General features: G+C 43.2%; 2 protein-coding genes across 2 annotated transcripts; one reads left to right on the forward strand and one right to left on the reverse strand.

Moving 5' to 3' along the window:
* Positions 1 to 10,168: 10,168 nt before the first annotated feature.
* On the reverse strand, positions 10,169 to 42,672 carry LOC144509810 (cyclic nucleotide-binding domain-containing protein 2-like). Its single transcript, XM_078238682.1, has 9 exons — positions 42,598 to 42,672; positions 42,420 to 42,493; positions 33,677 to 33,788; positions 32,776 to 32,850; positions 26,286 to 26,374; positions 24,580 to 24,742; positions 21,138 to 21,221; positions 19,046 to 19,110; positions 10,169 to 10,307 (listed from the first exon to the last, which is right to left on the reverse strand). The coding sequence occupies exons 1-9, from the start codon at positions 42,616 to 42,618 to the stop codon at positions 10,169 to 10,171; spliced, it is 822 nt and encodes a 273-aa protein (XP_078094808.1). The 5' UTR covers positions 42,619 to 42,672.
* Positions 42,673 to 53,368: 10,696 nt separating this feature from the next.
* Positions 53,369 to 59,979, forward strand: exoc1l (exocyst complex component 1 like). Its single transcript, XM_078238816.1, has 4 exons — positions 53,369 to 53,495; positions 58,678 to 58,808; positions 59,660 to 59,791; positions 59,914 to 59,979. Exons 1-4 carry the CDS (start codon positions 53,369 to 53,371, stop codon positions 59,977 to 59,979), a joined length of 456 nt encoding a protein of 151 aa, XP_078094942.1.
* The last annotated feature ends 969 nt before the right edge of the window (positions 59,980 to 60,948 follow it).

Below are 60,948 nucleotides of genomic sequence, written 5' to 3' on the forward strand. Positions count from 1 at the left end.
CGAAATATCCTAAAGGTTGTTATTACAGCTAAGTCTATTATGAATGCTGAGCTGTTCATAAAATACTCCATAACTACTTGTCTCATCAGGGGGCCTGAGTTCACATTTTGATTGACAGTTCTAAGTAGCAATTAAAGGATCAACAATTTTTGATGTAGTTAGTGAATAGAAGATTATTTTTTATAACAGATTGACAATTTAGTGGGATTGAAAGGTTTTGAATGTGTTTCATGAATGTGAGTTTTTTTTAGTATCAAGTGGTACAAGCGAGATCTAAATTAGATTGTCCGAAGTTCCTTTCTCATCTGCAGATGGCGCATGAGCTGTGCCTACTGTGCATACTATGGGTTCATGGGGGTGGCTTTTGTGGTATGAGGTGGCATGGATATGGCATTCAAGGTATGAAGGTACATGAAGGTGGCATGGGGGTATGGAGATGACATGGAGATATGACAGGTAAGGGTTAGAGGCAGAACAGCCCATTGGAGCAAGAGCCTGCAAAATCAGGGAAAAGGACACCAGTTGCCATCTTGAAATGCCTGCAATTTGGTGAGGAAATACTGCACAAGAGGGAAGAATGCCAAGCAAGGGGAGCAGAGTAATGCAACTGTGGAAAGTTGGTCATTTTAAAATTGTCTGCTGACCTAAAATACAAGGAACTCACAGGAAGAAAGAGAAAATAACAATGCTAAGCCAAATTCAAAAAGTGAAACAATTGCTGAAAAAACAAATAACCTTCTGAGGAGAAGTTAACACAGCAGAAAATAATTACTGGTGCATTAAACTATCGGTTACTGGTTATCCCACAGAATTCAAGCTTGATACCGGTGCAGATGTTTCAGTATTATCTGATTAAATAAAGTGGCTTAAAATATCAAGTTACAGCCAATCAGTTGTAAGGTCCAGGAGGGACTACGTTGAAAGTAATAGGCCAACACTTGGTGAGATGTTGGGGGACATCTTGAACCCATGTCTGCCGTCCTTGCAAATGCCAGCATCCGGAAGTCACAGTTTTTCTGGTGGGTTTGTGATTTCGGATCTTCTCTGCCTCTCACTGGTGACATCATCAGATTTATGCCCATAACAGGTGAGAATCTGCTTTACATGCGTTTGAATGGATGTTAATATAATTAACCTGCTTCTTGCCAGATATTGACCCTCCTGCCATATATTGACACTGTGCCGACATGACATCACACTGACGCAATTTACAATAGGTTTACCTGGACATGAACCTGCCATGGGGGTCTCTCTGGGGTTGCAAAGGTAAGTATATAGCCCCTGGGGGAGAGGGACATGGCCAGAGAGTGGCCAGACAATGCAACCTGGCACTGTTCCTTGGCACTGTTTGGCACTGCCAGCTTGGCTATGGGTGAGTACCAGTGGTAGCCTCATGGTGGGTGAAGGGCTCCATGTAGATACGGTGGTGGCCAGAAGCGGACGGAGGAATGGGGGATGCCAGGGATGGTTGTCATTGTGGAGGGGAGGAGGGGAAAGGGGTGGAGGTGGGTGCCGGCTCAAATTGTTGTGGGGGGAGAAGGGTCTGATGATCGGGGCTGGGGAAGGGACAAATGATCAGGGGGAGAGGGCTAATGATCGGGGGTTGGAGGGGACCAATGATGGGGGTTGGGGGTAGAGAAATGCAGACTCTGATCGGGAAGGGGTGGAGACAGGAGCTCCTGAGAGTTCCATGGTGGGCTGAGGGGGAGGTTTATTCAGGTTCTGATTGGGTACCCTTTAAAGATGGTGCTCCGATCTCTGATCTCCGTCCACTCCTCCTACTGGCAAGAATCACATTTGGGATCTTTTTTTCTAACTAGTATAAGATAGTGTCTGGGAGCTCGCCCACAAAATGGGCGTGATTCTGCCGTTTTCATGTTCATTTGGCACTTAGAATATTTTTGGTAAGTTCGCCCCCTTTGACTTGAAATTCTCCAGAAAACCCATCAAGGTCACTTGAGAGTGGAGAAATGTTGAGTTAGAGCCCAGCAGTCAGTCGTCAGTCTAGTGGTCAAGCATTAGTTAGTCCACTGAAGAGTTAATCACAAATTGCATGACATGTGTAGTGAATATTCAAAAGTAGAGAAAGCCACTGGTACCTTCTACTCTTCCTTCAGGGTCATGGCAGTGCATGCAACTAGTTCATCTGGATATCCTCAATTGAACAGAGAACGAGACATTCAAACAATCAAGAAATTGATTAAAAAGAATGAAGAAATTAACTTTGCTCTTCTTAACGACAGAACAATACTATTAAAAGATGGGGTCCCACCATCAGAACTATTGATGGGACAATGGCTACGAACACAACTTGCAGCTCGACAGCAAACACCACAATCTAACATTATGTCAGGTGATTGTGAGAAAATTAGGAAGCGAGAGGAGCAACAAAGAGTCAGTCAAGCTCATAATTTCAACTTCAGGCACAGAGCACGAGACTTGAAAGTGCTACAGCCCAGGGAAAAAGTGTGGATATGAGATCAACAGAAAGAAGGCATAGTAATAGAGAGAGCTCCACAACTGAGATCTTATAGAATTGAGATGGACCAGGAAAATATCAGCAGGAACAGAAGAACATTGGTATCATTGACAAGGAAACCTATACAACCTTGGACTTATTATTTAGATCTGCATGGAGGCAGGGAACCAGAAACAAGTAGAAGCTGTACAACTGTTCAGATGGAAGACATGCCTATCGATTGATGAGTTGTCCTCAGTTCACCATCAACCTCAAAATGAAATCGGGACCAGATCAGGGAATTGGTCAAAGCACCTCAAACAAGTGAAGTGTGAAGCCTGAGACTTTGTGGGGAGATGTAGAACAATGTATATAATTGGGATAAAAATATGGGGGGAGATGTAAAGAGTTAACATCAGGAGCACCTCATACTAATATAACTGCTGATGTAACTATGATGCGGTGTCACACGACTAAATAACTGCGATCTAGAGGGAAGCAAAAATAAAAGCTCATGTAAGGCACTGTGATCGACATATATCTGTAAATAAACAAGAATGGTTTTTACAAATAATAGTCTATGGTAGTATTCTTAGGCTAACAGGCAAACTTTAAAGAAACCTCACCCAGGCCCCGAAAGCAAGATAAGACAATTACAGTTTCAAATGGTGTACTTAGGATGTGATGCTCACTCACACACTCATTTAGCTTCCAATCAACTACAGCCTAGCTTTGTTGCCACACATCTCTGCTAATCCTGACCTTGCAGATCCCTCACACCTTTCACTTTATATTCTGCAAGCAATTCACCATTAATCACAAAGGTTAAACAGACACGTGCTAGATTGTTATTCCCTTAAATGCTGCCAAATTTTCAATTTGTTTTGAAAAAGAGTAACTAAATCATGACAACTGAACAAACAGATATTGAAGTATGCAACACTCTATCCTATCTGAGACTGTTGCGCAGTCTCCGCCGTGGCATTATCCAGGAGCCTGTTATTTAAATACTTATTTACCTTCCTCTCCCCTCCTGAAGCTTTTAATTCCTTGCTGGAATATGTTTTAATAGATGCTGGTTACCCGAATGGCCATTTTTCCCATCTAGCCTTGAAAGGGACCGTTGTCGAGCCATTCCGCAAAAGGAAGCACCACAGCTGGGCCTGATCCCATCCTCACTTGGTATTTACTTGCAGTTTCAGCGAAGATCACTGAATATGAATAACGTGTGCAAAAGCTGGCTAATTATCCAATCCAGTTGAACTGAAACTGACATCAGTTAATTCATCACTGACTGTGAGTCAACAAAGAACAAAGAACAATACAGCACAGGAACAGGCCCTTCAGCCCTCCAAGCCCGTGCCGCTCCCTGGTCCAAACTAGACCATTCTTTTGTATCCCTCCATTCCCACTCCGTTCATATGGCGATCTAGATAAGTGTTAAACATTCCCAGTGTGTCCGCCTCCACCACCTTGCCTGGCAGCGCATTCCAGGCCCCCACCACCCTCTGTGTAAAATATGTCCTTCTGATATCTGTGTTAAACCTCCCCCCCTTCACCTTGAACCTATGACCCCTCATGAACGTCACCACCGACCTGGGGAAAAGCTTCCCACCGTTCACCAGTCAGTGCCAGAACTTTCTTGATATATACAACTTAGTCACTTAATGGGTTAACCAGCTGGTTGGGGGATGCTGCAAAATAACCTAACCAGAAACTGAACTGGACTGACCACATAAACACTGTGGCTACAAGAGCAGGTCAGAGGTTGGGAATTCTTAAGTGAGTATCTCACCTCATGACCCCCAAAGTCCATCCACCATCTACAGGGCACAAGTCAGGAGGAGTGTGATGGAATACTCTCCACTTCCCTGGATGAGTGCAACTGCAACAACACTCAAGACGCTCGACAACATCTAGGACAAAGAAACCCTTCTGATTGGCACCACATCCAAAAAACATCCACTCCCCCCACCACCGATCCACAGTGGCAGCCATGTGTACCATTTACAAGATGCACTGCAGGAACTCACCAAGGTTCCATTGACAGCACCTTCCAAATGCATGGCCTCTATCACCTAGAAAGACAAGGACAGCAGGTTCATGGGAACAGCCCCACCTGCAAGTTCCCCTCCAAGCTGCTCAACATCCTGACTTGGAACTATATTGCCATACCTTCATTGATGCTGAATCAAAATCATGGAACTCCCTCCCTAATAGCACTGTGGGTGTTCCTACAGCACATGGACTGCAGCGGTTCAAGGGGGCAGCCCTTCTTAAGGTCTATTATGGATGGAAAATAAATGATGGTCTAGCCAGTGATGCCCACATCCTATGAAAGAATTTTTAAAAACCATACACAAAGCCTCTTACTCTGTGGTGATTCTTCGGAGAGTTCTGTTTTCTCTTCCAACAAGGTTAGTGTGGAAAAGTCCTTCTGGATCCTAGTGTGTTTCTTTTGCTGTGAACTCTGGGACCGAACAGTTCCATGTCGATCCAATTTGAGATTTGTCACCATGTCACATCGGCCCTGAGAAAATATAAACAACAAATCAATGGTAATGTTAAATCTTGTGTGAGCTTTACAGTGAAAGCTATTTGCTGCAAATTCCTCATGATTTTTGGGACCAGAGGATCTGGTGTGTTAATTAAATCATTCTTATTATAAAAATTGGAGTAGTTTAAACTTCATATGTCCAATTATTTTAGTGCACCGCTTATCAAGTTCGCATTAAAGTCCTGTTTTAACCAAAAGTCATTAACCAGTTATAAAAAACATCACGCAGAGAAAATTATACTTGCTTGATAGCTTGGCCTATGTTAGCCACGGAATGTAAGTACTGAAAATCTGTATTCTTGCCCTAACTGGTGGGTGTAGTTGCTGCCTACCATTGGGGATGAGGAGCATGGTCAGAGCACTCTGCGCACTGAGAACTCTGAGGCCTTGATCTAAGAGATGGTTGCTGGAAGTTAACCATGGCATCCCTACCCACAGAGAGGTAGATGTGAGGCCTGCCTGGAGCCCAGACTGGAGCTGTAGTTTGAATCCTGACAGTCTTCAGCTGGCCTTTCAATCAGGTACACCCCTAATAGGTCAGACAACCACCATTGGCAAGCAGATCAAAGAAAATTCAATGGATTTGAGAGAATCCACCACGTCATAGCTGTTTCCCCAAAGTCAGGCAGCACAGCAGCACAGTGATTAGCACTGCTGCCTCACAGCGCCAGGGACCCAGGTTCAATTCCGGCCTCGGGTCACTGTCTATATGCAGTTTGCACATTTTCCCCGTGACTGTGTGGGTTTCCTCCGGGTGCTCCAGTTTCCTCCCACAGTCCAAAGATGCGCGGGTTAGGTTGATTGGTCATGCTAAATTGCCATGTAATGTCAGGGGCACGTGGGGATACGGGGATAGGGCCCGGGCGGGATTGTTGTCAGTGCAGACAAGATGGGCCGAATGGCCTCCTTCTGCACTTTAGGGATTCTATGCTTTTATTCTATGATTCTAATTGTGTGGAGTTATAGGGATAAGGATGGGAGGGTGGGCCTGGGTAAGATTATCTGTCAGAGAGTTGGTGCAGATTGATGGGCTGAATGTCCTCTTCTGCACTGTTGGGATTTTATGATTCTATGAAGAGATTGCGAAAAGTTGTGTACTTACTGATTTGACAACCACTATAAAAGAGGAACTGGAACTTTCTGGAACAACTGCTGTTCCTGATCTGTGACAAGAAACCGGAAATGCCATTGTAGTTGTGCAGAAAACAGAGGTTTAAGATCAATTTTCAAATGTTCCACAAAACTGTTGCTTCTCTAAAATCAGCTCTATGAAAGATAAAAGCCCCCAACGTAAATCGACTGCAACATTCCTGCATTATCACATCACAATCTCAAACTGCACACTGGTTCATGCTCCGTTACTTATTGGAAGCACTCGTTCATATAAAATGTCACACAGGGTGTTGCATGCAGCAGTGCCACGCAATTGTAGGTAAATGTGGTTCACGGACTCTCAGGCCGCATGTAGGCCACGATTCTCCCATCCTGCTGCACTGATGTTTTTAGCGCAGCGGGCTGGGAGATTCTTGCATCAGCCAATTTGAGGGGTTCGCACCCAGCTAGCCTCACCCAGCACCAGATGTCCGGCGGTGTCAGATTAGTGCCGGAGGTCAGTGGGAAGGCACAATGACCATTCAAATGGTAATTTGCATAGAATTGAATTGCAATTAGAGGGCCCGGGACTGAAGTCTCCGGGCCCGCTAGCATCTCCCCCCTCCAACCCGCCGCCCCCGCCAGAATGTTTCACTCCAGTGGGGATTACACTAGCTCCCCCTAACGGGAAACTAGCAGCCCGACCCCACCAGAGTGAACTGGGGGCAATTGGGATGCCCCCCGGGGGTTGGGCGGTGGGGGGGGATGCCTCCTGGGCAGTGGTACCCTGGCAGTGCCAGCCTGTGCCCCCAGCACTGCCAAAGGGCCAAAATGCCAATGCCCAGGGGGCACCTTGGCACTGCCCATCAGGCATGGGACGGTGCCAAGGGGGCAGTGCCTCGGGGGCAATCGGTGGGGGTGGGGGGGTCCCGCTGCCAATCTGCATAAGAATCGGTGGGGGAAGGAGGGAGGGCAGCGATCGGGGCGGGCTGGGGTGGGAGGGGTCAGTCGGGAAGGTGGGGGGGTTTGTCACCATGCAGGGGGGTTCGGCATTGTGGGGGAGTGTCGAGGCAATGGCAGGGGTAGCCCGCTCAGCGCACTGATTTCAGCCTCTGCAGTGGGCATAGGTCCAGTCCCTTACTTTTTAATGATATTCACGCTGGTGGCCTCTGCAACGCACAGAGAGTGAGAGATTCTTCTCTGAACCCCCACTGAAAAAACAATGTGAATTACTCCAGTTTTCACACAATTTCGACAGTTGGAATTTTTCTGGGAGTATTCCAGCCGTGTTTTCTGTAGCCAAGGGAAGTCTGTGTTCCAGGCTTGCCCAAGGTTTCAGCCCCTTTTCAGCTATTCGAAGGAGCTGCTCCTCAACCTCTGGTTGCACTTCAGCCCCGCGCTCCTCATCTTTGGTCACCCAGTGCAGAGAGGACTGAAGAGGGAGAAGGACCTCCTCGTAAGCCTGGCCAGAGTGGCCATGAACAGGTCCAGGGAGTGAGGTTGTCCAGCTGACTGTCTGTCACTCTACCATGGTTACATTCACAGCTGGATGGCCCTGGAGAGAGAGCACGCGATGCCCACCAGCCCACTACAGGCCTTCCAAACCCACGGGAGCAGCATCATCACCCCCAAGAATGACAGTTTATTTAGTTAGTTCAGTTTTCTTTGACTGATTTTAGATACATCACCACACTAGGGGCAGTCACTGTCTGTACCTTTTGTTTTATTTAAAAAAGTATAAAATGTCTTATTTTGTCCACTTGGACTGAGATCTAGTTGCTATAAGAGGAATCTCCTTTGTCATCACAAGTATTTTTGAATTAAAAAAAGAGAATTATTCAAAACAATGTTTGTTTTGCCCCATTATACATTCGCACATCGAAAATCTTCTCGTATTTCTCATTGCCAGACCCAGGATTTTCACCCCCTGAAATACTGAAGTCTGTTGATCATAAACTGACACCAACAGGATCAAAAGCAAAGAAAGAAAATAAGATAGACGGACTTGCAATTAAGATGTTTCATTACCTGAGGATGGTCCAAAGCAATTCATAGCCAATGTAATACAGCCAATGTGGTTAAGAAGGCGTATGGTGCGCTGGCCTTTATCAATCAAGGGATTGAGTTTAGGAGTCTGGGGATAATGATGCAGCTATATAAGACCCTCGTCAGACCCCACTTGGAGTACTGTGCTCAGTTCTGGTCGCCTCATTACAGGAAGGATGTGGAAAAGATTGAAAGGGTGCAGAGGAGATTTACAAGGATGTTGCCTGGATTGAGTGGCACGTCTTATGAGGATAGGCTGAGGGAGCTCGGTCTTTTCTCCTTGGAGAGAGCGTAGGATGAGAGGAGATCTAATAGAGGTATACAAGATGTTGAGAGGCATAGATCGGGTGGACTCTCAGAGGCTTTTTCCCAGGGTGGAAATGGCTGCTACGAGAGGACACAGGTTTAAGGTGCTGGGGGGTAGGTACAGGGGAAATGTTAGGGGGAAGTTTTTCACACAGAGGGTGGTAGGCGAGTGGAATCGGCTGCCGTCAGTGGTGGTGGAGGCAAACTTAATAGGGTCTTTTAAGAGACTCCTGGATGAGTACATGGGATTTAATAGGATGGAGGGTTATAGGTAGGCCTAAAAGGTAGGGATATGTTCGGCACAACTTGTGGGGCCGAAGGGCCTGTTTTGTGCTGTAGTTTTCTGTGTTTCTATGTTTCTAATATTTTTGAATTGTAGTCACTGTCGTAATGTAACACAATGTGGAGATGCCGGCGTTGGACTGGGGTAAACACAGTAAGGAGTCTAACAACACCAGGTTAAAGTCCAACAGGTTTATTTGGTAGCAAATGCCACTAGCTTTCTGACGAAGGAGCAGCGCTCCAAAAGCTAGTGGCGTTTGCTACCAAATAAACCTGTTGGACTTTAACCTGGTGTTGTTAGACTCCTTACTGTAATGTAACACAGCAGCCAATTTCTGCACAGCAAGATCCCACAAACAGCAATGTGATAATCACTCACTCATCTATTTTGAGTGTTGGTTGAGGGATAAATATTGTCCAGGACATACACTATTTGGATTCACAGATGAGTAAGGGTTACTTGGGTGAGGTGGCAAAGAATTGATGCTCCTGTCGTCCTATCCCACCACCCCAATGTCAATAAGAAAAATGGTGATAACATTTAAAAATAAAGGGCTATCATTCACTGCATCTTACACTCATAACTATTGATCACCTTAGAACGTTTGATGTTTATTAACCAGAATTGACTTTGATTGGTCTTCCTGCAGAAATCTCTTCGCAATCAATCATTTCACTCAGAGGGGTCAATTTTGCCTCTTGGAATGACGTAACACAGGTAATACTAATTCAACTTCCTTTATACAGATCTCCCAAATTTTATTTCTATTCAATTCATACAAACTACATAATTAACTCATAAAATATAAGTACTGCAATGGACTGCAGCAGGTCAAGAAGGCAGATCACCACCACCTTCTAAAAGGTAATTAGAAATAGGCAATACATTCTGGCCTAGCCAGTGAAGCCCACATCCCATGAATGAATAAAAAGGTACATGTTGTTTAGTAATCCCTGTTGGAACCTCTGTGTGAATGGATGGCAAGGTGAGGGCAGGCTCCAGCCTCACAGAGTTCACTATGGTTAAATATTTACTCCAGTCTTAAAGTTACAAAGCCAATGCTCAGAGTGGACCAGGTGGACCCAAATCCATTTCCATACCCAGTGTCGAAGGTCACAACTCAGGAATAACAATGAGGGTGAGATATTGAAGGCTTAATAATGCCTGGGAAGACTCACACCATCAGGTGACACTACTGTCAGTAAGGGCGGGAAAACAGGAAGAAGCTAAAAATAAAATAATGGAGGACTCTGCAGGAAAGCCAAGAACAAAATAATAATGTCCTTGTAAAGGAAAACCAAGGGAAGGTTAACCAAGAAATTCTGTTTAATTGCTCATTTATTCTATAATGGCATTGCTATGCAATTGTTTATAAAGTTAGCAATCTATCAATATACCTGTTTTCCAATAAATGACAAAGTAACATTCATGCTGATTTTAAGAAAGACTTTTTTTTACGCAATAAAGCAGCAAAACATATTTCCAACCTGTAATATCGTAACAGGGAGCTGTAGGAAAGCAGAGTCAGCTTTTCAGGTGCCCAAGGTGTGAATATTGGAAGTGACCTGTCAGAAATATAAACCGGAACATAACATAGCTGAATACTGATAGCTACACAGAGGAAATCTTCTCAGATGCTGAGAATATACTTTGCAGGACTTCTGGTTCTGTTGATGATAATGTAAATATCTCTGTCCACCGAGCCATCCTTGTATTCATGTACACGAGTGACAGAAATTATTCTCATTACAGTAGGATCCACTTTTTAAGGGATAAAATCATAACCCACACTAAAGTCTGAACGGTTAGAGCCATTACATAACTTTTGCACTAAATATTGAACCCAAACTGAAAGGAGAAATTTCCAGTTAAAATGCAGAGAATTTGTTGAAAGTAACAGCTTTGCTTTTAATTATTTGAGGGCTTGCACTAAGGTTCTGTTTTGGCAATGGAATAAAAATTCCCTTGGCTCTTTCCTAAATATTTCCCTCTCAGACACTAAGCTGATCTCTGCTGTAATGTGGAACACGCTCCCAGCATCACAGAACACAAGTGAAATTCTGAAGGTACGCCTCTGATTAGATTTCAAACATGGTTCTGAGGTGCTGAATGCAGCAAAATTTTCACATGACTACAACATCGCCTTAGGAAGGCCACGGAGGAAGATGCCCAGGTCAGCAGATGGATTGACCGAAAAAAGATGCAAAGGCCAGCCTGTCACCAGCTGCAAGAATCCACCGCATGCAACACATCGGCTGGAATTTTACCGCCTCGCCCACCCAAGAATCGGGGCGGGTGAAGCTCACAGAATGGCATTCTCGGGTGGGATCTTGCGGGCCTCGGGCGGGCGAGGAGGTAAAATTCCGGCAATTGTCTACATGTTCCTACTTCTTGCCACAATTAAAGATGCCATCATCTAGTCACTCACCTGTACGTTCATTCACACAGCTCTTCTGGTTGCCTCCCATCGAAGTTACATTGCCAAAATTATACAACATCGATGTCTTCATGCGCAATACCTTTGGTGCATTGCAGGGAACCTCAATTATATAAGATTGATTTTCTGTCCATTAGAAATAAATCGGTCCGAAGTCCTAGATTACACACCCACCATTTCCTGTCATTCATTTCCATTGAATATTGTTACTTACTGGTTATGAAGCAGCATGGAATCAACTCTGTAAGCAGGTTTCCTTGCTCCAAGCTAACCAATGGTGCAAGTGCATGATGTTTGACATCTTAAACCTATTCTAGTGCTCTTCCTTAGGTGTTACTTGAGTTCATGAGGTGACTGGAGTTACCGAGCTTACATTCTTATTGCGATCATTAAACTTGCTGGAGCACTGCAGTGCAGTTTGTGCGATTGTGCATTTGGCATTGACCTCTGCGGATTACCTTCTTCCCTGTGTCTGGTCAATACGCTTTGAGGCTTTCTCAATTCAGTTATTAATAATGGCTCCTTTCTCTGAAACATTTTGACAACGACATTTCCACTGCAAACATGGGGGCTGGGATTTTCAACTCTGAATTTGGAACCAGCCACAGGTTCAATCCTGGGTCATGATCCCTCACAGCTCCAGGGACAAACAGAATTTTGCCAGTTAAGGCGGTGGGTAGTCTCCTGAGGCTGGCAAGTCAATGGGAGGCCCACCAGCACGGAAACATTGGCAGCCCCACCGGCTAAGGTGGGGGCTGTTGATTCCTAATGGAGAGAGAGAGAGAGAGGGAATACCTCAACATGGAGGCACTCTCTGAATATGAGGTTAGTTCTTTTGAAATTTAATATTGTCACAGCTGCCTGGCAACGATACTGGGAACCATAGCCCCCCGTCCCCCACCCCAAGGTATAGCCATTGATTGATGTGTTTTTATGATATAAAAGCACCAATCATTGATAAGAGATTAGGCAAAAACATTGTGTATTCATTTATTGAGACTAGCTACACAAGATCAGATACATATGTGGACAGGAAGCTTGAAGACCCCAGCAGCAGAGCTGGCTGTGTGGTGCTCATCTCAAAGGCAAAAGAGCAACAAAACTAGATTGCATGACACACTTCCCTTCTAATGATGTCATGCCTTAACGGTATATTCCGACAGCCTCAATTCTGACCCAGCAGTCATTATGTTTCAGGAGAGGTTTCTCACGTGATCCATCATCACCCAGATCCCCCCCCAATTCTCTGCTCTGAGACCATCATGTTGGCCACAATCAGATCAATGTGGGCCATCTGCATTGTGGACAGAAAACCTCAGTCACCATGGGAATGGGGCCTTAACAGACCCTGTGATTAACATCGATGGGTCTGAATAAACTGCCTGCTGCGAAGCAGTGGATAACCAATCTGATTCTGAGCTTCTTTATAGAAAATGCCTCAGGGTCAGGATGGTGGCAGTAGTGGAACCTGCAGGCGGTGATGTTCCCATGCACCTACTACCCTTGCCCTTCTAGGTTGTAGCAGTCGAAGTTTAGAAGGTGTTGTCAAAAGAACCTTGGTGAATTTCTGCAATGCATCTTGTAGATGATACACACTGTTGCCACTGTGAGTCGATGATGGAGGGAGTTAATGTTGGAGGTGGTGGATGGGGTGACAATCAAATATGGGCTGCTTTGTCCTGGATGGTATTAAACTTCTTGAGTATTGTTGGAGCTACACCCATTCAGGCAAATGGAGTGTATTCCATCACACTCCTAAATTGTGCCTTGTAGATGGTAGGCTGGCTTTGGGGAGTTAGGGGTTGAGTTATTCATCACAGAATTCCGAGCCTGTGACCTGCTCTTATAGACACTGTTTTTATATGTCCAGTCCAGTTCAGTTTCTGATCAATGGTAACCACCAGAATATTGATCGTGGGGGATACAGCAATGATAATCTATTTGAACAGATAAGGCTAAGAATATCTTTTTCAATACAAATACATTACATTTCATACTAGTGTTGTGAAGAGTGGGTTACTTTTGAAGAAGTATGATGATATAATAAACAGGACAATAACTTTGCAAATCTGGCACAAAATCACCGAACTTTACTTGACCCACAGCCTCAATTGACCGTGCTCCAAATATTTCAGATTAAAACATTCACAATCAAAGTTGTCTCCCCTTGAAAATCGACAGGTCAGTCAACGGGCAGTCAACTTTTCCCCATGCTCACCTTCCATCTCTGACCCTGGAGATTTCTTGCAGCCAGAAGTTCCTTTAAGTGGGCATGTCACTTTAAGAGCTACTGATCCTCAGCAATCCCATCTGCACCAGACGTAGTACCCCCTCCACTCAACCCAAGCTGACCTCACTGAATGGGGTAGGTCCATCTGGCCACTGTAAGGGCACAAAGCCTCACAGGGATTGGTCTTTAAATCTCCATCAAGGATCAGAACACTGACGGACACATTACAATAATATCAATGTAAAGTAATTTAACAAAAATATAAAATACAAAATAGATCTTACAAAGTATTGGCATTATATTGTATTTGAGTGCCATCTAGTGGTGATAAATAAATTGTCACTTCCATGGGTTTGTGAATACTACACTGAAATTCCATGGCAGTTCCAGCAGGCTCCCTTAAGAACTCCAAGAAATGTTTAAATAACGGTTATCTGAGACATACCTCTAGTTATTCATGCACCAACCGTAGCTGCTTGCATGATGGCACCTCCCACTGATATCTCAAATTCTGTCAGGGTCAGTGTTGGAATTCTAGGAATGCTCTCCGAGAATTGTCAGGGTTCTAATATAGAGTATATAAGGAGAAAATGTTCTCATTGCTGGAAGATTCAAAAGTTAGCTGCATAAGCTCTTGAAGAAAAATAAATAGATTTCAGGGCTATGGGGAATGGACAGGAGGCGAGGGACCAATTGAGTTTGCTCTTGCAGAGGCCTAGCATCGAGACGATGAGCTGAATGGCTGCTTCTGTGCTGTAACCATTCTATGATTTGCTGACTCATTGCTTTGTGCCATTTTTACATACAAACATACGAAATAGGCGCAGGAGTAAGCCATTCGGCCCCTCAAACCTGCACCGCCATTCAGTAAGATCATGGCTGATCTGTTGCTAATTCCATATTCCCATCTCCCCCCTATAACCTTTGATTCCCTGCCTAACAAGAATCTTTTTACTTCTGCCTTGAAAATATTAATTGACCTCGTCTCTACTGCCTTCTCAGGCAAAGTTCCAAAGTTGGAGAATCATAGAATCCCTGCAGTGCAGAAGGAGGCCATTCGGCTCATCAAGTCTGCACCGAACACAATCCCACGCAGACCTTATTCCCATAACCCCTCATACTTACCCTGCTAATCCCCCTGACACTACGGTTAATTTAGCATGGCCAATTAACCTAACCCACACATCTTTGGACTGTGGGAGGAAACTGGAGCCCCCAGAGGAAAGTCACGCAGACTCGGGGAGAATGTGCAAACTTGCCACAGAGTCCCGAGGCTGGAATTGAACCCGGTCCCTGGTGCTGTGAGGCAACAGTGCGAACCACTGTGCCATCGTGCCGACCCTCTAAGAACCCTCTGAGAGAAAGGAATTCTCCTCACCTCTGTCCTATAAGGGCAATTCCTAATCTTAAAAGAATGCCTCTTAGCTCTGGACTCACCCACAAGAGGAAACTGCCTTTCCACGTCCGTCTTGTCAAGACTGCTCAGGATCTTATAAACTTCAATCAAGTCATCCCTCACACTTCTAATCTCCAATGGAAATAAGCCCAGTCTGTCTAACATTTCCTCGTAAGACAACCCGCTCGTTCCAGGCATCAATACAGTAAACTTCCTTTGAACCACCTCCAATCTATTTATATCCTTCGTTAAATAAGGAGACCAAAGCTGCACACAGTATCTGAGATGTGGTCTCATCAATTCCCTGTATAACTGAAGTATAACATCCTTACTTTTATGTTCAATTCCTCCGGTAATAAAGGATAGCATTCCATTGGCCTTCATAATTATTTGCTTACTTGCATATTAACTTTTTGTGACACTTGCAAGGAACACCCAGATACCTCTGCAGCTCAGAATTCTCCAGTCATTCTCCATTTAAGTAATACTCTGTTTTTTTATTCTTCCTGCCAAAGTGAATAGCATCATATTTTCCTATGTTAAATGCCATCTGCTAGATTTTTGCCCACTCAGTCAACCTATCTATATCCAACAATATCTTCAGTCCTTTCATCCAAGCTATTTACATAAATTGCAATTTATTTGTTCGCCCAACAATTTGCTCAATACCATTCCCCTTTGAAGGAAATTTTTCTGAATTCTTCCCTCCCTTCCATTTCCTGATTTATAGGTATTTCTGGGATATTACTTGTGTCCTCCATTGTGAAGATCAATGCAAAATATTTGTCCAATTCATCTACCTTAATTCTACTTTCCATTATCAATTCCCCAGACACACTTTCTATAGGATCTACACTCACTTTGTTAAATATTTTCTTATTTAACTATCTATAGAAACTCTTACTGTCTATCTTTATATTGCTAGCTAGCTTTCTTTTGTACTCTGACTTTTCCCACCTTAGTTTTTGTCATTCTTTGCAGTATTTTATATTCTTTCCAATCTTCTGACCTGCCACTCACTTTTGTGCAAATATGTGCTTTTTCTTCCAGTTTAATACTGCCTTTAACATTTTTAACCAATAGCTTTTATTGTCTGCAATAACCTTTGATGTGGCAACTTATCAAATGCCTTCTGGAAATCCAAGTACTATATGCCGACACACTCCCCTTTGTCCACAGTGCATATAATAATAGAATCATAGAATCCCTACAGTGCAGAAGGAGGCCATTCGGCCCATCGAGTCTGCAACGACCACAATCATATCCAGGCCGCATCCCCTTAACCCCATGTATTTACCCTGCTAACTCCCCTGACACTATGGGTCAATTTAGTATGGCCAATCAACCTAACCCACACATCTTTGGACTATGGGAGGAAACCGGAGCACCCAGAGGAAACACACGCAGACACTAGGACAATGTGCAGGCTTTGCACAGACAGTGACCCGAGGCCAGAATTGAACGCGGGTCCCTGGCGCTGTGAGGCAGCAGTGCTGTGCCACCGTGCCGCCCTCCTTCCAAGAACTCCAATAACTTGGTTAAACATGATTTTCCTTTCACAAAACCATGCTGACTCTTCAAGACAGTCAGCCTCCAGAAGTCACGGCTGTCAGTGACTGTTGCCCAGTTGTCAGTGTCAATGTCCGCAATCTTAATACCTAGCTTGCAGTGGAGGTATAGGCACCCAGGAGATCATGACTCAGTGATCAGTTAACCATAAAGAAAATCTCTAGGTATATAGTCACCATCCATTTGACGAACATGGCTGAGCCAGTGCAGCTGTTGGTGGATTAGTAATGTGTGTAACACAATCCAGGACTTCTGAGTTGGTGATCTTGTCCTAACTAGAGGTGATGAAGATACATCCTAGACAACGAAGAGGAGTGTACTGAGGCCACAGACCTGGCAGACTCACAATTTGACGTTCTCAGTCATATTGTAGTTGTCCCACACTCTCGTATTCAGCTTGGACATAACAGTTGCAATTTATTGTTGCTTGTGTTGATTTCAGCATCAAGTGACAGATTGCTGGTGCATGTGGAGCCTAGGTATGTGAAGCTATCAACAAATTCAGTGGCATATTGTCAATGCTGATAGATGAAGTATGGCAACATCCTGGACCATGACGTTGGCTTCCTGATCCTGATGGTCAAAAACAAACATTTTACATGTGCGAGGGAGTCTGTCCATTTGCCACTGAAAGTGTTCCTCAGTATGAAATGTCAGTGCGGCATCATCAGCATGTAGCAACTCTCTGATGAGGACTTGGCACTCCTTTGTCTTGGGTCTCAGGTGGGAAAGACTGAACATCCTTCTGTCAGGTCTGGTATGTAAGTAGGCACCCTCTGTGGATGATGTTACAGTACATGACAGCCACAAATAGAAGAAAAAGCCAGAGTGTTGGTGTCAGAACACAACCTATTTGACCCCACTACAGATCTCAAATGATTTCAGTGTTGCCTCATCATAGCTGACCTTATTCATCATGTTGTCATGGAAAGAGCTTCAGCAATCAGCCAATTTTGTCCTGCAGCTAAAATAGACTGCCTCTGATCACATGGCCGTATGCCTTGGTGAGATCAGTGAAGGTGTACATAATAAACCATTTCTCTTACGGTTGCCAGATTGAGAAGAGCATTTCCATTGCAGATCTTCCAGTTTTGAAACCACCCTGGGATTCAGGGTTTAGCCAGGATCTGCAGTCTGACAAGGACAACACTGGCAATCACTTTTCCGACGATACTCAGTGAGGAGATGCTGCAATAGTTGTTGCAATTGCTGCGGTCGCCTTTGTTATATAGGGTCACAATTATTGCATTACCAAAATCCTTTTACAACAAAGTAGTGGAATGTCCTACCAGTAGTTAGTGAATTGTCTCTGGAAGTTTTTTGAATATTTGATCTGCCTTGGCAGTACTTTTGCATCAATTTTGCCATCCACCTTCCCTTTAGCAGTAATTTTCAGAGCACAAAGCTGTTCTGACATTTAGGAATGCAAATTAGATAGATTTATTTCAGGAACTAACTGTATTTTGAAATACAGTAATGAGTAGTAAATGATGTAGCAGGAGGAAAAAGGTGAGTTTGGACCTCTGGTACTCCAAGCTCACCATCACCAGGTTTGCCATATGTCACTATCTTTTGTCAATCAATTGATAGTGATTGATAGGTTTGATTAATACAGCCGCTCATTGCTGTACTAGGTGAACTAGATGGACCTTTCCTCATCTTTTCACATCTAACAGTTACTATGTCCCTGTGAAAGTGGCACAATAATGAAAGTACTGGTTGTTCCATTGCTCCTGATCCTTACGGATTTGACTGGTTTGATGCTTCATGAGTCAAGAATGTATGTACGCTACAGACCTGTTCACTCATTAACTTTACAAGAACCAATACAACAAATCCCAGAACCATAATAATAAAGGCAAAACACAGTGGATGTAGGTTTCTGAAACAAAAACAGAAAATACTGGACAAACTCAGCAGGTCTGGCAACATCTGTGGAGAGAGAATAGAGCCAACGTTTCGAATCTGGATTATCCAAACTCGAAACGTTGGCTCTATTCTCGCTCCACAGATGCTGTCAGACCTGCTGAGTTTCTCCAGCATTTTCAGTTTTAATTTCTAGAACCAACTGGGTTACACTGTCTTCTTCTGCTTGTTTTTTAAAATTTTCTTATTTTTCCTTTCTGTCGCTTCTTTTAAAAATCTTAATCCAATTTCTTCCTTCCCCCTCTTTATTTCCCTTTCATTTTATTACTTGGCTCTGCCTTATTTCCTTCTCCATCATGCAATCTGTTTCTTTCTCTATCCTGTCTTTCATTGGTTAAGGAGATGAGCCATTGGGAACAATGTCAAAAGGTCCTAAACCTTTGTTGGAATCTCTGCACCGTTCTCAAAGAACAAAGAACAAAGAAAATTACAGCACAGGGACAGGCCCTTCAGCCCTCCAAGCCTGCACCGATCATGCTGCCTGACTGAACTAAAACCCCCTACCCTTCCGGGGACCATATCCCTCTATTCCCATCCTATTCATGTATTTGTCAAGACGCCCCTTAAAAGTCATTGCCGTATCTGCTTCCACGGCCTCCTCCGGCATTCTCCTATTGATATTCCAGCAGTTTGTGACACAAGTACTGTACAACATCACTGATGAGTATCAAAGTCTAATTAATGTCATTTACCTCATTTCTGGCCCAACTGTATAGCATTTTATTGAATTAAGATTTTACAGTACCTCAATAAATCAGTGACTGCAACATAGCGCTGTTGGAGAAACCCAGCCAGTACAGATTCAAAATCCTGAAAATTGAAAATAAAGAATGATGATAAAAGGGTATTTAATGAACGAATAATATCATTTAACTTGTATTTGTACCATTAATCTCACACATAGCCTTGCGGAGTAGCTATGGTGCTTTAGAATTTGTAAAGCGGTCTGTTTGGTCATTGTATATTTTTCTTTGATTGTTGACTTTCGGCTGTTATTTGCAATTCTATATTGTGGAGTGTTAATGTGATTTGATAAAAGATTCAAGTATGCTGCATTTAGAGAAACTCACAAATTTAAAATGGGAATTGAACTATAGTAAGCCATTAGTAACCCTGATCATTCAACCAAATCCAAATATCACTCCCATCAGATTGGAAATTAATATCTGCCACACCTTTGGAATTTAAAATCCAGAGTAAGCAAGTATAAGAAGATTGTTCCGTGTTACAGGATGGTCTTGTGATCATATGATTCTGAACTAGTGAGTTACATATCTTGCTGTGAGAACCAAGTTTGTCACGTTTCTAATGATTTTGTCAATCTGGAGTACAAGCTATTGGGGGAGACATTCTGCCTGCATTTGCTATCCTCAAGATCCGGAAGTTCTCACCAGCGAGCACTCAATTTCTTGCCAGCAACGTCATCAGGTTCATGCCCATTACCATTTGAATATATTGAAATGTTATTAATCTGCCCCCTTGCCCGAAATATGGGCCCCCCGCCGGACACTGACACCACACCAACGTGACGTCAGGTCGGCACAGCTTACAACACATTCACATAGACGTGAACCTGTCATGGTGGTCTCCCCAGAGGCATAAAGATAAGTATAGCCCGTAGGGAAGAGGGACATGGCCAGGCAATGCCCTGGCACTGCTCCTTGGCACAGGTTGGCACAGCTAGATTGGCACCTGCCCATGCCAACCTGGCAGTGCCCAACCCATGCCAAGGCATGGGCCCCAGTGGGAGCCTCATAGGGGAATGGGGGAGAGGGAGAGATATTAATTTAGATATGGTAGTGTCTGGGAGCGGACAGAGGAGCTGGGGATGCCAGCGATAGCCGTTGAGGGGGGTGGGTGGGAGTGTGATACCAGCTCAGACCGTGATGGGGGAGGTGGGAAAGGGGTCGATGATCAGGGAGGGTGGAGGGTGGGGAGTGGGGGTGCTGACTTTGATTGGGGGTGGGGAGGGGAACCCCTGAAACTTGCGTGGTGGCTGAGGGTGAGGTTTATACTGGTTATGCTTGGACTGCCCTTTAAAGATTTGCCCTGCTCGCGATACAGTCTCGTTTTGGTAGTGTGTTTAGGCCCCACCACCCCATGTAACTGCGTGAAACTTTTGTGATTACTTTTGGCAGAGCGTTGTAAGATCTGGAGAGAAACATGCTGGTTTTGTTGCCAGAAACAACATTCTGCCATTTTTTGGTAAGATTTCTCCTCTGCTGTCACCTCAACTTTGTCAAAAGTATGCCCTAAATCCCAGTTAAACATGTAGACAGAATTTCCATTGAATTTCTAGCAAATTCACGGCCATGAAACAGATGAAGCCCAAAGAAATTGGATCCTTTATGTAGCTACACATCCATTTAGAATGGGAAAATATTTTTCTTGTAATCCTGCACCCTCTGACGTTTGCTATTTATTGTTCTTCCTGGCATTCAAACTGAAGGATTAATATTCGCAAGATCATTGGTGCACATTTAATTGAGAAATAATTTGTAGTTGGCACAGAAAAATTCAACAGTCATTATACCTGATATAAATAGACGCTGTGGATAACACACAGATTGCTTCAAAGACTGATGGATGTGTTACTTTTAGTCAGTAATTATTTACGTTTGTTGTTAGAAGTCTCCAGGAAACAAGAACATATCTTTGGTCTAATTGGTTGCAAGAACATATTCTTATGGTCAGCTTCAGGTATGGAGCATATTTTTAGTTAGGAACACAGCAATACTTCAATAAGATTGCAAACAGAGGAAGTCTGACAATTAATCTAATGTTTTTGCATCATTGCCAGTTCTTGGAAACTACAGCTTGCCAATATTATTGCACACCTCTTTGTTTATCAGTAAGAGCTCAGCATTGGTCTTGCATAAAACTGTAGTCGGCCGTTTTGTGTTGGTTAAAAGTGCAGCATCCTGAAAAATAAAAATTTAGAAAAGGCCTAAACCTCCAGCTATGGTATTGATAAGTTTTAATTTGTTCTTGTTCTCAACAAAAAAAAACACAACAGATCGAGTATCCTTCATTCATAAATCTGAAAAATGAACACACTTATAGGCCTCACTTCTTGGAACTCATTGACCTTTAGCGTGGGAAGTCTCTGACCCAAGTGGACATGACCCGAGCCGATACAGACATCGCCGACTGCACCCAAAGTTTATCATTCAGTGATACATCTTTCTGTTCTAGCCAATTTATTTACCTTAGACTATAACCAACCCAGACCTGGGTCACTGTAATGCAAGTAGGCCTAGGCCTCTAAGTAGTATTGGAAAACTGATGTGGTCCGAAATCTGAAATGCAACCGCCCCGAGGGTTTGAGATAAAGGATATTGGACCTGTAGCTGATTTTTCCATGGCAGCACATGTGGAGATTCAAGATAAAGGGTGGAATTTTATTCTTCCCTGGGGATGAGCTGGGAGGCAGGGTGGCATGTTCAATCCAGCAAGAAGGTGCAGGGTGGATACCTATTGCCTTCCCAACTCACCTCAATTAAGCCTAGGATGGGAAGGCTCAAGATTAGCCTTTCCACTTAAAGACCACTTAAGGGTCTCATCTTAAGGGCAGCATGGTGGCACAGTGGTTAGCATTGCTGCCTCACAGCTCCAGGGACCCAGATTTGATTCCCGACTTGGGTCACTGTCTGTGTGGTGTTTGCACATTCTCCCCGCATCTGCGTGGGTTTCCTCTGGGTGCACCGGTTTCCTCCCACAGTCCAAAGATGTGCGAGTTAGGTTGATTGGCCATGCTAAATTGTCCTTTAGTGTCCCGGGATATGTAAATTAGAGGGATTAGCAGGATAAATGTGTGGGGATAGGATTGTGAGGTGGGATTGTTGTCGGTGCAGACTCGATGGGCCGAATGGTGTCCTTCTGCCCTGTAGGATTTCTATGATCCTATGATTCATCCCACGGGTACTGATATTTAACCTAAATCCTGACGGGTGTCCTATGGCCTGAAGGAAGTTTCCCTTTTACTTGGGCAGCCCATGCCTAACAGACATGGCATAGGCAGCCCACATGTAAAGAACCCCCCCTGCCCCTAAATACTTGCCCATTCCCCGACCTCGCTGGGGGCAGATAGGGAGGCCCCGAGAACCCACCCAATTAGCCTTACCCCGGGGCTCCATCATCAATCCTCTACCTGTGCCTACCAACAGTGACTGTTGCTCCCAATTAAGTTTCAAGCACTGGTGGAGGGCGGGGGGGCGGAGGGGGGGAGGGAGGGATTCCTCCTGTGGATGTCAAGGATTCTGACTGCGACCAGGTAAATGCCTTAGTGGCACAAAATAAGGTCAGGGATGAAGATGCTGTGGCTGTGTCATTAGCCCTCCAGCCACTGCCATAAGTATTACATTCCACCCAAGTTTAGACTTCACATGAAGTGGGATCGAGCTCAGAAAATAATTGAACCAAACAATGCAAAGTAATTCAGGGCCCATTGTAACTTTATGGATTTGTCCTTTCTTTAATGTTTCCTTTATAAATTCTCATTCCACAGTCCACTGCCTATTTTCAGTTTTCCCATTGTAATTTTATACTCATTATAAATTTTATCTCTATAAAGATTACAGTTTTACAGAATTATTTGAAGCAAAGCCCCTGAGTGTTAGAGGTTAAAGAACAAAATTCTAGCAGTACAACTAACAAACACATTTTATTGTACCTTGGCAATTTGCACAGGCTTAGTTAGCAAATCCACGTTTAGAGCAAAAATCCCAAATCTAAACACTGGACAGATTGTGGTCCTCAACTAAGACCTTGCGGCCAAATAGTCTGCAGTGATTTAACTTTTAATATGCTGAAAGATCTTCAATCAAGCACACCTGATTTTTGGCCAAAGTTGTTTTTAAGTATGCTGGGATTTCCTGTGACCAAGCTGGCCTGAAACTTATCAAAGGACACAAGGGATGGAATTTTCCCATTCCGCACACCACGGGAATCGTCACGGGCGGGGGCAGACCATGCAAAGATCCATTGACCTCGGGTGTGATTTTCCCATCTTGTGGCGAGTGCAGCAGGAAAATCCCGCCCAAGGTGTTAGATGTCCCCAGCAGAAGAAGTTGTCTACAGACCTTTGGAGCCAGTGTTTTCTCGTAGGGGCATTGGAATGTAGGCTATATGCAGTCAGGCCTAAAACCATGGTCCTGAGTCTCGGCGCTGGCTGTATTTGATTGGTCTAAACTAATGATGCAATCGGGTTTCTGATCAATTCATTGGCCGGTTGCCAAGGATCTTTTAGGGTATAAAAATGCTAGCACATAAAGTTTATGTTCATTCATGAAAAACCCAGCACCAAAGTTCACACAGCAGCGACAACATCTGTAGGAAGAGAAAGGCTGATATCCATGTGGCAAAATCCTGGTCAGGTTTCATATGCAACTGGAAATCAACCTTAAGTTAAGTAAAGTAACAGATAGTGAGTATTTGGTTTAAGCATTGCAAGGACTGACTATTGTCTTAGGTAGCTTCAAAATAAAGGAAATTGTGTGTAAGTATCTATAATCGACTTTCTGTCTTTATTCGCTAGTCGAGGTTAAAAAACATAGGTTTCATAGAATCCTTACAATGCAGAAGGAGGCCATTCAGCCCATTGAGCCTGCACCAACAATAGTCACACCCAGGCCCTGTTTCCATAACACCATGTATTTAAGCTACTAATCCCCCTGACACTAAGGGGCAATTTAGCATGGCCAATCAACCTAACCTGCACATCTTTGGAGTATGGGAGGAAACTGGAGCACCCAGAGGAAACCCACGCAGACAGGGGGAGAATGTGCAAACTCCACAGAGACAGTGACCTGAGGCTGGAATTGAACCCGGGTCCCTAGTGCTGTGAAGCAGCAATGCTAACCACTGTGCTACCATGCACAGGTTTATACAGCAACCTTTAACGAAACACTAAACTACACTAAATAAATGTAAATTCATCGACTTACTGGGAAATTTGTAATTTTTTGACTTTTACAATTTGTTTGATCCTTATTCTGGACATCCCAATTCCAATTACTGAAGAACAGTTGTGTGAAAATCGCTTCAGAAAGCATTCACACTAACTTGGCAGAGCCTAGTGACCACATAGTGCAATGAATTAGTGAGCTTACACAGGTAAAATCCATCATAAATGTGGACTTAGAAAATTATCGTGGGAAAGAATTGACACAAGAAGTATGAGAAAAACATAGCAACAGAAGGTAAGCAGTGCAGACAGAAAGCGTGAGCAGACACATTTTTCACAAGACGTAGATAGGTATTCAGTGCAAAGAATCTTACCCCAAACAAATCACCTTCCTGAATTTCATTCAGAACTTCAGTGAGATGATTTCTATTTTCTGAACAGCTGTCAGTTGATGTAGCTACTAGTTCACCAGTGAGTACAAAATAACATGCTTCCGGTCGGTGACCTTTTCGCACTACCATTGTTTTGGCTTCATATCTGAAGAGAATAGAAAGCTTGTGTTGAATACTTCAATTATATGTTTGAATCTCAGCCCTCTCTGCCTCACCAATGATAGATCAGAATCAATAAGGAAAAGCATAACATCTTTCTGTGACTATAAGCACTAAAATAAACCTACAATTTGGCCAGTCTCATGACTTAATGAATTTTTCCAGGTGCTCTGTTATTGCTTTTTTAATAATAGCATCCAACATTGTCCCTATGACAGATGTTAGGCTAATTGGCCTATAGTTCCCTGCTTTCTGTCTCCCTCCCTTTCTGAATCTTCCAATCTAATGGAACCTTCCCCAAATCGCTTTCCTGGTGATTATAATTTTCCTGAGTTCCTCCCTCCCTTCCATTTCCTGATTTACAGCTATTTCTATGATGTTATTTGTGTTGTCTATAGTGAAGACTAATGGAAAATTCCTATTTATTTAATCTGCTATTGCCCTAATTTCCATTAACAGTTCCCCAAATGCATTTTCGATAGGATCTATGCTCACTTTGTTAACGTTTTTATTATTTAAGTATCTATAGAAACTCTTACTATCCGTCTTTGTATTATTGGCTAGCTTTCTTTGGTACTCAAGCTTTTCCCACTTTATTAGCCTTTTTGTGATTCTTTCGTGTTCTTTATATTCTTTCCAATCTTCTGTCCTGCCACTCGTCTTTGCACAAGTATATGTTTTCTCTTTAAGTTAGATACTGTCTTTAACTTTTTTAGTTAACCACAGATGATGTGCCCTGTCCTTGGAATTTTTACTTCTTGTAGTATTATATCATCCCAGCCAAACTATAAGACCTTGTGTGTTTATACCAGTTTTATTACTCAATCTTTCATGATAATAATATGATATGTATCATATATAAAATATGGCAAAGATGTTGTATAATGGAACATTAAGGACAGTTTATGACTACAATCTGAAAGCTGATTAGATTATATATTTGAAATCACTCCACAAATCACCATTATCTGGTGCCTCACTCAAATGATCAATATTCATGAGAACTGTAAGAGTGAATATTGGCAATTTATTCAACACTGGGGGAAAACACAGCGAAGACTGATCCTATCTGTACCAAGTTTCTAGTTGAGCTCATTGGACGGCAATCAAGAATAGCAGCCTGACCATTTTTCACGTTCCCAAGCCAATTGTAGAACATTATTGAAACTCTCAATGACATTAGCTAATTTAGCCCAAACATAGCTGGAATTCTCCTAGTCACTGTGGCTGAACTCGTGGATAAAATCCCTCAGCCATCAGAGGAGACAACTAATATTCTCACATCATTGCTGCAGGTTTTTTTTTTGACAAAATTAGTAGTTGCTTAGGAGGAAATACTCCACTCCTCAAGTTTGTTGAGGGCTTCATTGGAGAGCTCAAACTGGTCACACTTTATTCTTGGTTCTTATACCCACATTTAGACTGTGTTCTCACAAAAAAATTGAGAAATAAGGAGAAAATATGTCACAGAAATTGTCAGATATATTACTAAATAAGTTCTGTTGTGTCTCTGCAAATGCATCACTTACTGTTGATAGACTGCAGCTTGACAAACCTCCATTTGCACAATGTGGGGCATGACTTGAAATGCTTGATTCTTACGTAGAAGCAATTGTATCTGCAATACAAATGATATAAAAAAGGTAAGTAATATTTTGATTACATTGAGCAATGTTATACTTACATTGTACCACCTCATTATCACCATAATATATGCTCTTGATACATATATGACTATGTTCTTTTCCTCCCCCTTTCAATTTCTTATCTTTTGCTCTAGTGAAGGTGGTTAATGGGTGACCTTTAGCCAGAGCTGACTTTCAGTAAAACCCTCTGAATTAGAAAGTACAATCTTTGTGAATATACTTCTGATTTTACTGCAGAATCGGAAGAGTATGGGGTGACCAGTTCTCCAGCAACCCAAGTACTGACCCAAAAGCTTTGCAACCTAATTATCTGGTGTTAAGGTTCCCATTTGGGGTGAACATTTTATTCCCCAGATTAACTCCGGTGGCAGGCGGGTAAGTTGGCGTGATTGCTGCTGGACAGTGAGCTAGGTGAACACGCGTGATCTTCCACTTTTCAGCTCATTAATTACAAGTCAGTGGGGAGCTCAGTGAATCTCACAGTGGGGGGGAGGAGGTTGAATGGAGTGTGGGCAGACAGAAACTCAACCCCCACTATCTCATGGGGTTGAAAGTTGTGGCGCTATATTTAAAGAGCACCCAGGCAGACATTCCTTTGTCCCAGGCCAGCAGTTCCACACAACTCCTCCAAAGTTCAGACGGTCGCAGCTCATACTGGAGGACCTCTCAGATGTGAGCAACCAAATCTTGGGACATACGAGGGTGTACCTGGTATTGCCATTCTCTCATCTTTAGATAAGAGCACTGCCATGCGCCTCCGCATGCAAAGCATAATCCTCTGCCATTTTCACCAAACACATCTTCCCTTCCCTCCCTCTGTCAGCATTCCGCAGAGACCGTTCCCTCTGGGATAACCTAGTCCACTCCTCCACTATACCCAAAACCTCTCCCATCACCCACAGCACCTTCCCATGCAATCGCAGAAGGTGTAACACCTGTCCTTTTACCTCTTCTATGCTCACCATCCAAAGTCCAAAACACTCGGTTAAGCAGCGTTTCACTTGCAACGCTTTCAATTTGGTGTATTCGCTGCTCCCAATGTGGTCTCCTCTATCGGAGAGACCAAGCGTAGACTGGGTGATCGTTTTGCTGAGCACCTTCGGTCTGTGCACAATCAAGACCCTGACCTTACTGTTGCTTGCCATTTTAACACACCTCTCTCCTTACAGATGCTGCCAGACCTGCTGAGATTTGCCAACATTTTCTCTTTTGGTTTCAGATCCCAGAATTCACCAGTAATTTGCTTTTATCCACTTTCACCAGGGACCTGAGTTCAATTCCAGCGTTAGGTGACTGTTTGTGTGGAGTCTGCACATCCTCTCCACGTCTCCGTGGGTTTCCTCCAGGTGTGTTTCCTCCCACAGCAGCAGAATTGTACTCAAAAACAATCTGTAGCCTCATGGCGCAACATATCCCCCACTATACCATTACCACCAAGCCAGGGGATTAATCTTGGTTCAATGAAGGATTCACAAAGGCATGCCAGCAGCACCAGGCATACATAAAAATAAGGTGTGAAGCTGGTGAAATTACAACACAGGACTACTTGTCTGCTAAATGGCATAAGCGACAAGCAATAGACAGAGCTAAGCAATTCCACAACCTATGAATCAGATCTAAGCTCTGCGGTCCTGTCACATCCGTGAATGGTGGTGAACAGTTAAACAACTAACTGAAGGAGGAGGCTCCACAAGTATCCCCATCCTCAATGATGGAGAAGCCCAGCACACCAGTGCGAAAGATAAGGCTGAAGGAATTGCTACATCGGCCTGAAGTGCCGTGTGGATGACCCATCTGGGCCTCCTCCAGAGGACAGATACCAGTCTTCAGACAAGTTAATTCACTCCATGTGATATCAAAAAAATGGCTTAAAGCACTGGATATTATAAAGGCTATGGGACAATATTCTGGCAATAGTACTGAGCACTTGTGCTCCAGAACTTGCCACGTCCCTAGCCAAGCTGTTCTTCACCGTGGGCGGCATGGTAGCACGGTGGTTAGCACTGCTGCTTCACACTGCCAGGAACCCAGGTTCAATTCCCGGCTAGGGTCACTGTCTGAGTGGAGTTTGCACATTCTCCCCGTGTCTGCGTGGGTTTCCTCCGGGTGCTCTGGTTTGTTCCCACAGTCCAAAGATGTGCAGGTTAGGTGCATTGGCCATGCTAAATTCTCTCTCAGTGTACCCGAACAGGCGCTGGAGTGTAGCGACTGGGGTTTTACACAGTAACTTCATTACAGTGTAAGCCTACTTGTGACTAATAAATAAATAAACAAACTTTATAAACTTGTACAGCTACAACACTGGCATCTACGCAGCAACATGGAAAGTTGCCCAGGTAAACCCTATCCTCAAAAATAAGGATAAATTCAACACGGCCAATTACCATCCCATCAGCCTCCCCTTAATCACCAGTAATGTGATGGAAGGTGTCATCAACAGCATTATCAAGTGGCACTTCCTTAGAAATAACCTGCACACTGGCGCTCAGTTTGGATTCCGCCAGGGTCACTCAGTTCCTGATCTCATTACAGCCTTGGTTCAAACATAGATAAAAGAGCTGAACTCCAGAGGTGAGGTAAAAATGACTGCCCTTGACATCAAGGCAACATTTGATGAAATGTGACATCAAAGACCCCCAGGAAAACTGGAGTCAATGGGAATCAGGTGGCAAACTCTCCGTTAGTTGGAGCCACAAAGGAAGATGGTTGTGGCTGTTGGAGGTCAATCATCTCAATTCCAAGCCATAGCTGCAGGAGTTCTTCAGGGTGGTGTCCTAGGCCCAACCATCTACAGCTGCATCATCAATGACCTTCCTCCCATCACAAGGTCAGAAGTGGAGATGTTCGTGATGATTGCACAATGTTCAGCACACTTTTCGACTACTCAGATACTGAAGCAGTTCATGTCGACATGCAGCAAGACCTGGACAATATTCAGGCTTGGGTTGACAAGTGGAAAATAACATTCACACCACCAAAGTGTCAGGCAATGACCATCTACAACAAGAGAGAATATAACTATTGCCCCTTGACATTTCCTCCTATCAACATCCCGAAGTTACTGTTGATCAGAAACTTAACTTGATTAGTCATATAAATACTGTAGCTACAAGTACAGGTCAGAGGCAAGGAATCCTCACTTCTTCACTCCCAAAAGCTTGTCCACAATCTACAAGCCACAAGTCAGGAGGGCGATGGAATACTCTCCCCTTGCCTGGATAAGTGCATCTTTCAACAACACTCAAGAAGCTTGACATGATCTGGGACAAAGCAGTCCACCTGATTGGCACCCTATCCACAAACATCCATTCCCTCCACCACCGACACACACTGGCAGCAGAGGATACCATCTATAAGATGCACTGCAAGAATTCACCAAGGCTCCTGAGGCAACACCTTCTAAACCCATAACCATTACCATCTAGAAGGACAAGGGTAGCAGACAGATGGAAATTCTCCTCCAAGCCACTCATCATACTGAAATATATCACCATTCCTTCACTGTCACTGGTCAAAATCCTGGAACTCCCTCCCTAACAGCACTATGAGTATACCTACACCACATGGACCTCAGCAGTTCAAGGCAGTAACTCACCACCACCTTCTCAAGGGATTTTAGGGATGGGCAACAAATGCTGGCCTAGCCTGCAAAGCCCATATCCCATGAATGAATTTTTAATAAAGTGCTGTCTTGATGCCATCAATTTAATTTTAGTAACGTCAGAAATATATAAAAAATGTGTTGATCTGAAACGCGGTGACTCACATTTCTTCCTTAAAATGATTTTCCTCATCTCGACATACTAGAAATATCCAAAGCTTATTTAAATCTGCAGTATGCTTAATCCATGGGAGGTTTCCATTTCCTGTGTCTAAGACTAATGGACTGAGTAATAATTTCTGAAGGGAACAGATGGGATTCATTTTCTGCATGGTTCAGGTACTTCACTGAGCACAACTATAATCTAATTTGTTATTACTTCCTACAGGTTTAAACTCACTTCTGCAACTCGGCACGGTAGCACAGTGGTTAGCACTGCTGCTTCACAGCTCCAGGGACCTAGGTTCGATTCCCGGCTTGGGTCACTGTCTGTGTGGAGTTTGCACATTCTCCTCATGTCTGCGTGGATTTTCTCCGGGTGCTCCGGTTTCCTCCCACAGTCCAAAGATGTGCGGGTTATGTTGATTGACCATGCTAAAAATTGCCCCTTAGAGTCCTGAGATGCGTAGGTTAGAGGGATTAGCGGGTAAATATGTAGGGATATGGGGCTGGGGCCTGGGTGGGATTGTGGCCGGTGCAGACTCGATGGGCCAAATGGCCTCTTTCTGCACTGTAGGGTTTCTATGATTCTGTGATTCTAACTCCTTTCCAAATACAGTTAATTGACCCATAACTCCATCGGAGTGGCAATCAGCGGCAGACTGGACATCGGGAGGGCGAGGTGGGGTGTTGGATGGAATGAGTTGGACTTCTGGGCAGGTTGGATAGCTGAGAGATCAGACATCGGGGGGGTGGTTGGACATCAGAGAGGTGGATAAATTAGACAACGGGTGGTGCGGGTCCATTTAGGGGTTGAGTTGGGTCGGCGGTGGTGGGAGTGGCTGTGGGGGTCAGGTCTGGTGGGGTTGGGGCGTCAGGTCATGAGGGTGAGGGTCAAGTCTGATCTGGTCGGAGTGGGTGGTCAGGTCGAGCTGGAGGTGGGGAATCAATATCATAGCAGTGGCATACAAACTCACTGGAAATATTTTTATTTACATATTCTACATTTCAAATCCCAGGTTGTGGTGCCAAATCGATTGGATTTCCCTGAGAATTTTAGCACTGGGAACTGACAACAATAGAAACTAAAATTTCGGCCTCAATAGTTCAAGCAAATTACTCCATAACTTTGGTAACTGTAAATGGCCTTCCATTGTGACTTTTGGATTAATCACAATCACAGAATCATAGAATCCCTGCTGTGTAGATAAAAGAGGTTATTCAGCCAATCACATCTTTAACAACTCTCTGACAGAGTATCTCACCCAGGCCCTCTCCCCTGCCCTATCCCCATAACCTCACACATTTCTCATGGTTAATTCATCTAACCTACACATTTTGCGACACTAAGGGGCAATTTAGCATGACCAATCAACCTAACCTGCACATCTTTGGACCGTGGGAGGAAACCGGAGCACCCAAAGGAAACCCACGCAGACATCGGGGGGGAGAACGTGCAAACTCCACATGGACAGTCACCCAAGGTCAGAATGGGACCCGGGTCCCTGGTGGTGTGAGACAGCAATGCTAACCACTGTACCACCATGCTGTCCTAAAAGCAGCCTCTGAATTTGATGTATGATTAATTTCGAACAGAAAGCTCCATTATAATCCAGTAAGTGAAACTGCAGAAAAAGAGTTGCATCACCTCCCCAACATCAGCTGACCCATTGAACCATAAAAATTAAGCACAGATCACTGGGTTCACCATCTGTTCACCCTCTTTGCTGGAGCAATTCGAACACAAGAAAGACTTTTTTTTATGCCTTTATGACCTCAGGATATTCCAAAGAGCTTTACAAGTACTTTTTAAGTAAATTCAATGTAGGGAACACGGCAGCCAATTTGCACAGGGCATGTTCCCACATCAGCAAGGTGAAAATGACCAGTATGTGTGGCATTGATTAAGAAATTGGCCAAGACAATGGGAGATAACTCCATCATCCTTCTTCAAAACAGTGCCAGGGAATCTCTTATATATATATGAGGGAGCAGTCGGGACCTCAGCTCAATGCCCCATCTGAAAGATCACACCTCCAATAATGTAGTGTTCCCTCTCTGCATTGAAGTGTCAGCCTAGATTTCTTTCTCTTTTGAGTGTCTGTGTCCAAAACAAGCTCGAGTGAAGCCACAATACCCACACCACAATATCCATAATGTGGTCATGCGATTGTCCAGACTAAACGAGTAGAGTGCAGTAAATGTACAATCAAAACAGAGCTCCCCAACAGAATTTCAATCTACACTTCAATCCCAAAATAATGATGCTTTCCGATACGCTGAAGCAATGCATCTTTCGAATCGGTACTGGGCAAAATCCAGAAAGCACCTAAGCGTACTGGATTAAATGCGTTATATAGTGCTCTGCCGTACTTGGAGTTATTTTTTTAAGTAAAGCATGTAGCCTCATCACATTGCTCAATCATTAAACATTAATCACTTCTTAAACATTTGTATCCTCTGAATATTAAGTTTAAATTGAGAATTAAAGAACTTGCTGAGAATTGCAAATCTTTTGTATTCATCTCAGTCATAGTGTTTGAAATATGAACCACAATAGGTTTATAGTTCATTAACAATAAGATCTCTGTCAGTGTCACGTTGTGCTATTACCATTGCAATCTCATGTGTGCTTCGTAGATGAGGAGGAACAGAAAGCAGGCACTTCAGCTTTGCAGAATCTCTCTCCTGCAATAAAGTGAAAGGTGGACAAGTACATCAGCTCAAACTCAAAAAGCTTAAGGCACATTGGTAAACTGCAACAGAAGGCATAACTACATGAAATAAGGCACCTTCACTAAGGGGTAGCTGTGATGGTGGTGTAGCGGTGGCATAGTGGTAATGTCTCCAGACTAATAATCCGAAGGCCTAAATGCTCTGGGGACACAGATTCAAATCCCACAACAGCAACTGGTAGGATTTAAATTCAATTAATAAATTTAGAATTAAAGGTGACCACAAAACCATTGTCAACTGTTGTAAAAACCCATCTGGTTCACTTTAGGGAAGGAAATCTGCCATTCTTACCTGGTCTAGCCGACATGAGACACCAGATCAACTTGAATGTCCCCTTGCTAGGGTAAGCCACTCAGCTGTATCCACCCTCTACTAAGTCGAAAAGGAATCAAACTGGAGGGATTAACACATCAAATCATTCACCAGTAAAGACAACGGCAAACCCTGCAAAGTTCTCCTTAATAACATCTGGGGGCTAGTGCCAAAATTGGGAGAGCTGTCTCGCAGAATAGTCAAGCAACAGCCTGACATAGTCATACTCATGAAATCATACTCTACAGACAATGTCCTAGACACCACCAGCACCATCACTGCATATGGCCTGTCCCACTGATAGGACAGACACAACAGACATGGTGGCACAGTGGCATACAGTTAGAAGGGAGTTCCACTCAGCAGAGGGTATGAAAATTCTACCCAGAGAGTCTTAGTCTGTATCTATATAATCTGTACTTAAACATAATATTGAACAGCAGGTTATATAAATTGTATCACTAACACTTTTGTTCTTTGTAAAGTTGTGAATGTTGAACAGCAATTCCTTGCCGAAATCTAACTCTCTTGTCAGGTGATATGCCACCCATTGTAAGACCTTGGCTTTTTGAATGTACCTGAAAAACAAAACAATAATTCAGTAGAGTGAACAAAGGCAGAGTGTTAGAAATTTTCAAAAGAATTTAGTTTTAATTTTTTGTTGCAGCAGGTTATGATTATTACCTTCCAAACCCACGACCACTTCCATGTAGGACAAGGGCAGCAGATACATGGGAACACAACCACCTGCAAGTTCCCCTCCAAGCCACTCACTGTCCTAACTTGGAAATATATCGCCGTTCCTTTGCAGTCCCTGGGTCAAAATCCTGGAATTCTCTCCTTAATGGCATTGTGGGTCAACCCACAGCACATGGACTGCAGCGATTCAAGAAGATAGCTCACCATCACCTTCTCAAGGGCAACTAAGGATGGGCAATAAATGCTGGCCTGCCAAGCCCATGTCCCATGAATGAATAAAAAAAATACATCCATTGCTAACATCTGAATAACTTTAAAGTTTATTTATTAGTCACAAGTAAGGCTTGCATTAACACTGCAATGAAGTTACCGTGAAATTCCCCTAGTCGCCACACTCCAGCGCCTGTTCGGGTCAATGCAACTAACCAGCACGTCTTTCAGACTGTGGGAGGAAACCGGAGCACCCGGAGGAAACCCATGCAGACACGGGGAGAACGTGCAAACACCACATAGACAGTGACCTAAGCCGGGAATCAAACCCAGATCTCTGGCACTGTGAGGCAGCAGTGCTAACCACTGTGCCACAGTATTACTTTAATATCAATGTTCATTTTTTTCCCATTCCCAGAATTAGAAAGCCGATGAGCAAAGTAGATGGGGCAAGTCCTTAATCCATCTCCTTGCTTACTCCACAAACCAATTCAAATTGAATCTAAATTCATGGTCCCCACAAAAGAGACAAACTAGATATTTATTATCGTGCCACTGTACATACGAAACAAACACAATGGGCAGAATGTTAACTGTCTAGGGAAGCTGGGTTTGGTTGCGTGCGGAGAACTAAATCCCTAAAAGTGACATTCGTCAGAAAGCTACCACTTTGCCCACCATGGAATCGGAGCAGGCGAGGGGTCAACAACAGAAATGTCCATTCACCTCGGACGGGAATTTCCAGTTTCGCTCGAGCACGGCTGTAAAATCCCGCTCATAGGGTCAGGATTATCACGCACCCTCCCAGCTTTGCAGGTGAGACGGGATTCCCAGCTTACCAGTAGAACTGTGGGCTAAGTAATTGTAATAATTAGTAATTAGGTCATTAGCTGCTGTCCTAACCAACCTTTCTGGGTTTAACAGCCCCTGTGCACCTATTCCTGAGCTTGTCAACAACTCGCCAGGATCAACCAGGCATGTCCACAGCAGTGAGCCTCTTCATAAAACTGACAGGTTGGGAAGCCGCTAATTTTTAATCATTGGAACGATACAGCTCCTGTCATTCCTAGGTGAGAGATTGCTGTTCACACCACTTCTGAGCGTATGCCTTCGCTGCTTAACAGGTGATTTCCAATCTCTTGGTCAGTTCATCTTTCTTTCACTTCACTTGTGTTGAGCTGCACTTCCCTGATACCAGCCTTCACTGACGCGTGGGGGCAATTTATGCACCTCCATCTTATGCCTCTGATAAGGAACAAAAGGAACACCAATAGCACCAGTAGCAGCACCAAAATCAGGAGCACCAACTAACGGTTTCCAAGTCACATGTGGCTCCACAGAAGGGTGAAGAGGGACACAGAGATTCATTTCCAAGGAAGTGAGACCACCACTCCCATCACATGATCTAAAGGCAGAGGGTCAGTTCTCTTGACACGTTTGAGCACCAGTGCCTCAAGAGTTTCAAGCTCTCAAGACAGATTGTTGCTGACATCTTCAGCCTCCTGTAACAAGACCTCCTTCCCAGTGGACTAGGTGGGTAAGCATTTGCACTGGCCATCACTGAAGGGCTACCCTCACCTCCCCCCCACCTGTCCCCCAAACTTTTGTGAGGAGCAACTGTGAGGCATGAGTTTAAGATAGCAAAAGGATTAGGGTGAATATTGACTGTCCAGATGGACAGAGGGGAATGAGTGTGTAATGAAGCACTTTTACACACCATTAGAAACACAAGAGATATTTATTAATAAGATAAACTGTACAGAGACCAACAGCCCATAGAGCTGCCCTCGGGCAGCCACATGGCTGCCCCAATCCCCGAAATGTCTTCTGCCCAAGAGAGGACTCCATCCCCTGGGTTGAGTACCCATTCTCATCTCAATAGGTTCCCAAGCCAGGCGACCCTCTTCTGCCGTGTTGCCCTCAAAGGGACAATCACCGCAAAGCACCACAGAGTGGAACTGCAAGGTGTTTGATCCTGAGGAGAATGTGCAAGAGAATACTGGGAAAGGCAGAGTTTAGGGCTTGGCACCAGGAAGTGTCATGCTAATTACTTCCCTGGCCTCCCGAGGTCCTGGGCCCAGTGGCACAGCGATTAGCACTGCTGCCTCACAGTGCCAGGGACCCGGGTTCAATTCCGCCCTTGGGTGACTGTCTGTGTGGAATTTGCACATTCTCCCCGCGACTGCGTGGGTTTCCTCCGGGTGCTCCGGTTTCCACCTACTGTCCAAAGATGTGCATTGGGTGGATTGGCCATGGTGAATGTGTGGGGTTACTGGAATAGGGCGGGGGAGAGGGCCTCTTTAAGATACTCTCTCAGAGAGTCAGTGCAGACTCAATGGACAGAATGGCCTCCTTCAGCACTGTAGGGATTCTATGATTCTCACTGTACTGTCTCCAGGTTGGAGAGACTAGAAATCCTTCTTTTGACAAATTTGGTCTGACATCCTGCCTGTGCTCTCTAATTGGTTGGGAAAGCCAGAAGCAGAATGCTATTAAAGTGTTAAAGAGACAAAGCCCAGTGTAGATTGCAATGGCGTCCCAACCCATTAAAAGTCGTACCATTTCAGCTGACAGTATCATTTCAAAATTCTCCCGATGGGTCAATATACAGAAATAGGAAGTTCCCTGAACCTTCTGATTACTGAAGTGTTAAAATAATATTTGAAGTACATTTTTGCCTTGTTCAGCAGCTTGGATATTTGCACATTATCTGGTCAGCAGTTCATGTAGAGTATTTACAGCCTGACCAGGATATTTCTGCGAGGCTTGTAATATTAATGGTGCCAGCATACATTAGTACTTTGGAAATGAATGGCTACATAGCAAGCAATCATTGATCATTTTTAAAATCATATTACGGGATGTGAGCGTGGCTGGCTAAGCCAGTATTTTTATTGTCCATCCCTAATTGCCCTCGAGAAGGTTGTAGTGAGCTGCCTACTTGAACTGCTGCAGTCCCTGAGGGTAGATACACCCATCGTGCTGTTAGGGAGTTCCAATATTTTGACCCAGTATAATGAAAGAATGATGATGTAGTTCCTAGTCAGGATTGTTTATGGCTTGGAGGGGAACTTGCATGATGTTCCCATGCATCTGCTGCCCTTGTCCTATGAGGTGTTAGAGGTTGCAAGATTGGAATGGGCTGTCAAAGGAGCCTTGCTGAGTTCCTACAATGCATTTTGTAGATGGTACACACTGCTGTTACTGTGTGTCTGTGTTAGAGAGAGTGGATGTTGGAAGTGATGGATGGGGTGCCAATCAAGTGGGCTGCTTTATCCTGGGTGGTGTTGAGCTTTTTGAGTGTTGCTGGAGCTGCACTCATGCAGGCAAATGGTCAGTATTTCTTTCCAATCCTGACTTGTGCTTTGTAGATGGTGGACAGGCTTTGGGAAATCAGGAGGTGAGTTACTGTCCACAGAATTTCCAGCCTCTGACCTGCTCTTGTAGCAACAGTATCTATACAGCTGGACTAGTTCAATTTCTGGTTTGTCAGCCCAATTCTGGATATTGTCCGGGTCCTGCTGCATTTGGACATGAACTGCTTCAGTACCTGACGAGTCTTAACTTTCTCTCTTCTCTAAGGAGAATACCAGTTACTATTTCTCTCCACATAACTGGTGTCCATCAACCCTGGGACCGTTCCAGTACATCTCCTCTACACAGTCTCTAATCTTGACATCCTTCCTAAAGTGTGGTGCTCGGCATTGTTCACCATATTCCAGATTGAATCTAATCGTGTTTCATAAAGGCTTAACAGGCAAAAACCTTCCTTTTGTATTCTAAGCCTCAAATTATAAAGTCATGGATTTCATATGCCTTTTTAAGTCTTTTCAATTTAACCAGTACTTTGTATCAACCAATTTTCAAAGATTAGACAACAAACCTGCTAACCCTTTGAATTGTGCTTGTGATTTAGGTTGTATATCATAGATATTTGGTCTCATATCGGAAACTGAATACCCCACAAAACAGCTTGCACACCTGAGTAATACTGCTGACCACACTTTTCGGCAAATCACAGTGAGTTCAACAACAAAAGGGCATGTAAAGGCATGCTTGGACGCTTACACAGAGCTCCACCCCTTGGGTAGCTTACTTTTAATGTTCAAAGTGTGAGAGCAGACACAATACATAACACTAGAAGGAATTAAAAGTAAATTTAAGAAATGCCAAGGAACTACAACAAATAGCCACTTGTAAAACTCTGCTTTGCACTTGCTGGAGTTACACTACAGCCAGTGTAAAGCTTCAATGATGTGAGGAGTCTCACTATTTTTGTTTGAATGCACGGAGGAGTCAGATTGCTGACCTCACTCTTAAGTAACACTGTCAAATTTCCATCAGTTGTAATGTATATTATATTACATTGGGGAATAGGAAGTCCCTGTATTTTTATGCTATAAGGAAGGATGAGAACATTTAAGAGGCTCACGAGCTAAAGTCACCATAGTCCCAGATGACCATAGACTGCTCTCCGCACTTTGACGGAGAGAGCTGACTGGCGGTGATTTAACCTGAGGATCACCACACCTCAGGTGAGTGGCCAGGTTGAGAAGGCAGGGCTTCATGAATAACCTCAGCCAGTCTGGGAATTGAACCCGCGCCAGTACCGATCGGAATGTCATATTCTGAACTTCAAACTAAATTTATATTTTTTAAAAAGTGCTTTCAATCAGTTATAAAATGCTGGCATCTAACTGTCTAATTTCCCTTGAACTGACTGGCTTGCTAGGCCATTTCAGAAGGTAGTTAAGAGTCAACCACATTGCTGTGGATCTGGAGACAAATGTAGACCAAACTGGGTAAGGATGGCAGATTTCTTTCCTTAAAGAGGCAGCAATTGATCATTGTGATTCAGCCTCTCGCCATTCAAGGAGATGTTGAGTTCCTCTTTGGCACTGGCATTGTAGAGGTGGAATAAAGTTGAGACTGTTCTTTTGATGCTGGGCTGACAGTGCCATGTCTTGCAGTAGTTAGCCAGCTTTGCTGCATCATTGTTTAGTGTTACCACTAGTTTAGAAAATGCCAGAGTCCGAGGGGCAGAGCAGATATTGTCAGCATTGGTAAACCTTCGAGACAGGGTTGGAGGTAGGTCATTGATTGTAAAGGGTTGGCACTAGAACAGATCCCCGGAGAAGACAGTTGGACTGTTTCCTCCAGGTGCTTGTCTCATCACCCCTGTACACCCTGAACCATCCATCCCAGAGTAATAGTTCAATGGCATCAATAACCCACGGAGGGAGGACTTTTGAGATTTTGATAAGGAGACCACTGTGCCAGACCATATCGTATGCTGCAGTGCGATTGAGAAAGGCAGCGTCTGGTTTAAGGTTTGAAGTAATTTTCAATCAAGCTGGTTAGGGCAAGGACCTGGTCACATGCGTATGTTCAGCTTGTTCAGCTTTCAAAGTTTTCTCCACCTCTGGCTCGATCTGTTGGAGGATGAGACAGCCCAAGACCTTGCAGCACACAGAGAGCAAAGATATTGATCGGTAGATTGAAGATACGTTTAGGTCTTTGCCTGGTTTTGGGAGGCTGATGACTTTGCCATGTGTCAGGCAGTTTTCCTTTGCAGACAATCACTGTGAGGAATTGAGCCAATCAGCAGCGGGCATGTGGGCCAAGGTGTTTGAATAACTCGGGAAGAATGTTGTCCTAGCCGGCAGCAGTGCTGGGCTTGATTTGTTGTAGCAAAATGTCCATCTCCACTGCAGTGAAGGGTTCAGGACAGGATTTGAAGTTGTAACGCCTTCAAAAGACTCTGCACTCAGTCTTTATTTGTTTTTTTCACTTCTTTCTCCATGGCGCCTTTCCCTTCTGGAAGAGATGGGTCGCTACTTTGTTGGCATTTACAGATGGTCAGCTTGGTGTTAGTTGTTGCTGGGCTGCTCCAAGGTGGTGTAGGAGCATGTAGCATTTCTGGCTGGAACGGGTGAAGCTCAGGTTTCTGGTGGTCTCTTCCCATTTAGCTCGGCCAGCAGAGCCCAAGGACTCCATCAAGTGATCAGCTTGATGGGGTCCTTGGGCTCCTTTGGAGCGCTCCGAAAGCTAGTGGCATTTGCTACCAAATAAACGTGTTGGACTTTAACTTGGTGTTGTTAGACTCCTTAGGGAGTAAGTTACCAGCTTGGATTTCCCTTGCTTATTGTGGGAAGAACCTACGTCATTTCACAGTAACTTCATTGCAGTGTTAATGTAAGCCTTACTTGTGACAAATAAATAAACTTTACTTTACTTTTATGTCAGAATTTCACACTCCCCCACTGGTGGGATTTTAGATGGGGAGGGTAAACTGGATGAATTCTGGGTTCCTGTCCCCCTCACCATGTATCGATTTTATACTGAGGTAGGCAAGATCTCAAACGGTAAGCCTGCCCTTGCCCCAATTGAGGCTCTTTAGTGACTAATTATTGGCCACTTAAGGGCTGTTTTCCACCGAGCCTCCGTTTTAGGCTAGAGGACAGGGGTATTTGTGTTAGAAGCCTCCTTTTGTCTGTGGGTGCCCATCCCCTTAAGTTCCAGTGGTCGCTGGGACTCCCTCCCACACACCACCACACACCCTCCCCCCCTCCCCTTTCCCTTTCCTCTGACACCCTGATTGCCGTTATTGCTCCTCCCTAGACCTTTCCTACTCTCCTTGCTCTGGAATTTCCTTTTCAACCCACTGCAGCTCTTGTCACTGCAACTGGAAAGCTACCAACCAATCTGCTTGGCCAACAGCTCTCTAAGGCGGGACGTCCTCCTGAATGAGTGGCAGAACTCCCACCTGCAGCCACTTAATGCTCGTTCGAGCATGAGATGGCGATGGGGCACTCAGTCAGTGGGGAATCTTTGGATAAGGGAAACCTTCTGAAAAATTCAGACGATACAGCACGACAGATGACGGCCTTGCCAGTGTAAGGATAAAAAAAGAGTAGTTAAGGTGAATAGGCCAAATGCATTTAAGGGAAAACTAGATAAGTGGATAAGGGGTAAAGAATATTGGGATAGTCTTGAAAATCTTCCTGAAAAATGTGACAGTGTTTGGAGTGGTGGAGATTTACAGGTTAACTTCACACAGTAAGATTTTGGAAGCTGTGAAAGAGTCATTCAGAGTCGAAACATTGGGCGTGATTCTCTGGCCTCCCAGCCGTGTGTTTATTGGCAGTGAAAGACGGCGTGCCATTCGCTGACAGCGGGATTCTCTGGTCCTGCCGCTGTCGATGGGGTTTCTCATTGAAGGCACCGCACGCCCCTGGGAGACCCATGCACAGGGGTGCACTACCAATGGGTCCAGAGAATCCTGCTGGCGTGAATAGTCAGAGAATTCCGACCATTATTTAGCCCTGTTTCTCTCTCCAAAGTTGTGTCAGACCTGCTGGGTTTTTCCAGCACCTTCAGTTTTTATTTCAGATCTCCAGCATCTGCAGTATTTTATTTTTACTTTGAGATTACTGTATATGTGTGTGTGCACATACTGAAAGCCTCATCCATACACACAAGCTCTCAGCGACACACAAAAGTGAACTCACGTACATACACAACCAGACACAGGCTCACATCTACTCACACTGTGTCGCGGCACAGTTGTTAGCACTGCTGCCTCACAGCACCAGGGACCTGGGTTCGATTCCTGGCTTGGGTCACTGTCTGTGTGGAGTTTGCATGTTCTCCCCGTGTCTGCGTGGGTTTCCTCCAGGTGCTCTGGTTTCCTCCCACAGTCCAAAGATGTGCGGGTTAGGTGGATTAGCCATGATAAATTGCCCCTTTAGTGTCAGGGGGACTAGCTAGGATAATAGGTTATGGGGATAGTGCCTGGCTGGGATTGTGGTCGGTGCAGACTCGATGGGCCGAATGGTCTCCTTCTGCACTGTAGGGATTCTATGATAAACTCACATCCACCAACATTCAAGTTCACATCTACCCACACATGCTGACATACACGTTCACACACACAAGTTCATATCTCGCTGCACAGGTTGTAACACAAGTCACATAGAGGCGCCGCTGTTCGCCTTGCTCCGAAATACAATACTGTATTTTCTGTTTACACATGGCAACAGTTAGTCTGCCAAAATCTCTACTCGCCTAGCAATTGGACCCTCCCTTCAGGACGCTACATGAATCTAGATTTCATTGTGTATCTTTATCTACTGCCCCGCCAGCCACTTTACAATGTCCAGGATACTTCCCAGGAACGGATGATCAGTGGAATCGGGAAGCGCCGTCTGTCTCTAACATGGAGAGGAGTGGGGCAGTTGTCATCGGGAGGAGTCTGTATTATCTGACGTTGGGAAATATCAGTAATATTTCTCACTCACCCTTTTAAAACCAGGTTGATCCCGCAGATAGTTTTCACAATCTTGGCAACTCTTTGGAACTTGTGGTATCCTCGCTGTAAGCAACAAAACAGCAGGGAATTAGTCAGAATAAATGTTTGACTTTTTAACTCGCTGCAGCACATTTCAATGTGTGAAGAAACGGGTGTTCACATCTAACCTTACTGCCGTCCAGGTACATGGTTCCCTCAGATAGAGCAGGAAGGTGCAGAATGTGCTGCCATCCATCCCTTCCGCATTTTTCACGCAAGTGGAAATACAACAAAGCTTTGGCTGCTGCCTGACTAATGATATAAAAACCCCTCTAGCTGGGTAATTCAATCTCACCAGTCCAGTTTCTCAAAGCCTCTCGTGTGTTCCAGCACATTACATTTGGAACAATGTCAGCCTGACCAGATTACAACAGAAGGTGGCACGCCTGTTTCTGAAAAAGGTTAAACACTGGAATCCCTCCACATCCCAACTGCTCCTATTAATTGCTCGCTTACTCATTTTGCGACCATTGTTCCAGATATTTGACAGCAATACACAGTTAACACTAACTGCAAGTTCTCTCAGGAAAGCATGCCCCAACCTTTAACCACAATTTATTTCTCCTTGAATGTTGGCCAACCAGACGCATATTTCTAGCATTTTCTATTTGAATTTTGGAGCGTTTGGACGATAAATTCCTAATTTTTTTCTGTTTCTTCCCCGCTGCCATGTTTCTGATATTAAGCAGTCACCTGCTCCAAGCGTATAAGGCACAATCTGCGTCCATCTTGCGGTAGAGAGTTAATTGAATCGCACATGAGTGCAAATCCTGGTACCAACCTGTTATTCAAATCATAGAATCCCTGCAGTGCAGAAGGAGGCCATTCGGTCCATCGAGTCTGCACCGCCTCTCTGACAGAGTATCTTACCAGGTCCTCTCCCTCATCCTATCCCCCTAACTCAGTACCAAGGGTTTTACTGTCCAATTGTCAGTTCAATGATTCACTAGTGACTGCCCTTCCTTTTGGTTCCAAGTTGGATCCAAGATGACAACTGTGATCATTCAAAGGTCTGTTGACCTTGGCGGGATTTTCTGGTTTTGGGGAGAATGTGGCCGGAAAATCCCACCCTTAGAGTTGTGGGGCGAGATTTTCCAGCCGTGCTTCTCAAAACTGGAAAATCCCAACCAAGGCCAACAGACCTTTGCATGGTCCCCCCCCCCCCCCCCCCCCCCCCCGCCACTAAGATTCCCATGGTGGGTGGGATGAGAAATATCCCCCATAGAGTTTTACAGCACAGAAACAGGTTCTTTGGTCCATTGTGTCTGCACTGGCCATCAAGCACATAGAACCATAGAAACTAGAAGCAGAAGTAGGCCATTCGGCCCTTTGAGCCTGCTCCACCATTCATTTTGATCATGGCTGATCATCGAATTCAATATCCTGATCCCCCTTCCCCTCACATCCCATGATCCCTTTAGCCCAAAGAGCTATATCTAATTTATTCTTGAAATCAGACAATGTTTTAGCCTCAACTATTTTCTGTGATAGTGAATTCCACACATTCACCACCCTCTGGGTGAAGTAATTTCTCTTCACCTCAGTTCTAAAAGGTTTACCCATATCCTCAAACTATGACCCCGAGTTCTGGACTCCTCCCACCATTGGGAACATTTTTTCTGAATCTACCCTGTCTAATCCTGTTAGAATTTTATAAGTTTCTATGAGATCCCCACTCACTCTTCTAAACTCCTGTGAATATAATCCTAACCGATTTAGTCTCTCCACATATGACAGATCCGCCATCCCAGGAATCAGCCTTGTAAGTCTTTGCTGTACTCCCTCTATAGCAAGGCCATCCTTCCTCAGATAAGGACACTAAAACTGTACACAATACTCCAAGTGTGGCCTCACCAACACCCTATACAATTGCAACAAAATATCCCTATCCCCATATTCAGATCTTCTCGCTATGAAGGTCAACATACCATTTGCCTTCTTTACTGCCTGGTGTACCTGGAATTTTCAGTGACTGGTGCACAGGGACACCAAGGACTCGCTGAGTATCCACCTCTCTCAATTTACACCCAGTCAAGTAATATTCTGTCTTCCAATTATTGCTACCATAGTGGATAACCTCACATTTATCCAAATTATACTGCATCTGCCATGCATACGTCCACATATTCAGCTTGTCCAAATCACACTGAAGCATCTTTGCATCCTCGTCACAGCTCACCGTCCCACCCAACTTTATATCATCTGCATATTTGGAGATAATACATTTAGTTCCCTCTTCCAAATCATTAATATATAATGTGAACAGTTGGAGTCCCAGCACAGATCTCTGCTGAATACTACTAGTCACTGACTGCCAATGAGAAAAAGACTCATTTATGACAACTCTTTGCTCCCTATCTGCTAACCAGCTTTCTATCCATCTCAATCTATCTATTCTAATCCTGTTTTCCAGAACTTGGTCCATTGCTCTATACGCTATGTTGTTTCAAGTGCTCATCTAAAATTATTATCCTTCTGAGTATCATCTACAAATGACACAGCAATCCAAATTTCTGAATCAAATGATTTTGTGTATGGCAGTGGTCCCAGCACAAATCCTTGTAGATCATCACATCCCAATTGCTTTACGTCCTAGAAACTCCCCTTACCTACTAATCTCAATTCTCCATTTTGTAGCCGTTTTATATCCATCCTGCTGATTGGACCCAGGTCCCTGGACCCTGACTCCATATGCCCTGACCTTGGTCGCATTTAATGTTTAAATGGTACCTGATCAAAAACCTTCTGAAAGTCCACTTACATCGTCCTTGGTTCTTGTTGCTCTTCCTTTATTCTTTAAAGAATTCAGTAAGTTGCCCTTTTGAGAAATTTATAATATTAGTTTTTCCAATATAAATGATTTACCCTTTGATCTATTAGCAAACATTATAGTATTTTCCTCCCACTCATATTAATCTCCCACTCCTTGGTTTAGTTTATTCCCCTGTTTGAAAACAGGGATCACACTTGCTGTGAATGGGTCCTCTGGTACTACTCTTTTCCAATGATTCTAGATATAGACACAAGTGTCTATGATTTCCTCCCTCGTTCCTTTTTGTATCTTGGGGTGCCATCCATCCAGATGCAGTGTTTGTGGTGTTTTATCCTCATGAAGTTTTGCTAGTTTGCCAACTATTTCCTTTCTTTCGGTCATTAATAATGTAATATTCCCTCTTGGCCTCTTCTGTTGTTATCATTTAGTCTTTAGTGAGAACTGAAGCATAGTTATCTATTCCATATTCTTGCATTTTAGTATTATCTAAGGTAATTTTACTCATCCATTAATGGACCCAGCACTATGATAATTGTTCTTTTGATACTTACATGCCTATATAATACAACTTTTTAATAGTCTTTTGATACTTTTATCTCATTTTTTTGCATCCCTAATTGTCTTTTTAATTTTATCATAGTTTATCATATCCCTGTTTGCCATCCTCAGCTTTGTTTTTTGTGTACTTTGCAAATGCCCTTTCATTTCAGTTCTATCTTCACGTCTATCTATTTATCCACGTCATTCCACTTTTGGCTAATTTGTTATCATTCTTGGTGAGTTATATTTATCCTGAATTTTATTGATCTCCTGTTTAAATTTTTGTCGTTCTATTTGTTTCTCAATACTTGTCTTTAATTTCCATCCTAAACCTGTCCCAAATTAATATTGCCACAACATGTTTGTTTTTCTGGGAGATTCTGTTAGCACTTTTACTGCTATTTTTATCCAGCTTTGAATAAAGTGCAGTTTTTTACTGGAGGCATGGACTTTCCCATGTGAATGCTCCCATTCCAGTGCATTCCAGATCATAATAACACAGTGGGCACCATTTTACCATTTTGATTCTAAGTGCTGGGCAGACTTGAAACTGGGAGTGTTTCAGATCCGACTTTTAGAACCATTCTCAGGCACCCCCATACGCACTCTGCCTGAAAACATAGCAGCGATTCTGAATCGCGCTCCAGAAGCCTGGGTGGGGCTTAACACGCCCGAAATCCTGCAGCTCTGATCGGCGCCTTCAACTGCGCATGCACTGTAAAAAATAGATAGAAAAACGCTCCCCTGCCACATCGCTCCCGCGCCGGATAATGCTTCCCCCTGGCCCCCACAGGCATTTCCCCACCCCACAACATTACTGACCCCTTTATCCCCCCACCCACCCACTACCCAGACCGATCGCGGCCCCCTGCCCACCTTCCCTCTCATCGATCACACACAGACTGAAGCGGAGTGGCAGTGGACATCCTTCCCCCTCATTGAGCAGAGGTAGAGTGGCAGCGGGCCCCCCTGCCCCCTCCACCGATCTGAGTGGAGCCGTCTGACCCACCTCCCCCCTGCCCCGATCTGAGTGGAGCCATCTGACCCACCTCCCCCCGATCTGAGTCAGAGAGCCAAGTGGCCCACCTCCCTCCCCCCCACCGCCACCACCGATCTGAGTCAGAGAGCCATCTGACCCACCTCCCTGCCCCCCCCACTCCCCCCACAAACACAGTGGTACAGGGGTCAGTAAGTTTGGCGTGCAGCCCATTAAGTTAATTTAAGTGCATGCAAATGCATTTAAATTGACATTGCGCCCGCTTCAGGCGGCCATTTTCAGCCCTTGATAAAGGGGGAACCAGCGTGGAGGCGGGCACGGATTGCGCTACTCGCCTCACGCCTGACTTTACCAAGTTTTCGCGTCCAAAAATGGGCTCGACTTGATGGTAAAATCAGGCCCAGTGTGTGAAAAAAGAATTAATTTCCCAGATCATCTTTTTTAACCAATTATCTTAAATCGGTCTCCTCTGGTTACAGACCCTTCTGCTAGTGGAAACAGTTTAGTTTCTCTCCATCTACTCTATCACATATCTTATCATTCTGAAATCTCTATTAAGTCTACACTAAACTCCTTGGCTCTGAGGAAAACAATTCCAGATTCTCGTGAACCCTCTAATCCTCTAAGGCTTTACACCTTTCTTAATATTTGGTGCCCAGAATTGGACACAATACTCTAGCTGCAGCCTAACCAACAATATATAAAGATTTACCGTAACTTCCCTGATTTTGTACTATTTGCCTCTATTTATAAAATCAAGCATCCTCGATGCTGTTTTAACAACCTTGTCAACTTGTTCTGCCACATTCAAAGATTTATATATATGAATCCCCACATCCCTCTGTTCCTGAACCCCATTTAAAATTGTAGCATTGATCTTATATCGCTTTTCCTCATTTTTACTTCCAAAATGCAGAATAACTGTTACACCGGAATATGCAAGGCTTCAAAAACTGCTTGGAGTTGAATAAGGAAATATGTGACCTATAGGCTACATCCCACTTCCATCAGGAGAACAGCATTATTTGCACCAATTAATCACTTCATTCAAGTTTATTTGCAATTGGACCCATTCAGGCAGCATCTGGTGACCTTTTTCACATTAGTTAGATAGCAACACAGCATTGTATAAAGATTACAATGTGCCCTTGGTGAGACAGGTTGAGTGGTTGGGGTCTGGGAATGTGGGTCCACTTTAACCATGTATCGCAATGTCTTTGGCTCTTTTTGGGTTCAGCACACAAAGAGTAAAAACAGCTTCCTGTTTGGATGAACAGGGACACACTATGAAGCAGGTCTAAGGCAACATTGAGGATTGAAGGAACGGAGAGAGATAGGCAGGATAGCACCACAGGTAGTATTAGAGAGAGGGCAGATATATTAAATCATTATTTTTCTTCGGTATTTGTTAGGCAGTTAGAGTCCGTAGATATGACATTGAATAATGAGATGAATAATGAATTGAGTGCATTTAAAATATAAAAGGGATGGGTTGAATGAACGAATCAAACTCAAAGACGATTGTGTCCATGTATTTTAAAAGAAGCTAGGGAAGAGATAGCAGAAGTATTGCCACTCATATTTAATAATTTGCCAGAAAAACAAGCAGTGCCAGAGGAAAGACAGGTAGCTCATATAATTCCAATAGTTAAAAAGGAGGATAAAACATGGCCCTGCAATTATAAATTATCTTCACATCTGCAGGAGGAAAAATAATGAAATATCTATTAGAGAAGAGAATAGAAGAACATCCAGAAATTAAAAATACAATAATCAATAGTCAGTAGGGATTTCAAAAAGGAAAGTCTTGCTTCACTAACCTTTTTGAATTTTTGAAGAGGTAATAGAAAGCTTGGTCAACAATAATTTTGTAGATGTGATTAAAATGCATATTCAAAAGGTCTTTGATAAGATGTGCCATATTGGACGAATGAATGCCATAGAATTTGGAAGTGGAGATGCCGGCGTTGGACTGCGGTGAACACAGTAAGAGTTTTAACAACACCAGGTTAAAGTCCAACAGGTTTATTTGGTAGCAAATAAACCATTATTATTTGCTACCAAATAAACCTGTTGGACTTTAACCTGGTGTTGTTAAAACTCTTACTATAGAATTTGGAGTCAGTGGACAAGTGGCAGAATGGATTGCTAGCTGTTTTCAAGTCACAAAGAAGATGGTGGTAATAAAGCGTAGCTACTTAGAATGGCAGGAGTTGGAAAGTGGTGTTCCACAGGGGTCAGTGCTGTAACCATTGTGGCTCACAACTTACATGAACAATTCGAACTTTGGAACCAAAATCACGATTGCTACATGACACCAAATTAGAAGGGGGATCATCAATGCTGAGGAGGGCTGCAACATATAACATAAATATTAAGAGCAGGAGTATGCCATTCAGCCTCTCAAGCTTGCTGCACTATTTAATGAGATTTTGGTTGATCTGATTGTGGTCTCAACATCATGTTCCCTTTACCCCCAATACTTTTTGACTCCCTTGTTAGTTATGAATCTACCTACCTCTACCTTAAAATATACTCAATGAGCTTGCCTTCAGCCAAGTCTGGAGGAATGTTCCACAGACTTACAACCCTTTGAGAGAAAAATATTCTTGTCATTTCCCTCTTCTTTAAACTACATACCCTAGTTCTGGCCTCTTCCACAAGGAGAAACATCCTTCCAGTATCCACTCTGTCAAGCCCCCTCAGGATCTTAAATATTCCAATAAGATCAGCTCTCATGCTTTTAAATTCCAATAGATACAGAGCCAACCTGTCCAACTGTTCCTTATAAGATAGCTCCTTCATCCCAGGGATCAGTTTATGGAACTGTTTTTAATGCAGTTCTTTCTTAAATAAGGAGACCAAAATTTTACACAGTATTCTAGATGTGGTCTCACCAATGCCTTGTTCAACTGTAGCAAAACATCCCTATTTTATATTACATTCCCCTTAAAATAAATGACAACTTTCCATTTGCCTTCCTAATCATTTGCTGTACCTGCATACTAATTTCTTGTGATTCATGTACCAGGAGACCCAGATCCCTCTGTAGTTCAGAGTTCTGCAATCTTTCTTCATTTAAATAATATATGGTTTTCTATTCCTCCTGCCAAATTGACAAGAACACATTTTCCAACATTGTACTCTATCAGCAAAATATTTGCCCACTCACTAACCTATCTACATCCCTTTACAGACTCCTTATGCCCACTTCACAATTTACTTTCCCACCTCTTTTTGCGTCATCAGAAAATTTAGCAATTTTATACATTCAGTCCCTTCATCCAAATCATTGATATAGATTGTAAATAGTTGAGGCCCCAACAGTGATCCCTGGCGCGCTCCATTTATTACATCTTGCCAAAATGATCCATTTATGCCTATTATACGTTTCCTGTTAATTAATCAATCCTATATCCATGTTAATATATTAGCTACTACTGTATGAGCTTATTTTGTATAATAACCTTTAATGTGGTACCTTGTCAAATGCCTTCTGGAAATTTAAGTACGCCACTTTCAGAGGTTCCATTTTATCCGCCTTGCTTGTTACATCCTTACAAAACTCTAATATGTTAATTAAACATGATTTTCCTTTTCAAATCAGGGTGGCATAGTGGCACAGTGGTTAGCATTGCTGCCTCACAGCACCAGGGACCCAGGTTCGATTCCCAGATTGGATCACTATCTGTGCAGAATCTGCATGTGCTCCTCATGTCTCCTTGGGGTTCCTCCAGGTGCTCCAGTTTACTCCCACAGTCTGAAGGACCATGCTGGTTAGGTTCATTGGCTATGCTAAATTCTCCCTCAGTGTACCCGAACAGGCGCTAGAGTGTGGTGACTAGGGGATTTTCACAGTAACTGCATTGCACTGTTAATGTAAGCCTACTTGTGACAATAATAAATAAATAAACTTAAAACCATGTTGACTGCTCCTGGTTGCATTGAGATTTTCTAACTATCCACTATTACAGATGTTAAACAAACTTTGTTTCCAGGTATCTGTTTCCGTCCGTTCGAATAGAAGAGTCACATTTGTTAATTTCCAATCTGATGGTACCTTTCCAGAATCTAGAGAATTTTGGAAAATTAAATAAATGCACTCTCTCAGCAGCCACTTCTTTTAAGACCCTAGGATGAAGTTCATCAGGACCTGAAGACTTGTCAACTTCTGGTTATAACATTCTTTCTATTACTTTCCCCTGATGATTGTAATTATTTTAAGCTCCTCCTTCCCTTTCACTTATTATTTCATAATTATTTCTGGGATTTTTTTTGTGTCCTCCATAGTGAAGACAAAATTTCTGTTCAATTTATGCAACATTTCTTTATTTTCTATTATTAATTCCCCTGACTCATTCTCTAGAGTACTTAAGCTACTCTTTTCTTTTTTAAATTTCTGCTTTTATATTGCTAGCCACAGGTTAACAAGACCATAAAAAAAGGCAACGAAAGTGTTGGCTTTATTTTGAGAGTAAAATTGAAAAGGAGGGAAGATGTGCTGAATGACAAGTTTATGTTTCCACCATTGTACTAGCCATATCATTGATTCTTCAATCAGTGGACCACGATGACATTGCTTTGAATATCTTGCCTCTTACAGCTTTATGTAAATTTATGTTTTTATTTGTGTACAAGCACCAATCAACCCATGCACCTGGTCAAATGGCATTTATTCTGTCATTGTTTTCTGAAAACTCTTTTTTTTAACATGTTGCTGGTTTAAGTTATGTGCAACTTCTGCCAGGTTTTACTCTGGCAGAAGAGAGTTCCTAGTTGTTAGTGTTACTGATTTCATTAGCCTGTTCTGTCCTGCCAAGTGATCTGCCCTCAGCCCAGAAAACTCATTAAAATGTTCAAGTGGATCATTTATTCTACACATTGAGTAATATGATGTCTTTTTGAGTTTGTACTAATGTAACTGATGCCACATTGAAAATAAACCATGATGTGGGCGGCACGGTAGCACAGTGTGGGCGGCACGGTAGCACAATGGTTAGCACTGCTGCTTCACAGCTCCAGGGTCCTGGGTTCGATTCCCGGCTCGGGTCACTGTCTGTGTGGAGTTTGCACATTCTCCTCGTGTCTGCATGGGTTTCCTCCGGGTGCTCCGGTTTCCTCCCACAGTCCAAAGATGTGCGGGTTAGGTTGATTGGCCAAGTTAAAAATTGTCCCTGAGATGTGTAGTTAGAGGGATTAGCGGGTAAAATATGTGGGGGTAGGGCCTGGGTGGGATTGTGGTCGGTGCAGATTCGATGGGCCGAATGGCCTCCTTCTGCACTGTAGGGTTTCTATGTTCTAACGTGGTTTAGAAATGGCACATTCTACCTGCACTAAATTTAGAGCTATCTTGGAAACTAATTTTATACAGTCCCATTCACCTGCTTTCTTACTATATCTGATAGAGACCTAGATATCTGTGCTTATTTAATTTACATGGTTCACCATACACACCCCCACACAATTAAATAGCCTATTAGCATTTAATGTGTGTCATACATGAAGAAAGGTCACTTGGGAAATGTATTTTATCATTACCAGCTGGCATGGAACTATACCCCCTGCATGTTAGTAATTTTAAGAAGGGAGAAATCTGGAGAATGAATCGTTCTCTTGCTACAAGTCTCAATTTATTTATTATCAAACTCACAGGTGTGGACATAAATTGCACATAACTTAAACCAGCAACATGTTAACAAAAAGAGTTTTCAAAAAACAATGACAGAATAAATGCCATTTGACCAGGTACGCAGGTTGATTGGTGTTTGTACACACATAAAAACATAAATTTACATAAGGCTGTTGTGGTAAACCACTGTTAGCTTATTGCCTGTGTGTGTGTGACATGCCTGGACATGCCCCTGCCAGCCCTGCCTGGGACTCCTCCCCCCCTGGTCCAGGTATAAAGGTGACTGCTCCCCACCCCCTGCCTCTGTCTCTGGACCAGTTCATCGGCATGGGTGTGCTCCAAGTCTTTTGCTAATAAAAGCCTATTTGTTCTTGCATACAAACTAGTCATTGCTTGATTGATAGTGCATTAGCTGTAAGAGGCAAGATATTCAAAGCAATGTCACAGTGGTCCACTGATTGAAGAATCAATGGCTAGTATGGCTAGTACAATGGTGGAAATATAAACTTGTCACTCTACATTGAAATTGCTTTATTAGAGAAATTAATGTACATGAAAAATGTAATACTGCATATGATTGTTACAGAAAATCTAATGACTGAGACAAATTTTATGAACTGTGACATTATTTCAACTTCGAAATATATTTTCTTTCCGTCTTACACAGCGAGTTTTCTAATGGAAAATACCATTGAATCAATATCTCAACTAATGACTATAATGGAATCTATATGGATTGCAAATGACTACTTGACGTTACTCCGGGGAGCAATACAGCTGGAATATTGATTGAAACTGAAATCCAATTATGTTTTGTGTGTCATAGTGTTTAAAACCATAGAAACATCACTTAGTTCCCATTATGCAGATTGTATATATGATAGCTCCTGATTTGTGTTCAGGTACAGTGAGTGAAATAAGTTTGCCAAATGTTGCACATTTGAAAGTCTGGTTAAGGAAATGGCAGCATTACTCAGAAAAGCACTAAAGAAGGAGGTATTTCATCGAAATGGAGATCGTTTATTTGCTGTGATTGAAGTCATGACAGCTACACAGGAAGATGAAAGGTATTACCTTTGCAGTTCAGGTAACTTCAGTACTTATGTACAGTACCATATTGCCCTCATTATCTCTGTAATTTGTAAATGCATTTTGGGCAAACTACGAGGGAATATATGCTAATTCAATTCAATCATGGTGAAATTATCAAATTCATTGAAACAGAAGCTAACGGTTTAATGTTTGAGTGGAATTTAAGCAAAGAATCCTTTATTTGAATATGCTATTCAATTCCTAATTCATCATCTGCTGTTTAATTATTGTGGCTACAGCTGCTCCCAACGCTTTTGAATCACTGAATTTTCAGGTTTAATTTGATTGTGTTTTGCGTCCTATTACCTAATATATAACTTTCTTGAACTGATGAGTCTGTATTACTTGCCTCTTCGGGATGGTGGCTTACTTTTTCTATTAGTTCAATCACTTTTGTAGCCTACAGCTTTAGCATTTCAGTATAGGTTGGACACTGCTAATATCCCAGGAGAATTCTCTCAATGATATCTGGCATTGTTCTGGTTGCCTTTGACTACATTTTGTTGCTATTCTACAATATTTTAAAAGTGCATTTTAAGAAATGTCTTTCATAATTAAAACTTCTTCAAACATGGGCTGTAGGTGCTCAGTTAGCTGATCGTAGCTGTGGTAGAGGTAAAGAAACATCACGTTTTGCCATCATTGGCTCTGTCACCACAGAAAGATCTCGCTGTAACTTAAATTACTTCTACTTGCTGTGGCATAGTGATAGATCGCTGACCTCGGGATCAGAATGTTGTGGATTCAAGGCCTATTCAAGATCCTTGAACACATAGGGGACAACTTTCAGCTCGCATTAGCCATCAGAAGTGGGCAATAACCCAAATATGTGCTGATTCCATACTAGCCATTTGAAGTAGCGAGCCCTCTTGAGGAGCTTTGGTTGACCCACCGCGACTTTGGGATTAGCACACTATAGTGTGCATCACACATGGGATATTACAAAGCCATTCCGAAGTCCCATCGGAACAAATTCACTGCTGCTGGTACTGCAAATTTTGACCCTTGTTTTCATATTTTGAAAGGGACATGGGATTGAGTGAAGAAGCGGGATTTGCTTTAACTATTACCATCTGTATGTTCAGTTGATGTCATTAAAATAAAGCAGATTAATAGTTCACATTAAGTCTCATCCCACTAAAGTGTTTGTCAACTGGTCTGATGAAAGAATGGATAATTGTGAATGAAAGTATGGGCATAGTTCAGTTCACAGTCGAGTTATTGTTACACTCTGGGTTAAGTCTTTGTAGCATCAGATATTGGACATTAGTGGGAGACTCATGACTGTAAGGTGCTCAGACAGTTCATGAGAGTAATCAACACTGTAAAGAATAGCTCAGGTGGAGTGGAATCTTTCAACAAACCACCACCATTGGCCACACTTTACAGTCTATACAGTGAAAAAAATAAATCAGCTCAAGCTCTCGCTCCCGAGTGACAGTAATTATCTTATTTAAATGCAGCAATAAGAATAATTCAGACAAAAGAACAATTCTATCAACGTTGTTATTGTATGCACAAAGCTCAGCATAACTATTTGTTTCATTTGTTACTATTGACTAATCTTTTTGACCATTTCTTATATTCATGTATTTTGGGTTCAGATTTCTCTTCATTGCCTGAATGTAAAGAATTGCTTGTAGGAAGCAGGGATGGGTTACAAGCCTAGAAAAGACACCAGATGGAAGGAAAATCAGGCAAGCTCCATGATAGAGAAGACAAGCCTCCACACCCACTTTTCCACTCTCTGCTGAACAGCATCCAAAGGCTCTATATAGTGGGTGGGAAGCACCGTGCCCAATTTATGAGCTGAAAGTGTATCACCCGCCATATAAAGATCTGTTTCCCACACCTGAGACAGCATTAGGCCTTTTCAAATGCAAATAAGAGCCTTAGCACCTGTCTATGATCATCTCTGCATGACTGGGTGGCATGGTGGCACTGTGGTTAGCATTGCTGCCTCACAACGTCAGCTTGGGTCACAGTCTGTGCGGAGTTTGCACATTCTCCCCGTGTCTGTGTGAGTTTCCTTCGGGTGCACCGGTTTCCTCCCACGGTCCAAACATGTGCAGGTTAGGTGGATTGGCCATGCTAAATTGTTCTTTTGTGTCAGGGGGACTAGCTAGGTTAAATGCATGGGGTTATGGGGATAGGGCCTGGAGGAGATTGTGGTTGGTGCAGACTCGATGGGCTGAATGGCCTCATTCTGCACTGTAGGATTCTATGATTTTGTGACTGATTTTCCCTGAGGTAGGGAACACCAGCTGAACTCAGGAAAGCCTTGTCTGTATGTAACTTAGCATGCAGTCCTCCTTAAAGCCACTGTGACGAGGTAAGATCTTAAAATCTACTTAACTGAATGTGGAGACGTAAGGAACGGGCTGCTGCTGGCTAGTGCTTCCACCATACATCCCCTCCCCCCAGTCACTGCTACCCCATTACACCCCCTGAGGCCACTGTTACCTCCATTTCCTCTCCAAAAAGACATTCAATAGGATGCTAGATAAAAGGCTATTACACAAGGCAAGAGCTCAAGGTGTTGGGGTTGATGTATTGGAATGGATGGAGGAATGTTAAACTAACAGGAAACAAAGTACCGGAACTAATGGGTAATTTTCAAATAGGCAAATTCTAACCAGTGGAGTGCCATAGGGATCAATGATGGGGCCTCATCAACTTTTGACCTAATCAATGACTCGAATGAAGGGACTGGCCAAATTAAGTGTAATAGCAGCAGATGTCTCAACATTTGCCGTTACTGTTATCAAAAGATCCAACCCATCATCTACTTTCATATTGTCCATATCTTTAAATATATGTATTCTCTTTAAGTCTGGAACTGTGCAGTTTGTAAATATTAGTTTTTCATCCAATTCTGTTTACATTATGGGCTCATTTTTATGGATCATCAGTGGACAGGAAAGCAGGTGAATTGACCTATTGAAAAGGCCACCACTCAATTGGCTGTATGTCCACCACTATCTCACCCACCCATCATGATTTTACGAATGCCGGGAAGTGCCAGTGGGCAACTTGCCCATGGCCCAAGTGAGGCTCTCAGGTGGTAAGTAATGTCCACTTAAGTGCCTCATCGTGCCATTGCTCAAAAAAATAAGCAGTGGGAGATGCCTCGGCCCAACATGATGCTCAGCAGGTTTGACCCTGCAGGCTGCTGGTCAGTGAAAGAGGGGGGGCCCTTTCTGGGCCCCTAGTGCCAATTGGAGGCCACTCGACAGTTGCCCCTCCTGGCACCTATCCTCCCTCCTGACAACCTGGTGAGATCCTAAGCTTACCTGGGTGCTGGGACATCCATGGTTGCTCTTCCTCCTGGGCCTGCCACAGTATTGGCAGTGACCACCATTCTTGGCAGTACTGCAGAACTTCTGGCCTCCAATTAGCAGCAGCTTTAAGTGTGGGACTTCCTATTAGAGTGGACCGGAAGTCCCACCACATTGGCCGTAAAGTTAAAATGAGGTGCAAACCATGGAGCCTGCCCTTTGGGTATAATCCAGCTCTATAATTTAAATATGATGTGACTATGTTGGACAGTTTATGGTACATCAATATTACCTGGTGTTATAAATAGATTGTACACTTCATGGTTTAAATGTTAATCTAAAAGTATATTGCCTCTCCAAACATGTTCCATTTTCTTCTGAAGATGGTAACTCAAACTGGTTCCAAAAGGTTCATCTCCTTGCCCAATTGCAATTCGTCTTGTCTGCACTTCAATAATTACTACAACTGGCTCTTAAATTGGGCAGCATCAAAGCCAAGGCCAGACCAAATGTTAACATATGATCTGCTTTTCAGCAAGGATCATCATCTAGCAATGAACTTTAAGGAGTTGGTTTGCAGGTGCAGCAGGTAATTAAGAAGGAAAATTGAATTTTGTCCTTCACTGCTAGAGGGATGGAGTTTAAAAACAGAGAGGTTATGTTGCAGCTGTATAAGATGCTAGTGAGGCCACACCTGGAGTACTGTGTACAGTTTTGGTCTCCTTACTTGAGAAAGGATATACTGGCACTGGAGGGGGTGCAGAGGACATTCACTAGGTTGATTCCGGAGTTGAGAGGGTTGGCTTATGAGGAGAGACTGAGTAGACTGGGGCTATACTCATTGGAATTCAGAAGAATGCAGGGAGATCTTATAGAAACATATAAGATTATGAAGGGAATAGATAAGATAGAAGCAGGGAAGTTGTTTCCACTGGCAGGTGAAACTAGAACTAGGGGGGCATGGCCTCAAAATAAGGGGGAGCAGATTTAGGACTGAGTTGAAGAGAAACTTCTTCACACAAAGGGTTGTGAATTTGCGGAATTCTCTGCCCAGTGAAGCATATGAGGCTATCTTATTGAGTGTTTTTAAGGCAAGGATAGTTAAATTTTTGAACAGTAAAGGAATTAAGGGTTATGGTGAGCGGGCGGGTAAGTGAAGCTGAGTCCACGAAAGGATCAGCCATGATCGTATTGAATGCCGGAGCAGGCTCGAGGGGCCAGGTGGCCTACTCCTGCTCCAAGTTCTTATGTTCTTATGTTAATTCTGGATTCCCATGATCTGACTGTCTGTATTAGCTAGAAATGTTGCATTGAAATTTTCTTTTTAAGATTTTCTTTGTTTTTTTTGCAAGATTGTTAATCTCCTTAGAGTTTGCTGATCAGTCATATTGACCGGAATTTTACTGCCTCGCCCGCCCCAGAATTGGGGCAGGTGAGGCTCGCAGAACGGCATTCTCTGTTGGCCTCAGGCAGGATCTTACGAACCTCAGGCAGGCAAGGCAGTAAAATTCTGGCAAGTGTGTTGCATAGATAGAATAACATCTAAATTGCTAAATTTCTGTTTCATATACTGTTTCTTATTGGCAATAAAAAATGTTACTTCTGCCAACTCCCTAATTTGATGTTCTGACCATCTTATGGAAAATGTTAGAGTAAAATTATGCTATCCTTTTTTTCTGGTTTGAAACATCCTGTGATTTTTGCCCACAGTTAAAATACAAAAATTGCATCAAATCAAAATTTGTCTCTCTTTTTGGTAAACCGAGGGCAAAATCTTGCAAGAAACTGAATCTTGGTTCTATATATTAATTTAATGATATTTTGTAAGGTAAGTGTGATAACACTTCCTTTTGCCACTTCACTTTAAAAAATTTGATATGCACTGTCATTTCATTTTAGTAACAAATTGCAAAGAGGTGCAAATCACTTTTGTGAAAAGTGTATCTTCGAGTCAAAGTGAACAATTTGAAAAAATCAATACGTGGTACCTTGAAGATCTTCAGCTTGTGGATGGAAAAGAAGCAGACCAAGTAAGTAGCTAACCAAATGGACTTGAGCTTCCTATTGTACTTTCTATTTCCTTATGTAACAAAAATATATTCACTGATCTGATATCACAAGTGCATTTTGCTATTTCTGGTGTCATGCATTCATCAAGCCTTTCCGTGTGTGAAAAAATTGAAAACCCATTCCTAAATTAGAAAATACTGCCTCTAATACTGCAACTCAGCAAAATAATATGACTGATCGTTGAGAATTATTTACTCAAATTGCCTGCTTTCACATTTTTACAATGCTGCTTTGTAAGATTGGATTGAAACATAGAAAATAGAATCAGGAGTAGGTTATTTGGCCCATCGAGCCTGCTCCACCATTCATTTTGAACATCAAAATCAAATCCTGATCCTGCCTACCCCCACATTCCTTGATCCCTTTAGCCCCAAGAGTTATATCTAATTTTTTCTTCAACTCACACATGTTTTGGTCTCAACTACTTTCTGTGGTAGTGAATTCCACTGATTCACCACTCTCTGGGTGAAGAAATTATCAGAGAACTCTTCCTCTAATCTTCCCATTTTCTTCCATGTTGATGAATGGCTAATTTTGCAAGATGCAAGATTCAGGCATGGAGGTCAGCACATCCAAATCATGGCACTCACTATCCTGCAATGATTTTCTGATCCGTGATTCCATTAAGCAAGGAAAACAGAAACCTGCCTCGGAGAAAGGAACAACTGGAGAAATAATGCATTGGCACTGGGGACATTTTCTTGAACCATCTTATCCAGTTAACAATGCTTTTTGCATGGCTTCCTCTAAAAGTTAAAAAAATTATTAATCAATAAAATTAGCTAATTTGTCTTTTGAATTTAATTTTTAGGATAATCCACACTTTGAAATGCATTTTGATAAAGTTTACGGCTGGGAAACTTCCAGCACAGCCTCCAAATATACCTTTGTTCGATGTTTGCAGGAGCTTAATCACAACTACCTGGGGAAGAAGATCACGTTTGTGAATTTTGACATTGATTACTTAATTGGTGCCAGTTCAAATTTGAATCGAGGGGACTGTATGCTTGCTCTGAATATGTGTGTGTTGTATATTTGTAACTGTGTATGTTTGTCTTTATGTAGATAAAAATCAGACACAATGTTCCAAGTACAACTCATGTCAATAACAGTCTATTGGCAGAAAAATAGATAACAATCATTAATCCTTTAATTATATAAGCATACTTTGCTTCTGAGAATCAATTCTATTTCCACTGTGGCTTTAATGACATTCTAAATACAGTGGATTATTACAACCATACATTATTGAATAGCAGTATTCAGATTCAATTATTTCAAGTTAAATGCTCTCCTTCAGTTATTGAATCCAGAATAAAGCTGCATATGGATATGGGTTAATAAAATAAGTCCATTCCTCAGACTACAGGGAAATGAGCAACATGAAACTAAAGAGGAATTATGCTGTAATGGATGTAGATATCCTGAATGCAGAGATCTACTCAGCCGTGGCTCACACCTCTGAGTTAATAGGTTACAGCTTCAAGTCCCACTCCAGGACTTGAGGACAAAAAGCAAAGCTGACACTCCAGTGAAGCATCGAGCGAGTGCTGTACTGGCAGAGATCAGACTTTAAACCAGGGTCTTGCCAGTGTTCCTGTGGTAATATTTTGAAGAACAGTAGGGAGTTATCCCTGGTGTCCTGGTGTCCCTCAATCAACATCACAAAAACAGATTTTTCTGGTCATTATCGCATTGCTGTTGGTGGGAGCTTGCTGTGCACAAATTTCCTGCACCAGGCTGATTCCTGGGAAGACAGGTCTGCCATGTGAGGAGAAACTAAGTCGTTTAGGATTATATTCACTGGAGTTTAGAAGAGTGAGAAGGGATCTCATAGAAACTTATAAAATTCTAACAGGGTAAGACAGGATAGATTCAGAAAGAATGTTCCCAATGGTGGGGGAGTCCAGAACTAGGGGTCATAGTTTGAGGATAAGGGGCAAATCTTTCAGAACTGAGGTGAGGAGAAATTTCTTCACCCAGAGGGTGGTGAATGTGTGGAATTCACTACCACAGAATGTAGCTGAGGCCAAAACGATGTCTGATTTCAAGAAGGAATTAGATATAGCTCTGGGGCTAAAGAGATCAAGGGATATGGGG

Source organism: Mustelus asterias, chromosome 1 (assembly GCF_964213995.1).
Source record: "Mustelus asterias chromosome 1, sMusAst1.hap1.1, whole genome shotgun sequence".
Classification (NCBI taxonomy): Eukaryota; Metazoa; Chordata; class Chondrichthyes; order Carcharhiniformes; family Triakidae; genus Mustelus; species Mustelus asterias.

Coding starts and splice junctions, on each gene's coding strand:
- exoc1l (XM_078238816.1), top strand. CDS start 53,369: ATGGCAGCATTACTCAGAAAAGCACTAAAGAAGGAGGTATTTCATCGA. Junction 53,496..58,677: donor GTATTACCTTTGCAGTTCAG/GTAACTTCAGTA, acceptor ATTTCATTTTAG/TAACAAATTGCAAAGAGGTG. Junction 59,792..59,913: donor TGGGGAAGAAGATCACGTTT/GTGAATTTTGAC, acceptor GTCTTTATGTAG/ATAAAAATCAGACACAATGT.
- LOC144509810 (XM_078238682.1), bottom strand. CDS start 42,618: ATGTACCTGGACGGCAGTAAG. Junction 26,375..32,775: donor GCACACATGAGATTGCAATG/GTAATAGCACAA, acceptor TTTGTATTGCAG/ATACAATTGCTTCTACGTAA. Junction 10,308..19,045: donor GCAGTCACTGATTTATTGAG/GTACTGTAAAAT, acceptor TATTTCTGACAG/GTCACTTCCAATATTCACAC.